Here is a 72,089-nt window from a genome sequence, read left to right as displayed (position 1 = left end):
AACATAAAAATACTAATAACCCTAAGCTTAAGCTTAGTGACACCTGATATGTGTTGAGTGAACACAACTACAGTCGCCGGTGGTGGCCGAAGGTCAAGACCGTCGGAGTTTGAAGATATCGAAGAGGCAGATTTGAGATGCCGATACCAAAAGCATCCAAGAAAGGGTTCGTTTGGCACTGTTAGTTTTTTCCCAGGTAATCACTATAACTGATTCAAGTTGTCCATAACAACAGCAGCCAATAAACTGAAAGGTCGTTTCGCAATGTCAATTTTCCCATATAAGCCCTGCTACTGAACGCCATTTGCCGAATTGTGAATAATAATATTAATAATAATTATTATAAATAACAATAAATAACAAAAAAAAAAAGAAAAGAAAAAAACAGAAAAAAAACAAAAAACATAATAAGACAAGCTGGTGGGCTTTTCTAGAAAAGCTCCTTGATACGCCGCGTATAGCTCTATACGCGGCGTATTAGTTTGATGACAACTTACCCGGCAAAAGCGGGGCTTGGTTGTCAACTCGTACCCTTATACGCCGCGTATAGAGCTATACGCGGCGTATTGCTTTTATGAAGTATTAGAGCCCGGCTCCCCTCCCTTCCCCTCATTTCCTTTCTTTATTATAAATGCAAACGTTGTATCTCTCGATGTTCAGCCAAAAAACAACATAACATTTGTACTATATATACCCAGAATGTCATGGTTTAACCATTTATTTCCGGAGTAGGAGCCGGGTTACACCGCTAACGATCAGCCTGGCACGTCGTGGTTACCCGACTTGAACCAGGTTTCGTTATATATTTATTTGATATGAATTTGGTAGTTTTTTTTACTAACACATGCTACATTAGGTTTTGTTAGGAGTATGTCGGGTATGATACCCACCCCCAACAACCTTATGGTCAGCCCGAGGAGTTTTATGGTAACACTGGCTCACCGAGCTTGCCAAACTTGAACCAGGTTTCGTTATATAGTCTAATTGTAAATATACGATTATGTTATTATTATTTTAATATTATTATTTATTATTGAAATATTAAATTTTATATTATTATAGGTATTATTATTATTTATTATTATCACTAACACTATTGTTTGAATTTCTAATTTATATATAGCAGGAGTACTTCGTATCGGATTACGGTAGACAGCCGTCGTACCCGTCACCTGTCGCCTAGTCGGATTATGGAGGTCAGGCTTCGTCATCATACCAGCCACCAGTAGCAAATGATCCGTTTTACGGAACCGAGTCTTCATCGCACCACGGGCGAAACCATCATGCTGGGCCAAACCCAAATAACGAAGATGAGTACGATGATGACTATATACTCGAGGTGACAGTTTCGTATAAAAAAGATGTTGTAAGACACCGTGTGTTTTGTTTAAGTTAATATTATTTAATTGTATATTATTTAATAAACGGGTTAATAAATAGCGTAAAACTGTTTCAGATTTTTGAGAGCCGCAAGGAGCTAGAGAAATGGGTAAAAGTTAGAGGACGGGAGCATGGGTTTGTTGTTGTGGTCCAGCGGTCAAAGAAAAATGGTGTGGACCTTGCATGCAATCGTGGAGGCGAACCCAAAATAAAGGCGACGGTGAGACGTACCGGCAGCATCAAAAAATGCTGACCGTTTAAGATCCTGGGCAGGTACGACTCGAGGGGTGCATGTTGGAGGGTTCTAGTGGTAAACGAGACTCACAACCATGATCCCGTTGAATTCAAGGAGGGGTGTGCGTCTTTTAGTAAAATGAACAGCGACCAGATGGATATGGTTGAGAGTTTACATAGGACCGGCTTGAATTCGCTTCAAATCGAAGCAACCCTGCGCGAAAAGTTTCTCGGTGTGCAACCTATAATAAAGGATATATACAACCACACCGCTAAGATTATGTGGGATGGGCTACTAGGCGACACCCCTATAAAGGTAGTTCAAAACATTTGTAGTTTTAATGTTTACTTGTCGTGCTTGTAATATTTATTAAAGTATTATTTCATCCAATGCTGGCACTGGAAAACTTTCTCGCAGGCAACGGTTTCACGTTCTATACCCTGGAGAATGATACCGACGACAGGACGGAGGAAATTTTCCTCTGTCATAATAAGTCGCATAAGATGTGGCGTGCATTCCCCGAGGTGTTGATGATTGACACGACGTACAACACCAACATGTATGACTGGCCATTGGTTCAGTTTATCGGTGTAACGTCGACATCACAGTCGTTTTGTATCGCCACCGCGTTTGTTATCAGGGAAAGGCAGAGGAACTTCACTTGGGCTCTGGAGAAACTTAAACAAATGCTTGATGACTGCATGGAGCCACGCGTGATCCTGACTAATGTGGATCAGGCCCTCATGAACTCCTGCAACGCGGTCTTACCTAATGCCACCAAATATTTATGTAGGTGGCACATATCCGAGAATATAAGGAGAAAATTTAAGGGCCTATATAGGACGGGCATGGGGACGGACTTCACGTACTGGTGGAAGGTTCTGTACCAGTCTCCGACGATACAGGAGTACGACAACTGTCGCATCAACATAGAACGTCGTTTGATATAGGACGATAGAGCAGTTGAGTCCTTCATATCGGTTGATAGTTTTTAATAGTCTAAACATACGACTTATTAACGTTTCCCTTTATTTTTCAGAGGTCTGGCAATACATTCGCAATAGCTGGCTGGATCCATACAAACACAAGTTTGTAACCTGCTGGATCGACGAACAGCGAAACTACGACAAACCGAGTTGAGAGCCAACATGCAAATCTGAAAAGGTACCTCAATGGAAGCAACAACTCACTCGACACAATTGCCAAGAATGTCCTTAAAATGATCAACTCGCAAGTGAAAGAAATCGGTAAATATTTTCAAGACTCCCGTTCCAAGGTCATGGAAGGACATCGACAGCACGTCTGGTTGAAGAAGCTACTAAACAGGGTGTCGATCCACTCTCTGAGGCTACTTGTGAATGAGTATGAGTTGATACACAAGATGCATGACGGCGGCGCTTCATGCGACCACCATTTGTATTCGTCTTCGGGGCTGCCATGTGCTTGTCGGATTGAGGGATACATAGTTAACGAAACGTGTATCCCAATAAAGGATGTTGACCCGTTCTGGAGGAGGCTTAATTTTGAACCAGCCTATCCGCCGAACGAAAAGCCAGACTATGAACCAGGTCTACGGGACATTAGAGAAACGCTATCGTCCAAAGATGACCCTAATCAAAGGAAAAGGTTTTTTCGCGAAGATCATATCTGCTATTCCGGGGAGATCTAAAAAGAAGGAGCCCGAAAAAAGAGAGGATCCTCGGGGGCGTCCCAAAAAACCAGATCCCCCGAGGCATAGCTCATACACCCCCGCTCCAGATCTCCCCAGACACAGTTCCTACACCCCATCCTCGACACAGGGCCCAACCAAGAAACCCCACCCCATCCTCACTGACTCGTTCGTTGTCCTAGTTAGCGTCACGGTTTAAAATTCCTCGGGGACGACCTAAGACATTGAAACCTACAGGAACTCACCTAGGGTTTCCTTTGATTGTTTCGCCAGCGCAAGTACCGGCGATAGAAATGTTTAAGAGCATAATTCCTAGCTGGCCCAGCCGTTCGTCGCAGACATCAAAAACATATGCCCAGACGGTAACTGCGGTTTCCGATCAATCGCCGTGGGTTTGAGGATGCATGAGAAACACTGGCCGGATGTTAGGCAGGCAATGCTGAACGAGTTGGAAACGAACGAAGGGTAGTGGAGGGAGATGTTCAGGAAAGAGGATGAAATATTGTACGGTTGGGTTCGTTCCAGCCTTCCGGCCCCGCCGAGTCGTTGGTTCAGCGTACCCGGTCACGGGCACGTGGCTGCTCAGACATACGGGTGTGTGTTAATCAACCTAGCCGGCAATAAGACCGAATGTTAGTTCCCGTTAAGACTCGGTCCTGACTTGATTCCGGATCCACTGGTTATAGGCATCGCTAACTAGGGAGGTGATCACTGGATATATATCAAACTGGTAGGGGATTTCCCAATGCCTACGCCGAACTGTAACTGGGTAAGACGCACCATACCGGCGGCCCTCGAATGGAAAACACTGTACGGGCAACGTTTTAATGAGTACAAACAGATACACCAGAGTTGGCAAAGGGAACCCTCTCACGTAGATCTAGACAACTTATAGAAGAAAATGGATCAATGGATGTGTATAGACACACACACACATATACATACATAAATAATTATAAATAAATACCAAATAATAATAATAATAATAATATTAATAACTGATAATAATAAATAAAAATAATAATAACTAATAATAATAATAAATAATAATTAAATAACAAATAAATATTAATATTAATAACTAATAATAATAATAATAATAAATACTAAATAAATAATAAATAATAAACACTAATAAATAAAAAAATAATCACTAATAATAATAAAAATAATATAATAAATAATAAATAATTATAATTAAATTACAAATAAATATTAATATTAAATAACTAATAATATTAATATTAATAAAAATAATAAATACTAAATAAATAATAAATAATAAATAATAAATAATAAATAATAACAAATAATAATATTAAATAATAAAAACATGCATAATACACCGCGTATAGCTTTATACGCGGTGTATTTATGTCCCTTATATGGAGCCCAGCTGCTCAGCCGCCCCCTTTATTTCAAATTTCGAACTCCCTCTCCCGAGCATCCGAGCATCCAAGCATCCAAACACGAGTCTATATTGGACCGACACCGACACCACACGACACGAGCCTACGAGATTTGACCAGCCACCAACACGACATGGTGGTAATTTTTAAATATTATGTTGATGATGATGATTATGTTAAGATAATGATGATGATGCTGTTGTTAGGATGGTTAAAACCGTCGGCCGGAGTCCGGCCGTAATATGGCCAGAGTCCGGCCGTCGGTTTGCAGGGAGGGTCAACGGCGGCATATTGCCCTATACGCCGCCTCTGATATATATTTTTTTAATTATTTAATTTATTATTAGTATTGTTTTTATTTATTTTTTATTATTAGTGTTATTTATTATTATTATTATTTGTTATTATTATTTATTAATATTATTATTATTATTTGTTATTATTATTTAATATTATTATTATTGTTATTATTATTATTATCATTATTGTTATTAATATTATTATTTGTTATTATTATAGTTTGGGGACGACCACATTGAGGTGGAGCTCGAGCAGGAGGACGAGATGTGGCAGGGCGGGTTCCATGTCTGGGGCGAGGGCCAGGGCTGGGGATCCCCACTGGGTAACGACATGTTGGTCACCTACCCTTATTTGCAGTTCACTAAGGGTTCTGACGCCCACACACGATACATTCGTCTACGCCAGATGTTCTCGTTTGCCAACACGGTTATATCCTGGTCGTTTTTGGAGTCCTGTGACGCTCACCAGCGGGCGGCTGAGTACGTCGGACAGGATACGCCCTGGAGCCGGTGCTTCAGTATGCCTCTATAGGGCACCGGGAACTGACGCTGGAGGTTTACTCCACGATACACGTTACGTATGTTTACTCCACGTTATTATATTATATATTATATTATATTATATTATATTATATTATATTATATTATATTATATTATATTATATTATATTATATTATATTATATTATATTATATTATATTATATTATATTATATTATATTATATTATATTATATTATATTATATTATATTATTGCAGGCCCCGTGCGTCTAGTACGCCAGAGATTCAGATGAGGGTGCCAGGCGCCGATACGACACAGTCGTGTAGGTCCCCCGGGGGCGTCGCCGATCGATACGAGATCCGCACGAGGTCTAGGAGTGCGGAATCCTCCTAGACTCGTTTAATGGTGTAGAAGACGAAGAACACGATTACACACAAAAACATACACGAACAAACACACGAATGGGATAAACACATCTGCAGATCTTTTATATAATAACCGAAACACATTACATACCAAACACGAAAACAAATGACGGCCGACCCGAGGTGAGCTCTACCTCGGGCCGTCCCACACGACTCTCCCTCTCGGTTTCTCTCTAGCTACTTGAACTGGACACACAATACTCTAATTTTCTGGATCCTCAAACCTAAACAAGACACATATATATATATATATATATAAACAACTTCACGGGCTTGGGCCTGTAGGCGAAGTTGTTACAACTTCGCCTAAGGCGAAGTTGTTCTAAGTTCGCCTATGGCGAAGTTGTTATAACTTCGCCTATGGCGAAGTTGTTATAACTTCGTACTTCGTTTCCGCTGATCAGAATTGCATAGCGACGGTCACAAAATGCACCAACAGACTCCCCTTTGACCGTTGCTCTCAATTCTAACAAACACAAAAGATCATCTGTTACAAAACATGCACCAACAGACTCCCTCTTAACTGATGATCTTCTGTTTGCTCTTCAACCAGCCGTGTCTGAAACTGTCGTGTAGCTTCACAAATCTACCAATCACCCAGCGTCTTCCATATCAGATCTCCCCTTCAGTGTAAGCTTCTCCGACTAAATAGATTGAGGTCTTTGAAATGCATGCATCCCCGTGCCTAATTGATCATCTCAACCAATCACGTGAGTCCTTCTGACTTCACCAACACGTGAAGTTCTTCTAACTTCACCAACACGTGAAGTTGGGCTCCCTCCACAACTTCACCAACACGTCGGCATACGATAAGGTTTAATCTTCAACTACTCAACATCAAGTGATCAATTTCATCACAAAACCACCTTGACAGAATCTAACACACATGACCATTAATTAATCTGAAGCATCTTCAATCACCAGGGATAACGATCAAGAACATAAACACTTTAATTCCCGATTAAATCCAACTTGTTCCAGAATTTTCACTTTAATAAATAAGCATCACGTTTCAGGATCCAATTCTCGAACGCCTTGAAAATAACATTAATAATATGTTCTGACCGCAATCCAGTAATGACGAAAACCTTCAGTTCAATTTGACTTTCTTCAGTTGGTCAACCTCGAACAACAACTATTTCATTGCCCACAAACACCCAAATATGTGTCAATATCCAGTTTCAATCAATATCTCATTCACAACCTCAACTCCATATCCAGAGTTGACACGTATTAGTTCAAACGTAAGACCAAGAGATAACAAGTTTCACTCGTTGACGGAACAACGTCTTCGGTCTCACAATAATCGTGTACACCTGGCCATACAGACGAAAACTCCAAACATTTTTTTTTTTTTAACTTCGCCTAAAGTCAACTTCGCTCCTCCTTAACTTCGCCTGTCCAAAACTTCGCCTGACAGATAACTTCGCCTGAGATAAGCGAACTTGTGAGGTAGGCGAAGTTGTGAATAACTTCGCTTAACCTTATATCTTCGCCTAAACCCTAAAATTTAAGCGACAACTTCGCCTGAACCCCATAACTTCGCCTGCGGCGGCTGTTCGGCCAGAAACGCATCAGAAACGTGCCAGAAACACCAAAACGCAGATCTCGAACCATAGCATAAGAGCCTAAGGCTCTGATACCACTTGTAGGTCCCCCGGGGGCGTCGCCGATCGATACGAGATCCGCACAAGGTCTAGGAGTGCGGAATCCTCCTAGACTCGTTTAATGGTGTAGAAGACGAAGAACACGATTACACACAAACACATACACGAACAAACACACGAATAGGATAAACACATCTGCAGATCTTTTATATAATAACCGAAACACATTAGATACCAAACACGAAAACAAATGACGGCCGACCCGAGGTGAGCTCTACCTCGGGCCGTCCCACACGACTCTCCCTCTCGGTTTCTCTCTAGCTACTTGAACTGGACACACAATACTCTAATTTTCTGGATCCTCAAACCTAAACAAGACACACACACATATATATATATATATATATATATATATATATATATATATATAAACAACTTCACGGGCTTGGGCCTGTAGGCGAAGTTGTTACAACTTCGCCTAAGGCGAAGTTGTTCTAACTTCGCCTATGGCAGAAGTTGTTACAACTTCGCCTATGGCGAAGTTGTTATAACTTCGCCTATGGCGAAGTTGTTCTAACTTTGTACTTCGTTTCCGCTGATCAGAATTGCATAGCGACGGTCACAAAATGCACCAACAGACTCCCCTTTGACCGTTGCTCTCAATTCTAACAAACACAAAAGATCATCTGTTACAAAACATGCACCAACAAGTCGGAGGTTTCCTTCCGCATGTTCGGGCAGGATGTCCGTCTCTCCATGGAGGAGTTCACGGTTGCTCTAGGCTTATACACCGAGCATGAGGTGAGCAGCCTGATATACACGGAGAGCATCCACCATATGCCGTAGGACGACCTGCGGGTACGGTGGAGGGCCATCAGAGATCAGGATTTTGGGGATAGGCCCTTGGACACCAAGTCCAAGGTCTCGGCTATTAGGGACCCGCTGCACAGGTATGTTCTTAAAATGTATTGTATTGTTTAATATAGCGTAATATATATTAATAATAACATGTAATATAATTGTATATTATATTATATTATTATTATTGTTACTACATTATATTATCTTATATTACACAGATACCTACACAGGATGATTGCGACGTCCATCGCGGGTCGCAATCAGGGTGCGGAGCAGTGTAGCCTGCTCGACCTGTTTTTTTTTTTTTTTTTTTTTTCTGCTGACTCACAAGCACTGCAACCTCGCTAAGGGGTTTGTAGACTATTTTGTTACCTACCAGTTTAGGCAGGCAAGAGGGTCCTTGATGGGTGGCGGGTACGTCACCCAGCTTGCGATATCTCTTGGCCATGGAGCCCTGGTGGACGGCCTGCGTATCGAGTTGACCCCTCTGAGCCCGCTGGACCGCAGCCGTGGCGGCAGCATGCACATTTTTCTTTCGTTCCCCGGGCCCAACGGCCCGTACGACCGATTGGTGGTAGGGCCGAGGGCACGTGAGCCTTACGTCGCGGTGCCTTTAGTCAAGCCTCCCCCGGTCGCGGCACCGGAGGTGCAGCTGGTCAATGAGCCTGTCGACGCAGGGGAGGGGGCCGGCGATGATTCGGACGACGGTGGTGACGGACGTGAGGATTCGGGCGCATCTCAGGCATGTTTTAATATATTGTCGTTTTATCGTTTATTTTAATTAGTCTTCGTATTAAACGTATTTCTATTGTTTTGTTGTTAGGCGCCGACGCAGCACGTTCCACGCATATATCACGCGGTGCGTCTGGGTCCCGCCACCAACGCTAGGTTGCAGGCCCTTGAGTTGGGGATGAGGTAGATGTCGCGCCAAATCGACTTGCTAGTTAGTAGTCGGGTAGCCGAGCTATCTGGACAGCAGTACACCGTGCCTCCGCCACCCCCTCCCAGTTTTGACCACGAGGCAAGTACATCTAGCGTGAGATGCGGACGGGACGACAACGTGGATGCTGCGGACGGTTCGGGGGCTAGGCGCAGGGGAGAGGACGGCGCCAACGTTGGCGACGCGTTCGGGGGGCCTCGGGAACCACGACGACGGCTTGGGCATGAACATGGAGGACTTCCTGTAGAGTTTTATGTTCTAGTTGTCGTATTTTCTTTTATTCGTACAGTTTATCAATATAACAATGACTTTTGGTATATATGTGTTAATTGTTTTCACCAAAATAACATTAAATAATAAATAATTAACTAATATATAATGATAATAATGATAAATAACAATAATAATAATAACAAAATAACAAAGAAAAAAAATAAAATAAAAAAACATAATAAGACAAAATTGGTAGTGTTTTCTAGAAACACCGACTCATACGCCGCGTATAGATCTATACGCGGCGTATTGAGCAGTGTTTTAGCAATTGGGGGGTGGCTATAGAAAATCCGGATGGAAAAGGCATTTCTTGTACCATAGAATTTGCATGAAAACTGATTGGGATGGAGGCTGACATTGGAGGTTATTGGGGCAGAGATGGCTAACAGTTTTGATAGGGGAGCAAGGATTTTATTTGATTTGGAGATCTTATAATATCTCATGTAGTATTTATTAATTTGTTATTTTATAAACTTTACTAATTATTTTATATAATTTAGATATGAACAAATTTTTATATAACACCATAGGGTTTATATGTTGTAGGTAAATACAATATATGCCACAATTCTCGTTTATCACTTCTTGTTTCGTTTCGCTTGGTGACCGGACGGTAATGTAAGAAATTGTTTGATGTTTGGATTATATATTTTGGATTGCCGGCTAAAGTTAAATAATTATGGAATACTTTTTGTAGTTATCGGGTTTGGTTTCGTCTGGGTTAAATGACTCTCTGTTTCGCTTGATTAATTTGGGCTCGGAGGGGTCAACTCAGTACGGTTCACTTCGACCGACATCTCACTCAGTAATAATGGTAGGGTTTTGTTTTTTTTTTTTACTTAAAAAAATAGCCCTATTTTTGGGGTTGTTACAGTCTTCCCAACTTACAAGAATTTCGTCCTCGAAATTCAACGTAGGTTATGTAGATGAGAGTAACACATAGTTTTCTCATTTTATATTTTACGACTTTGTTAACTTAATATACCTGGCTCCATGACTATACCAAATCTAAGAGGATGAAAAATTGTTAGTGGTTGACTAGGATGTATGGGATTATGAATTCATCACCAGACCAAATAAATTATTGACGCCAACCAGATGTTTAAGAATCATCAAATGAAATATGATTAGCCATCTTGGCTTATACGAAACTAAAGGACTTCAATGAGAGGAAATGCTGTAGTAATTAGTTTATTCAAGAACATAACGGTTTAGTAACGAAGGTTGTAGTTTGCCTTTTGAGGACTTTATTGTCTCAAAGGAGATTTTAAAAAGTATTGGAAGTCAAGTTGAAAATGCGTCCTATTTATTTTATTCCTCAAGATCACATAACAATGGCATGGCCAAAATATAGGCTAACAAGCTTCAACCGGTATGTAGACTCCGATATCAGGTCTTAAGATTTTTACCCCAAAGGTCTTCATAGATTCAAATAGTGACTTCGGCTCTTACAAGAATTGTTCAACCTATTAGATTCTTGCGTTTACAAAAAGAAGATTGTATTCTAGCACTGTAACTAAAAATCTATTATCTCACATTGTGGAAACTATCCATTTCAAGAACAAATATTTGTTTGAAGAATTTGCTCCGATTAGGAGTGGCCTACACGATGGAATGGATTTCTACCAAGAGTAAGGTAATTCAAAGAAATGACAACCCGATATTCTTCCCAAGAATAAAATGGTTATACTACAAAACCAACTTATCTACTATGATAGAACTGTTAGGAACAAGTTATTTATCCTAGTTGGATGAGGAGTGTAACAAAAGAAAGTATGCTTGTTGATGATGAACCGATGGGCGTATTGGCTGCCACTGCCATGCTGAAGTTCTTCCTACGATGTTATTCCCGACTCCTCTCCAAGCAGTTATAACTCATGTAATAAGGCGAATTAAATTCCGCAATGCAGAGTGGATTTTAAGAATGTTCATAATGGTTATCGGGATAGATTCTATTTAGATGTTCACGATCCTAGGTTAAGTGTTGTCTAAGGAACACGACTTAGGGGTTGTATTCAACAGAATCTGTTGTATCTAATGAGGAAGAGCGATACGAGCACGCACACTCATACATGCATATAATGAAAAGATGACGCATTCCAATGAGAAATGAAAAGACATTCTAGTCATCATGTTAATCACGAAAACGAGATCAAATAAACAAAGTTACATGGGGGAGGAAAACTATGTCATTAATAGAATTACTGATTAGTGTCAAGTGATTCCATTAATCTTTTTAAATCTAGAGGTTGCAACTTACCACACAAGGCCATTAATTCTATTACGTTGGACTTAGTTAAGATGTTGGAGTGGATAGCAACAATTTTTCACTTACACCAGGGTTGCCGTAGGAAAATCGCACAACGATATCTAGTAGGTAAGGTGAATAAAGTATCATGAGGATATTGATTCGAGTCTTTTTCTAAACTACCGGTTTAATAGTGAAAACATAAGTATTATACATACTTAGAGTAATATGAATTTATAAAAAGTAAGTATTTACGGATTCCATAAGTTACGAAAATAATTTGTGTGCCTTATTTTTATAGAAAGTCTATAACGTTGAATCACTTTGAATAGAAATACATGGATGAAACGGTCATTAAGCTGTCATCTTGGGAAAAATCCAGATAAGACGTCAAGTCATTTTTTTATTAAAAGTTTACTGACTCGAAAAGATAGTGATAACTTGAATGAGGTAAAAATGATTAAGGAGAACAAGAATTTTTGTTAATTTAATTGTTGGCACTAAGTTTAAAAAAAATATAAATTTTAACAAAATTTAGAAAGAACTTTTATAAAGTTTTGCTTAACTATAATAAATCTTGATATCTCGCTTGTAGATTTTTAAGAAAATCTTTTTTTTAACAAGATTCGAAGAATTAATATAGTTTTACTATTAAAGTTGTTATCATAAATACGGATCAAAATCATTAGAGTGATCCTAGAAGGATATGAAGTTAAACTCTTAGAAATAAATGTGAGCATAACTAAGAAGGATTAAGGTTTCCCTGGTTGAGGATGCAAATAATAGGGGTTGGAATGATCCTTATTCTAGGTATTGGGTAATAGCTAGCGAGTTCCAAAAACTTGTAGTTTACAATTGCATATAAATTTCCTCACGGGTATACGTTGTCCATTAAATCTTGTTAACATAAATTGGGAATGCGATTTTATCATTCAAACCTACTAGGTTGCAGTGCATTGTGAGTTTCACGAGAGATATTCGCATGGATCATCTTCATAATCATTAGAACTTGATAATTTAGAAAATGGTATAGGGGAAAGGTTCCTAATTACTATCTAATGATTAAAGTAACAAGTATTTTTAGAATAGTTATACATATATTATAATAAACAAACATATTTTAAACGCATGATAAAAGGAAAAGACTAAACAACACCAAGGATTAGGTATACATTCCCATAGGGAGGGTTAAGAAATTAGTTTTATGAACAAGAAGTTCCCAAATTTTTATGCTTTTAATCTCGAGGGTTTGGGGGTGTGGCACCATCTTTGACGAAAATGATTGTTGGATACTAAATGGTAACATGGAATGGTTGAGATGAAGTTAGCATTAGTAATTATAGATGAAGTCAATGCGTAGTGTTGTTGAATATTTACATGTTTTAAATTACCGTAGCATCAACCATTTCGAGTTTCATATACATGTGGCTTATCAAGGACAGTCCACCGTCTACACATTTGGGTAACTTTGTAACACATGGATATGACAAACTCTGGATATGCTATATGGGTCTAATGTGTATAAAGGTGAAGTCGCCATGTTCAAATCTTTGGTGAGACTTTAGTTAGACCGGAGGCGCTCACTAATGTTTGGTCGGGTTTGCGAACCCTAACCGTTATCACTTAGGCTGATATCATCCTCGTTATTGAATATAAATTAAAAGGAAGTAACAATCATGAATAGAACGATGTCAATGCGGAGAATGTCTGGTTAGTTTCACGCGAGACGTATAGAAGCCGTGTAGAAATGGGCGTAACTATCATAATAGAGTAGCTGAAAGGATATATTGGAAGTATCACCTAGATGGATATAATTCAATAAATAAGGAAGCACAAAGTCAATGTTCTACGTACTTGTCGAGTCGAATTGCCCAAAAATGCTATGATCCTGAAAAATCTTCCTAGGTTGGCTGTCATGTTAGATCAAAAGTCGTGTATGCCAAAGGTCAATGCATATGTCAAAGAAGTGAAAATTCCAACGTATAGGAATATTTGTTTGAAATAGTATAAATGTGACAAGTTTTAAATATGATTACTCAGAAGTCACTTAGGTTAAGAAGAGGAACTAATAAGGTGATAAAAAGAGCCCATTAAGCTCCAAATGGAAGGTGCCGTCATGCCGTCATGGTTGATAACTCACAAAGTACTTTAAGTTTGATTTAGCAATGTGTCCATTTTAGAAAAAAAAAAACCTTGTCGATAACCTTGTCGGTGTAGTGCGCATGTGTAATAGTATGTGTTGCATATATGCAAAAGTGTTAGTATTGCATAGAATACAACACTATTGCACATATTTGATACCCGCTATTGTATATATGCAATATAAGACTAATACACACATCTAATACACATTAGTACGTATGTGTAATACAACATTAACGCACATGTTCACTACATCGACTTTTATTTTATTATTTTTTTTTCATATAATACAACATACTACACATATACAATACTCAAATATTGAATATATGCAATTAAACACTATTAAACTCAAAAATACATAGTAATACACATGTGCTATACAACGGTATCGCACAGTAATTTGTATGTGCATTACAGTGGGGTTTTTTATTTTTTTTTATTTTTTTGGAGCAAAGGGTAAGAAAATATAAAAATAACGGCAAAAATAGAAATTTGAAAATATTTTTTTATTTTTAATTAAAAATTAATTATATATATATATATATATATATATATATATATCATTTCACACACTAGTAGGAGACCCGTGCGATGCGACGGGAATAATTTACAACACGATTTTTCTATTGTACTCGTACAAACACTTTATCCGCTGGTTTTTCTATTGTAGTCATATAAATGCCATATACATGGATAATCCACAAAATGATGTATAATTAAACATGAACTTTATAGTCATATTTCATTAACTAAATGTAAAAATATCCATTTTACATAGAACTTGTCCAAGAGGTAGTTCAGCAATGCATACACATTGCCAAAAGGAAGAATGCAGTATGATTTACTCGTCTTCTATGAAAAAGTTTCCTCTTTTTGAGTCCAATTGATGGCCGGGTTCCAACTCAAACCCAAGCCCCCTTTATCTCCAACTACCTATAATGGCTAGATCATACCCTTCATGGCTCTTCCTGCTTCAAAGGGCCTCTTCCTACATGAGATAAAATAAAAATGTTTTACATTCAAATATTATAATCTAATAATGAAAAATCATAAAATGCTTATGCTTACTTCTTTCCAGCCCATATTTTCTAGAACACTTCGGACATAAATCCTATCTACAAACGACATTTTCAAGGCTTCGGATGCAGCTTCTTCTCGAGTAGCGGGAACGGGATATGAACATTGCGGGTCAATATCTTTTAACCATAATTCACACCAAAACCGCCATGCAAACTTCTCCTTGCAAGTCTGTCTCTATAGGTATAACACCTATGATAATAACATGACCTACGATTAAACATTAAAAAACACGAACACACACAAAAAAGGCTCTTTTTTAATCGCTTCAAACTTTACTTGGTTGGTGAGTTTGGAATATATATTGACCCGTTAAAAAAACTCACCTTTTTGGTTAAACTACATAGAAATACTCGAACTGTTAATTCTATCTTTATTCCTTGATAAGGTTTTAAGAACGCTCTTAGCCTTCATCTGTGATAAGAAACAGAAGTTACACATCATTAAGTTTCATTTTGGTTACTTCCCCTTCAATTATTTATTAGAAAAATAATGCATATAATCACTTATGTGGTTTTTATATCTTCGATGAGAAATAGTAGCGGCTTGTGCAACAATCCATGGACTGTAGGAGACTAACAATTTGGCAAACGGGCCTTCATTTGTGGCTACTTGTTCAACAAAAATGCCAGCTTTAACGTGATTCCTTTCAACAGTTGACTTTATCAAGTCAAACTATGAGTCTTCGACCTGTAAAAATTAAATATTAGTAGTCAAACTTTTATATATGTTCATTTGTGCTAGACTCTTAAAAACTTTAACTAAATGGTCAACAAAACATGAAGGTTTTTTCATCGGATCTGAGTAAATTCTTTTTAATTACACAAACAACTAATTGTAAACTACTATAAAAAACGCAATATATAGTTGATTTACTTTTTTTCATGATTTAATAGATTTTACACTTTAATGCATTTAGAAACATGTTTGACTCATTCTAGTCTTCAACTTATGCTCAACATTCATGACTTTTGCAATGTTTTGCAAACTAAAAAGCAAAATTTTCCCTCAGTAATGTGAAAATATTGAGACGGTTTATTCACTCCCATATGAGAACATCATCACACATTTTCCATCCTAAAAAGTAACACTAAACAGTTTCAGTATCTGCAAATTAAAGTCATTTGTAAGGGCAAATTGGTCAATTAACGTGAAATATACCAAACAATTTTCAGTACGAAAACTACTTACAGTATTTGCATATATAGATTAACAAAAATTAATAATTGTTTTTAGCTTTAACCATTAGAAACTATTGGACTCAACTCGAACCATAGGATTGGATAAATCAAAGGCTATATATTACAACTGTCAGCAACCTGGACATTTTGCAAAAGATTGCAATCTTTCTAGACAGTTTGGGAATCAAGTGAATCAGACACAGTTTTATCAAAATCAAAATCAGAACCAGCAAGGCTATCAGCAAAGAGCCCAACCAATAAACCAAAATCCTTATTAACAAAACACGCCGCAACAGCAAACCCAACCAGAGCAGAGAAATAATTAGTTACAGATTCAAGGGAATCAAAACAGGGGAGTTGCTAATGCCACCAATCAAAACAGGGATCAATGAAATATGGCTATTACTATGGTTCCACAAAATGGTGATTTTGACTGGAGAAATCAACCAGCTAAGATAGAAAAGACAAATGTAGCATACATGGCGAAAGTGAATGAAGATGGGGAATCATCAAACTTCAAGGTAACCACTGAACTATCTACTTATGATCTTCTAACCATTATAGATGATCTTAACAGAGACGTTGGAAACTGGAAAAGTGAGTGTGGAAGAAAGGATGTGCTGTTGAATGTGTATGGAACAAGTGTAGTTACTTATGAGAATCAAATCAAGAGTTTGGAAGAGGATTGTATGCAAGCTTGCATTGTTCAGTCCAAACTAAATTTGGAGATTGAAGGGTTAAAAACCTGTTCACAGAAGAGAAGGTCAAGAACACAGAGCTACAGATTCAAGTGAACTTTCTTAAAAATCTAGTGTCCACTGGAAATATTGTGGGACACATAGAGAAGATGAACCCTGATGAGAAGTATAAGAAACTACCACCACCTTTCTGTGACAAGTATCCATTGAAGGTGGATAAAAAGCAGAGAGAAGAATATTTGAAACAGTTAAAAAGTGTTTTTAAAGACAGAAGGGAGTTTGTGGAAATGTATGACAATGTGATTGTAGACAAGGAAGGTGAGTTTGTGACAATAGAGAAGGTTGCACCTACTGAGAATGAAAAGAAGCAAGTTGAAGTTAATGGAAAGATGAGTGAAACTTAAGTGAAGGAAGCACATGTAGCTGCAAAAGTAGAAAGTCAAATGATGAGAGGACTTTGAGGAATCCTGCTAAGAAGAAAGATGTTGAAAGAATTCCGAAAGTGCCAAGATCAACTCCTAAACTGAAAAGACACTATGAGAATATGAGAAGAGAACATAAGGTGTTTGACTTGTGTGAAAGATCAGAGTCCAAAAATGACAAAGCTGGAAGCTCTACAAATGTTAATGTCACTACTCCTATCTATCCAGTATTCTTAAACCATGAACTGTTTGATATATGAGATGTTGATTATGTACCAAGAAGAAGAACTGTTTCTGAAAAGAAGGAAGGTTCATCATACACTTTCTTAAAACTGAAAGAGATCAAGTTTGTCATAACAAAAGAGCCACAAAAGTTGGAAGTGTTTGGACCAATACAAGTTGATTTCAGCAAGACTACCTACGGAAAAACCACTTTGGGATTTGATTTCCCAATACCAAGTGAAAAAAACAAAAATGAAAAGGATCTAGAAGAACTTGGGAGCTTTGCAAAGGTCTGGTGCAAGAAATGTGATTTATATGGACATCACACTGACTCATGCTGGATGGAAGAAGAGGAGTATGTCATTCCAGACAAGTTCTGTGGAAAGGATATGAGATTTTACAGACAGAAGTATTAGAAGTACTTAAGGGATGAAAAGGATCCAGATAATGATGAAGCAAATAGGGTGAAATTGGAAAAGAGATTGAAGGGTGTTTTGAGAATGAGTGACTCATCAAGTGAAACAGACAGGCCTATCAAAGGAAAAAGGTCAAGTTCAAAGGGAAAAGGTAAATAGAGACATGGGTTTTTAAATGGTGATGAGACATTCTTACTCAAACAAGGGTATAAACCCAGAGGATTTCAGTGGAAGATCAAAGAATCTGTGGTTAAGAGGGAGGAACCAGTAATTGAATAGCTTAAAGTTAAGAAAGTTGATGTGAATGTGGAGTATGGTTATGAATCTGATGATTCATATGAAATTTTTCATGAAGATCCAGTTCCACCAACTGTTAATGAATCAAATGATCCTGATTTACAAACTGATGAGGTTTGTATTTCATGTTGGAAAAGCCCATATAATGTGGCCTCATTACCATTTAAATATTATAATTAGTCAAATAACCTAATTTGGCCCATAAGATATATGGACTATTTGATGGACATACCCATATATATATTAGGGTTTCCCTTAGATGTCACATGACAACAATAGAGAATCAAAACACACACCAATAACTTTCTCTCTAAGATCTCCATCAATCAGTGACATCATAATGGAACAGAATCAGGAGTCATCATGGCATCATCATCCTTCTTAACGATCTCGATTTCTACAAGTAAGTTCTATTACTATGATGTCTAATTTCTTATTTATGATTGAATCAACACGTCAGGGTTTATGTTTTACCCATGTCTTAAGGATATAATCAACATGTGGTATCAGAGCGTATGTTGATTATATCGATTCAATCCTAATTTGTTTTCTTGTCCATCAATATGTCAGTTTATAAACTCATTACTCAAGTCAAAAACGATATTACGTATAGTCTGATGAGTTGTCCGAAGAAAAAAGAAATTAATAATGTTAATAGTAGTACGGTCGACTAAGACAATAAGATAATTCTTGAATATGTGTTTTCAAATGGATTTTATAATTTTGAAAACTATGAATTTGATTTAAAAAAATATATTGTGAAATCAATTCTACTCCACATAACTTTCAATTTGTTTTGATGGTGGAATAACCAATTATTGTTTTCACAAAAGATAATGTGATTTTGCAAATAAATGTTAAAACGAAAACCGATTATGCTTTTAACTTGTTCCACACGGAACAAAACATTACTTAGTTTTGTTTATGCTCAAGCATTTAATTGTTCAATACTATCTAATTTGGTTTAAGATACAAAGAATTATTTAAGTTTCTTGCGAATAATTTAAGTTTCGGCCCAATTTCGCCTATGTTTACTTTTTGCATTATTGTTTTGATTGCCATTATTTCCGCGCATCATTATTTAATTTTTCACTTGCTCAAACGAGACTTATTCCTTAAAACAAAACTTAGTAACTTTCGTTTTAAAATTCAAATGGCCTAGATTCACTTAAATAAATGAATTTCTGTGACCTAACTTACGGGTGACCAAACTTACGTGTGACTCGAGATTACGAATAGCCAAAGCTTTCATTTGATCGAACTCACGAATGGTCTAATTCACGTATGTCACAAGCTTTCAAGTAATCGAACTTAAAAATGCCAATTGTTTTGAATATTATTATTTTGCATGTAAATTTATTTATGTTTAAAACCATGACTTCCGCATAAGTTTCGCGCAAGTTAGAACTTTAATGGTTACTTTAATGAAGGATTAAGTGATTGAACCAACAAGATATCATTTGATTTGAATTTGAAGTCTAATGAAACCATTTTATACAATTATGTGTTTTTTCAAAACAAAATAAACCCAACGGCTACTTTTTTTTATGATATACATGATAAACTATTGGTCTGATTTACGTAGACATTTCATTCACCTAAAGGTGATGTGTTATGTTTATGAGCCCTTACTTCATTTACGCGCGTTCATTATATTTGAACTTTGGCCATAGCCAACACGAAGCCAAAGTTCAAGTAGAACGTTACTCCTTATGCATGTTCATAATATTTGAATTTTGGTGATAGCCAACACAAAACCAAAGTTCAAATAGAACGTTAAGTTAGTCTTTTATGTTGGTGTCATAATTGGCTTTAACTTCAATATATTGTTTTGTCTACCTTGTTTATTACCCCTAATTTAGCTTAATTAAACTCTTCTATCCATGTCAATCTAGTATCCACTTTAAGTCCTAGCTTTGTATTCAAACTTTACCACTTAGACGAACACGATTAAAATCACTCTTGGAATGATGGATCTTAATTATGCATGAAGACATGACACCCTGGTAGCTCCTACTCCTTAAAGTACTGCGGATCATAAATTAGAGCATGATAAATGGGAGTAGTCGAACATAATGTCTTTTATGATCATCAATAATTCCATCTTAAGTGCTATTAAGGGAGCTATACCTGATTCAAAGAATGATGAAGTTTATTGGATTAAAAAAAGGTATAGCTTAAGGTATCTTCTGAAGCGCATGCAAGCACGATGAAGTTAGTGGTGTGCGTTATGATAATGAACAACATGTCCCATAAGTTAAATGGATTAGACATGGAGATTGGTAAATGTTTTCTAGCACCTTTTACCATAACTTCTCTTCCTGCACGTTTTGATGCTTCTAAGATCAACTATAACACTCATAAAAGACAAATAGTCAGCGAGTGAGTTGATAAGCAATATTTATGCAAAAGGAAGAGCAATTAAAAACTAGAAAAACCAAAACTTGCTTACGTCGCTACTAGTAACTCGCATAAGAAGTAGGGGAAATTCAAAGCGGAAAGTTTTAAGGTCCATAAATCTAAATCAAGTACTATTCTCGACCGTAATGTCTCTAAGGGACAATCACATGTTAATTGTGCCATAATAAAGGACACATGCGATGGGATTGTCAAAATTCAATGTGGGGATAACTAACAAAGGGATTTCTTACAATAAAAAACAAAGAAACCAAAGAACTCTTTGAACAGTAGTTGGTGACGAACTTAATGATGTCATAGAAACCATGCAATTTGTTATGAAAAACTTGTCATTATAGTACACTTTATGCTACCTTAATTTAGTACCACAAACAAAGTCAAACAATGATGGTTATGAAGTTTTGCATGGGCATGACAAAGTCATTATTAGTTTAAACTCTTAAATTCTTGGTTGTGCGTGCCTTGATTGAAATCTCTATAATTTATGTGTACTTGTATTTAGTTAAATAATAATAATAATAATAATAATAATAATAATAATAATAATAAATAATCATTTGACATATTTAAAATCTTTATGGCTAAAGTTAAAATTCAACTTAAGCATAAGATAAAGGTAATGTGATCAGATAGACGAGGTAAGTATTATGGCCAACATACAAATTTACCACTACGGGTACTTCTCAGCACAACGGCATCGTTGAGAGAAGATATAGAACCATTGACGATATGGTAAGAAGTATGTTTGCAAACTCAAATTTCCTAAATTTTATGAATCGAGGCCTTAAAGACAATTGTTCATATATTTAATAGGGCTCTTTCTAAATTTGTCCCAAAAAAAATCCTTTTAAGATTTGGATAATAAGGAGCCAAGCTTACGATATATGAAAGTATGGGGTTGTTTTGAAAAAAACTAAACCTTATAATACTCTACAAAGAGAACTTAACATGAGGACTATCAGTTGTTACTCAATAGGACCTCCCAAACATTCAAAGGGATTTAAATTTCTATTACCCTTCTTATATAACTCACATAGTAGAAACTCGTAATGTTGAGTTTCTAGAGAACTCTAAGATTAGTGGGAGTAGTGAAAGTGAAGTCTTTGATTTCCAAGAAGTGCAAGAGGAGGAGGGATGGGCTCTTTAACTTTAGCTCCTATTACACCTCTTGTACATACCACTGCACCACCTAAGCTTCCTCATAAAATAATGCTTCAAATATTCCTGATAATGAAGGCACATCAAACACACAAGAGTAAAACCCTGAACCCATTAATGATCATGAACCCGAAAATCAGTTTAGGAGAGGTCTAAAAGGCCTACTAACTTTGATGCTTATGTAACCTACCTTAATGAAGCTGATTTGGATTTAGGAAAGTATAATGATCCAATCTCTTATAATGAAGCCGTTAGTGGTGATCAATCTTGTGAATAGAATAAAGCTATAATTGATGAGCTTGATTCCATGAATAAGAATGACGTTTGGGACTTGGTTAAATTACTCGAGAGTGTAAAACCCGTATGTTGTAAATGGGTTTACTAAACCAAATTAGTCCCGAATGAAAACGTCGAAAATTATAAAGCAAGATTGACTGCTAAAGGCTATACCCAAAAGAGAGTATTATTAGGTAACCTTCTCACCTGTATTATAGAAGGTTTCCTTGAGTATTGGTATGACATTAGTAGCAAATTATGACTTAAGGCTACATTAGATTGATGTCAAGAATTTCTCTCCTAAATGGTGACTTGCATAAAGACGTGTTCATAACTCAAACTAAGGGATTTAATCCTGAGGGTAAGGAACATGTAGTCTGTAAGCTAAAGAAATCCAAATATGGGCTAAAATAGATATAACGTCGATGGTACTTAAAGTTCGATAAAATTATGAAGAATACATGCTTTATGAAAACCAAGTGGATCAATTCACCTACCTCAAAATGAGTGGGAGCAATTTTACTATACTTGTCATTTACACGGAAGATATTTTTCTGGCAAGTAATAGCTTAGATTTATTGCATGGGTCAAAGCGATCATTCTCGCGTAATTTTGACATGATAGATCTCCGAGAAGCTCCTTATGTACTAGACATCAAAATAGACCAAGATCGTATCTATGAGACATTAGGTCAGTCTCATAAAAGCTTACGTTAATCGTGTTCTTGCACGATATAGCATGCAATGTTGCTTTCCATTAGTAGCTCCAGTAATTATAGGAGGTCTTTTCGTTTCATTTTAAATGTCCGAAAATAGAGGTTTAGAAGGAGTGAATGAAACTGATACATTATGGTTTAGTAGTTGGAAGCGTGATGTATATTTAAGTTTGTTTTCGTCATCACATTTATTGTTGGAATGTTAGACTGTTATCAATCTAATTATGGTCTAGATCATTGTAAGACAATAAATAAAGTATTGCGATATCTATAAAGAACAAAAGAAGCTTGATATAAAAATAATTGATAATTTGAAGTAATTGACTCTTATAATTCTTATTTTGCTAAAAGCAAAAATGATAAGAAATCAGATTTGGGGTACCTCTTTATGTCGATAGGCGGACTAATGTCATGGAGGAGTCATAAGCAACAGCTCGCAATCTCCATAATGATGGCTGAATATGTTGTAGTGTACAATGCAACGTTCCATGGAATGTTGTTTGAAAATTTGATAAGTGGACTCAAAATTGTTTAACTTCATATCATGAAAATTGAAGATATATTTAATAAGTCAGTTGCCATTAGTTTCTCGAACAGTAAAAGTTCGAGTAGCGCTGCATTATGTTTTGATGCAAAGTACTTGTTCGTAGTCGTACGTGAACAAGTAGAGGAAAATAACCTTTGTATCGAATACATTAACACTATAAATAAGCTATAAGGATCCGATAACTTAAGGTCTCTCGCCCATAAGTATCTGATAACTTATAACGCGGACAGGTATAAGTAGAGACATTGTATAATAGCATATGGTGTGTATGAATTATTATGATAAGTTTTAAATGTCGTATGTTGTGACTATAGTATGACTGTTGGGGATCTTGAGTAATCAGCAACTCGAATGATTGTAACTATCTACTATAGTTTTAATGCACAACTTGATGAGTGTTTAACTTGGCCACTAGTTTAACGAATTACTCATCATAAATGATTATTCAGCCAAGTGGGAGAATGTTGGAAAAGCCATATAATGTGGCCTCATTACCATTTAAATATTATAATTAGTCAAATAACCTAATTTGGCCCATAAGATATATGGGCTATTTGATGGACATACCCATATATATATTAGGGTTTCCCTTAGATGTCACATGACAACAACAGAGAATCAAAACACACACCAATAACTTTCTCTCTAAGATCTCCATCAATCAGTGACATCATAATGGAACCGAAGCAGGAGTCATCATGGCATCATCATCCTTCTTAATGATCTTGTTTTCTACAAGTAAGTTCTATTACTATGATGTCTAATTTCTTATTTATGATTGAATCAACACATCAGGGTTTATGTTTTACCCATGTCTCAAGGATATAATCAACATTTCAGACAGTAACCGATCTTCTTTGTGTTTTTATGTGCAGGAACAATCCACTGAAGTGAATGATATATTGTATATGGACAGTGGGTGTTCCAGGCACATGACATATGATAAAGATGCTCTTGTAAATTATGAACAGACTTATGAAGGACCTGTTGCCTTTGGAAGTGATGAGAATGGAGGAAAAATTGTTTGAAGAGGCACACTGACAAATGGCAAGGTATCCTTTGAGAATATGCTGCATATAGAAGGTCTTCAGTATAACTTACTCAGTATCTCTCAGGTCTGTAACAAAGGATGCAAGGTTGGTTTTAATGATGCATGGATACAATAAATGATGATCTCATATGCTCTATGTATAAACTTCGAGCATGATTCAATCCCGAGCAAGCTTCACACCCGAGTATGTTGAAGATTGTTCACAATAAGTCACAAGACAGGATTGAAGAGATTGAGAAGAACATGCTTGCTAGTGGGACATATTCGAGCAAAGCAACGATACGTTATGAAGATTGAAGTCTGCTAAGTAAAGTCTGCTCGAAGACTTGTTTCGAGCATGCTATGCGTTACAAGTTTGCTCGACAAGGACATATCATACTCGAAGACTTGTTTACACTTGTATTTATTTTTGTCATTCATTATGTAATCATTAGGGTTTCTAGAAAGAATGTCTAGGCCTATAAATAGAATACGAGGTTGCACGTACTAGGGGATGAGTTTTTACGGGTTACGAGAGCATAACCACCAGAGCGAATATTCCTTTTTGTGCTACCTCGTACTACCGCCGTCACGAAACCTAGACATTCCATGCAACATTAATCATTGTTCATTAAACGATAAATCAATATAGTGAATCTTTGTCTACCGTGTTTATTACTAAATATTTATTATCACTTTGATCTTCGTTCCTAATCTCTGAATATAATGATTCCTCCGGTTTATACAAGAGGCCTTTGGGTTATAAGATCTAGTGTCCTCTTGTCAACCTATAAAGGTTTTGCACTAGGTCTGGTCCTGACAAGTGGAATCAGAGCTATGTAAGCTCTCTGAAGGCCATGGGATTGATGGTTAAGTGTCAAAGTTTGAAGCTTGGAAGGGTTTTGCACGAGTTCATATCTGAATATAAGTCAAGATATGGACGAACAAGAGGTGTCGACTAACAAGATACCATGATTGCTTGGTCAAGAAAACTATATCAAGTGGAAAGTCTTGTTTGTGGCTACTGTTAATTACAATGATACAGAACTGTGAAACTCCATTAAAGATGGACCCTATGTTCCATCTTTGGCCCCAAACAATAATGCTACTGTGAAAAGGCAAATGAAGAAGAGAGATGACAAAGCCTTGTCCATGCTGAAGTTAGGACTTTCAATCTCTTTTCCAATTTCACCCTATCTGCTTCATCATTATCTGGATCATTTTCATCCCTTAAGTACTCTCATACTTTTGTCTGTAAAATCTCATATCCTGTCCACGGAACTTGTCTGGAATGACATACTCCTCATCTTCTTCCATCCAGCATGAGGCAGTGTGATGTCCATATGAATCACATTTCTTGCACCAGACCTTTGCAAAGCTTCCATGTTCTTCTAGATCCTTTTCATTTTTGTTTTTGTCACTTGGCCTTGGGAAATCAAATCCTAAAGAGGTTTTTGCATAGGTAGTCTTGCTGAAATCAACTTGTATTGGTCCAAACACTTCCAACTTGTGTGGCTCTTTTGCTCTGACAAAGTTGATCTCTTTCAGTTTCAAGGAATGTACAATGAACCTTCCTTCTTTTTAGACGCATTTCTTCTTCTTGGTACATAATCAACATCTCCTATATCAAACAGTTCATGGTTTAAGAATACTAGATAGATAGGAGTAGTGACATTAACATTTGTAGAGCTTCTAGCTTTGTCATTTTTGGACTCTGATCTTTCACACAAGTCAAACACCTTATGTTCTCTTCTCATCTTCTCATAGTGCCTTTTCAGTTTAGGAGTTGATCTTGGCACTTTTGGAATTCTTTCAACATCTTTCTTCTTAGCAGGATTCCTCACAGTTCTCTCATCATTTGACTTTCTACTCTTGCAGCTACATGTGCTTCCTTCACTTGAGTATTCACTCATATTTTCATTAACTTCAACCTGCTTCTTTTCATTCTCAGTAGGTGCAACCTTCTCTGTTGTCACAAACTCACCTTCCTTGTCTACAATCACATTGTCATATAGTTCCACAAACTCGCTTCTGTCTTCAAAAACACTTTTGAACTGTTTCAAATATTCTTCTCTCTGCTCTTTATTCACCTTCAATGGATACTTGTCACAGAAAGGTGGTGGTAGTTTCTTATACTTCTCATCAGGGTTCATCTTCTCTATTTGTCCCACAATATTTCCAGTGGACACTAGATTTTTAAGAAAGTCCACTTGAATCTACAGCTCTGTGTTCTTAACCTTCTCTTCTTTAGCAACGTTTTTAACCCTTCAATCTCCAAATTTAGTTTGGTCTGTACCATGTAAGCTTGCATATAATCCTCTTCCAAACTCTTGATTTGATTCTCATAAGTAACTTCACTTGTTCCATACACATTCAACAGCACATCCTTTCTTCCACACTCACTTTTCTAGTTTCCTACCTCTTTGTTAAGATCATTAATAATGGTTAGAAGATCAGAAGTAGAATGTTTAGTGGTTACCTTGGAGTTTGATGATTCCCCAGCTTCATTCACTTTCGCCATGTATGCTACATTTGCCTTCTCTATCTCAGCTGCATGATTGCTCCAGTTAAAATCACCATCTTATGGAACCATAGTAACAGCCACATTTCCTTGATCCATGTTTTGATTAGTGGCATTTGCAACTCCCCTGTTTTGATTCCCTTGAATCTACACTGATTATTTCTCTACTCTGGTTGGGTTTGCTATAGCGGCTTGTTTTGTTGATAAGGATTTTGGTTCATTGCTTGGGTTCTTTGTTGATAGCCTTGCTGGTTCTGATTTTAATTTTGATAAAACTGAGTCTGATTCACTTGATTCCCAAACTGTCTGGGAAGATTGCACTCTCTTGCAAAATGTCTAGGTTGCTGACAGTTGTAACATATAGCCTTTGATTTATCAAATCCAATCCTATGAGATAGAGTTCAGTTGTTTAATGGTATGCAAGATGCTCTGATAAAGCATATAACTCATCCAACACAATTAAAACAGTCTTTAGATTTAAGTACACGTCATCATCAATCTAAAACAATGTCAATATTAACATATCATCTAATAATTAAACAGTATGTGTTATTTAGATTATCAAATCCAAGATGCATTCCATTAAACAACTAAACTCAATCTCATAACAACACTTTTTATTAAATTGAAATTATAAATTAAAATTAAAATTAGCTACCTAGTCAAAATAAACGCCACAATCAGCAGCAATACTCCAAATTAAATCAGATGGACTCGCATCCGCATCAACAATCAAGTCTTTGTTCGGGTCAACGAAGTCCGAAACTGCTGCCACATCCAACCATCGTCCTAAACTAAACCTTAACAATTCCAATCCATCAATTTACAAATTCACCAACACGTGAACAAAAATTTCGATATTGCTTTTGATAGAGGGACAAAACAAAATTGACGGATAACTTAAAATCTAAGTCAAATCCCCGTGCATGTAGAGAACTGTAATCATTAAAATATGCGTCGATCTGTAGGGTTCTCTATGGAAAAAGAGTGTGATAGTGCAGTGACATAAGCATACTATAGAAGTGAAAAAAACTACATAGATAATTAAAGAGTTAAATCAGGAACAACTTATCTTAAACAACCCATTATACAAATATAGTCCAATGAGTCTGCACTCTGCAGTCAGGGTCAATTACGCCTATCTATCACACCCCAACCTACGACGAAACGCGACATAATTTGTATCATAGCTCAAAAGACACCAAGTAAATTACACGTGTCAATATATAAATTATTTGTTCACAATAATGATACACAAATATTTCAAGAAAATAGAAATAAATACAACATTTAGACTTTTATAATTTTAGCCAAGTCCAAACTAATTATTCACTTCAATTCATTTCATTTAACAACCTACATTATGCGTTAAAATAATTTGTTAACAACACATGTTGAGTGAGTAACCACGGTTTAATAATAATAATAATAATAATAATGAGAAATAAACAATTCCTTGCGTATGTGAATAGCACCAACTAATATTAAACAAGTATAAGTGTCTTTTCGATCATGCCACTAGATTGCGAACATGTCTACATGGACGAATTCACAACCAATAAACAACATAAAATAAAAGTACCCAAATGTGTCTTTTCGTACATGCCACTAGATTCAGACATGTCTACTCGGACGGCGAATGATCATACTATGAGGATGAGGATGAGATACCAACCAAACATAAAGTAGTAAACACATAATTCATATAGAAATCAACAATTTATTGACCAATACCACAACCAAGCAAATAATGAATTGGGTTGAGTATAATAATAATAATAATAACAACAACAACAACAACAACAACAATAATAATAATAATAATAATAATTTCTAATGCGCGTAATGCCCCCAAAACAAAAATAAAAAAGGGGATGTGATTACTCACCTTTCAATTAAGACAGACGGTGACGAGGAGATTAAAGCAAACAAGTTTGTTAGTTCCACAAAGAGTCCCGACGATAATTCCTAGTTTAAGGTTATTATTAAAATAAATAATCCAACGACATAAACGAACAAGAAGTGACATGATGAGTTCATAACAAATCTGGAGATCGATAAAGACGTTTAATAAATTTTGTAGTAACTTTATAAAGCTGAGTTGAAAACGAAATCCGTTTAAACATTATTACAACTTGCTTTTCGATTTGTTTTAACAATAAATAAAGAAAACTAATATGAAATTATGTGTATTTATATCTTAAAACGAAAACTTTACCGAATATTTATTAGTCAACTTTTAGCGGGTTTGGTTCGGTAGAATACACGAACCGATCTAAAATAGTGAAGGGAAAAGTTTTTAAGAAAATAAGCGAGTGTTTGGTTGGTCGTAGGGGTGTTCATCGAATCGAATAACGAATTTTCAAGTTAAATCGAATCGAATAATCCGAATAATTGTTTTTTTTTTTGCTAGAATTCGTATTCGATTAAAAGTTGAACTACTCGATACGTATTCATATTATACGCCAATTCGAAATTCGATTCAAATTCTTATTTGAAACTCGAATTCGAATCGAATTCGAATAAATTCGATTTTAATTCGAATAAATAAAATCTAATTCAAGTTCACCTACGCCAAAAATTCGAAAACCATAATCATAATTACAAAAATATATATATATATATATATATATATATATATATATATAAATTTAAAATAACTACAATACCATATGATAATAAATTCAAAACTAAACTACAAATAGTATAAACTTCAAAATATTCAAAACGAGAAGTAAATAACACCCATATTAATATAGGCTAGACTACAATAATATGACATATTGGGTTTAATAATTTGTAATTACGTTTATTATTTATGGATTTGACACAAATAAAAACAAATAATTAAAAGTTGAACTATTTGATTAGTATTCATATTATATGCTCAATTCGAAATTCGATTCGAATTCGTATTTGAAACTCGAATTCGAATAAATTCGATTTTAATTCGAATAAATAAAATCTAATTCAAGTTTACCTACGCCAAAAATTCGAAAACCTTAATCATAATTGCAAAAAAAGAAAATATAAATTTAAAATAACTACAATACCATATGATAATAAATTCAAAACTAAACTACAAATAGTATAAACTTCAAAGTATTCAAAACGAGAAGTAAATAACACCCATATTAGTATAGGCTAGGCTACAATAATATAACATATTGGGTTTAATAATTTGTAATGACATTTATTATTTATGGATATGACACAAATAAAAACAAATAATTATATAATTATTTAATAATTTGAGTTTGAATTTCGAATCGAATCGAATAATAAATCATAAATTCGTATTCGATTAATATACTCGAATACGAATCGAATCGAATTCGAATTTTTTAAAACCGAATTCGAATCTTAATAAGCGAATTCGAATCGAATTTCGAATGTTACAAATGTGAATCGAAATCTGAACACCCCTAGTTGGTCAGACCCAAACTCAATATTATATCAGGTTCGATACCGACATGTTCAACATGCCGAAATAACTTGTTTATAACTTTGCAAGACTTATTTTCAAATGCAAATAAAGCAAATTATATGAACATGAGTTGAAAACAAATTTTCTTTTCATTCATAACATAATTCATTATTATCAGTTTATTCAATATTATCATAATATGTCAATTTAAATCGAAACTAGAATGTGGACCGGTTGTTTCTATTGACAAAAATAACCACTATGTTTTCATTTTTTTTTCCTTCATTTTAAAAAAAAGTAATATAGTAAACAACTGAAAAATGTTGTGAAGCAAAGAAAAGCCATGTTAAGTTAACACCCCTGTTCAGTTTTATAAAATCATTCTTGACTGCAACAATTAGCTTTTTAGAGCTTAGCGCTCTTACTCAGAAGATCAAAACGAATTGATGGGTGGTTTCGTTACAATGGTGCCTGAAATGATAGTCCATGGAGCTTGGCAGGAGTAACAACAGAGGCGGCGGTCAAAATTTATAACAGAGTAGGTCAATTTCAGTGAGGAAAAATGAGAGTCGAGTGAGGTGTGATCGAATACGGGAGACTCGTTAGGATTTAAATGGTCATTAACTCATTAAGTATTTTTAGTAATCCCGTAAATAGTAACTTAAATAGGAAAAGATTAACATGTTGTAATCACATAATTTAGGTGGCGTATTCGCGGTCAATGATTTCAAGTCAAAAGATTAAATCAATTTGTTGTTTCGGCCATTAACTTGGTATTTAATGGCACAACCAACAAAGGATGCGTAAAAGCAAATTTTCAATTAGGATTGCGATTCTTTCTTCTGTTTACGCTGTTGGGAATTACCAAACCGGATTCGGTGAGTCGGACCAAACCGGGAGTTTGAGTCGTAGTCAAACTCATTCTAATATTACAAAATAAATAAACATGTTGGTTTATCTATTTAAGTATATTAGATAAAGATAGTTTGTTTTTGAGTTTGAGTAGAATTAGGAGTCATCTAGTTCTTATAAATACTCTCATTTGTAATCTGTTTTTTGGTGGAGATTTTCTGATTAATAATATTGCAAGTTGGCATATGTTCTGTGTTTTTCTGCTGTGTTTCTGATTACCAATTCACCACTTGAAATCTTGAATTGGTATCAGAGCTTAGTTCTGATCAAGACCTGCTGCTGAGAAGATTCAACAAAGGAGACGTCCGGAGTTGGGTTAAGAAGATAGCTGCAGTGTGACTAGGGTTTATAGTTACGTTCTGGATTCAGAGCCATCAACACCAAAGTCTTTTAATCAAAAGTACAGTCGAGCAAGAAGAAGGTCAAACATGGTTCAATCGAGTTCTGGTTCAACATCGGGAGCGGCAAAGGACGGTGGAACGCCGACCCTTCATTGCCCGATGTTAAACTCGATTAATTACATTGTGTGGGCTACGAAGATGAGGGCGATTTTTAATGTACATGGGGTTTGGGATGCGATTGATCCCGGATCACAAGATGCCAAACATAATAGTTTGGCTGTTGCTCTCTTATTTCAAGCCATTCCCGAAGATCAGGTTATGCAAGTCGGGAACATGGCTACCGCCAAGGAGATGTGGGCGGCACTTAAAACTCGTCACATAGGTGTTGATCGAGTGAGAGAGGCTAGGTTACAAACCCTAACTCAAGAACTTGACAACATGAGAATGAAGGAGACAGAAACTATTGATGAATATTCCAACAGGTTGTCCGGTGTTGCTTCAAGATTTGCATCACTTGGTGAGGTTATGGATGAGACGAAGCTCGTCAAGAAGTTTCTTACTAGCCTTCCCCGAAGGTATATTCACATTGTTGCTTCAATTGAACAAACTGTTAATATGAAGGAAGCTGGGTATGAAGATGTGGTTAGTCGATTGAAGGCTTACGAGGAACGAATCGGTAACGAAGAACTACATGCGGACGGGAGGCTAATGTTTGGCAGGTTCGACTCATATAATAACCGAAAAGGTGATAATGTTCGGGGTCGAGGACGAGGTAGTTTAGGAACTGGGGCCGTGGACGTGGTAGGTCGGGTAGTCAAGATCGAGAGCGGGTTAATAACGAGGCTGGTTCAAGCTCAGGAATAGCCAAGCCTAAGAAAGATCGGTCCAATGTGCAATGTTACAAATGCGACTAGCTCAGACACTTCGCGTTAGCGTGTCTGGACCGGAAACCACCAAAACAACAGGAGGCGAATGTAGCTGAAACCGAAAAAGCCGACGGGGTCATTTATATGCATGAAACGGTGCACTTGAACGAGGAGCGTTTAAGACCGAATTGATATGAAAACGACACCAAGATGGAAGACGTTTGGTATTTGGATAATGGGGCTAGTAATCATATGACGGGAAATCGTGGGTTTTTCTCAGAGTTGAACGAATGGATAACCGGTAAAGTTAGGTTTTGGTGACGGGTCGTGCGTTGAGATTAAGAGGAAAGGGTCGATACTTTTCCAAGAAAAATCAGGTGAACAAAGGTTAATGACTGAAATATATTACATACCGGAACTGAAAAGTAATATAATCAGTCTTAGACAAGCAACCGAGTCGGGGTGCGATGTTCAGATGAAGAATGAGTTCCTAACGATGCACAATACCGAGGATCGGTTATTGATGAAAGTAGCAAGAACGAGTAACCGACTTTACAAGATACAGTTGAAGGTTGGAAGCCAGGTGTGCTTAATGACGATGATTGAGAAAGATACGTGGAGGTGGCATGCACGTCTCGGTAATATCAGTTTTAACAACCTAAATTCCAAGGTGAAAAAGCAGATGGTGCACGGGTTGACAAATATCCAACATGGAGAGAACTTATGTGAGTCGTGTTTGGTGGGAAAGCAAACAAGAAACGCATTCCAGAACACAACCTTGTATCGAGCTACTCGGGTTCTAGAACTAATACATGGTGATTTATGCGGACCGATAACACCGACAACACTCGGAGGTAACAAATTTATTTTTGTTTTAATTGATGATTTTTCACGGTATATGTGGATAATCTTGTTGAAGGAAAAGAGTGATGCTTTCGACAAGTTTAAGAAATTTAAGGCGCTTGTCGAAAAAGAAACCGAGAAGACGATCCCACTCCGAACCGATAGGGGAGGAGAATTCACTTCACATGAGTTTCGAGGTTTTTGTGAAGATAATGGGGCCATTCGACATCTCACCGTGCCATATACACCTCAACAGAATGGCGTGGTGGAGCGTCGAAATCAGACTCTTATGGAGATGACTCGGAGCATAATGAAAGCATTACAGGTTCCTAATTATTTGTTGGGGGGGGGGGGAGGGAAGCTGCCCGTCACGCAACGTACCTGATAAACCGGGTACCAACCCGAGCTTTATTCAACCAAACGCCGTATGAGAAGTTAAACGGAAGAAAACCGAGTGTGAAGCATATAAAAGTATTTGGGTGTATGGCATATGCTAAAGTTGAAGCTACCCATTTAAAGAAGTTAGACGATCGCTCAATATCACTAGTTCATCTCGGAACTGAACCAGGCTCAAAGTATTTGGTGCATTCTGGACTTGGATTGATAAATCCTACTAGGAATGAGCCTAGTATTGACAGCAGCCCGTCAAGTTCATCGAGGGGCTCAGAATTTGCTGAGAATGGCAACGCAAGTCAGACAATAAATTCTGATTCGAGCCCACAAAGTGCAGCACCTAAAACAGCCCACTTTGGGATGCCTACGGACCAAACTGAGCAGTCAACGGACCCAGTCACAGCCTCAAATCAGGTCCGAGCTCAAACCTGAATTTGTAGATCTAAGCGAGTTCACATTTTACCCCGAAAACTAGATGATTATGTATTACATGTTGATCTCGACTATGATGAACTTTGGCTTACGACCGATGAGGAGCCAAATTGTTATGACGAAGCGAGAAAAAAGAGTGAGTGGATGAAGGCTACGCGAGCTGAAATTGACTCCATCGTAAAGAACGAAACTTGGAGGCTTGTTGAGCCACCAAATGGTATAGGGGTGAAATGGGTATTCAAGGTTAAAAGAAATTCAGATGGTATAATAAGTAAGCACAAGGCCCGTTTGGTGGTGAAAGGGTATGTTCAGTAGCACGGGATTGATTTCGATGAGGTATTTGCACCCGTGGCCCGTATCGAGACCATTCGCTTATTGCTTGCTTTATTGGCTGCTAACGAATGGGAAATTCATCATCTGGACGTGAAAACCGCGTTTTACACGGTGAGTTAAAAGAAGATGTATACGTGTCTCAATCAGAAGGCTTTGAAAAACGGGGCGAGGAATACAAGGTTTATAAGTTGTTTAAAGCCTTGTACGGGTTGAGACAAGCACCGAGAGCTTGGAATACCAAGTTGGATCAGATTTTAAAGGATATGAAGTTCATTAGTTGCTCAAAAGAACAGTCAGTGTACCGCAAGACAGGCGGAAAACATTTACTAATCATTGCTGTTTATGTTGATGATTTATTTGTAACAGGCACGAGCTTGAGCATTATTAACGAGTTCAAGAAAGAATGGCGTCTAAGTTTGAGATGTCAGACCTCGGAAAATAACATATTACCTAAAAATCGAGGTTTCACAAGAGGAAGGTGGAATTAAAATTAAGCAGGAGGCTTATGCGAGGAAGATTTTGGCTCAAACCGGGATGGAACCGAGTAACTCGACTCTTGTTCCTATGGAGTTTGGGTTGCAGTTTTCGAAAGCTGAAGATGAAGCCGAGATCGACAGAACCGAATATCGAAAAGTTGTCGGCTGCCTCAGATATTTACTTCACACCCGACCCGATCTCGCATACTCGGTCGGGGTGGTAAGTCGGTACATGCAAAGTCCACGAGAACCTCACGGGTTAGCTATAAAAACAGATTCTGAGGTATGTAAAAGGAACTGTTGGGTTTGGGATTAATTATGAACGAGGAGGAACGAAGAGGTTTGTTGGTTTTTGTGATAGTAGTCATAATATTGACCCGGATGACGGTCGAAGCATGTCGGGACATATATTTTATTTTGGAAACAAGCTGGTTTCATGGTGTTCGCAGAAGCAAGGAACCGTGGCCCTCTCGTCTTGTGAGGCCGAGTATATGGCTGCTACAGAAGTAGCATGTCAGCCGGTATGGTTTCGCGAGTTACTAAGTGAGTCGTTGGGTGAATCGCCTCAAAGAGTAAATCTTTACATCGACAATACCTCGGCACTCGTCAAGAATCCCATGTTCCACAAAAGAACTAAGCGTATAAAGTCTCGTTATCATTTTATTCGAGAATGTTATGAAGCCGAAGAAGTAGATGCTGTTCACGTCAGCGGAAGCGAGCAACGAGCTGATATACTAACGAAGGCACTAGCAAAGATCAAGTTCAAGGAAATGAGAGATTTACTTGGAATTGAAGAACTCCCAAATACGGTTCAGAAATCCAGGGGGTGAATGTTGGGAATTACCGAACCGGTTTCGGTGAGTTGGGCCAAACCGGGAGTTTGAGTCGTAGTCAAACTCGTTCTAATATTAAGGAATAAATAAACATGTTGGTTTATCTATTTAAGTATATTAGATAAAGACAGTTCGTTTTTGAGTTTGAGTAGAATTAGGAGTCATCTAGTTCTTATAAATACTCTCATCTGTAATCAGTTTTTTAATATAGAGATTTTCTGATTAATAATATTGCAAGTTGGCATACGTTATGTGTTTTTCTGCTGTGTTTCTGATTACCGATTCACCACTTGATACGCCGGCCAACAAAGGGGCGGAGTTAATAATCACACCAACAACTCAGAATCACCAAGACTTATCAAAGCTAAGCTGCAAACTCAAACTAACCTTTGTTTGTTTACATGTCGATTACAATAGTGTAACAAAACCTATGTCAAAATCTTAAGTAGCAACAGACACCTCAAACAAATAATTTCAATATTCATGCCTTCACATGTTACTCATAGATGTAATACCTATATTCCACACACAAGTACAACCCGTAATTCTACTTTATTACATACACATACACATAGAATTTGTAGTATAATAAACACCATCGATTTCATCTAACGATAACGAAATCAAACAAAACATTGAATAAACTAAAACAGACATAATGAGAGTTAAACTTGGAGTTTATGGGTGACTTGAATAGAAGAAAAGTAAGAAGAGAAGGTTCGAATGCTACCTCAAAGCACCCATGCAACTCATGTGTGAATGAGCAGTTAGGGCACGCCGATTATTATTAGGAGTTCAACTGATTTAAAATCGGTTAATTGAAACTGATCACAATTGAAGATGAAGTGTCGCCGGAGCATTGAATATTGAATTGATGATGTCGCCGGAGGGTGTACTAGGATTGAAGTCACAGTTATTACCAGTGTCTGAAAGAGAGAGAAATTAGAAGATGAAAGAACGCTTATATGTATTATAATGTAATATAGATAATATAGATATAAGAAATTTTAAAGTTTTGAAAAAAAAAAGTATTGTTATAACTTTTAATGAAATAAAAAAACAGCCAATCCGACATCTTAATTATTACAGGGTGCATGTAACATGTTACAGTAAACTGTAAAAATCATTCATGAGGTTTGGTCATTTTAGTGAATGCCATCCAAAAGTTTTTTTTTATATGCTATTTTTTGTGTAGGTGGGGTATTCAAGTTTCACAATTAGTTCCAATGTTGTTCAGATCGAGATCTCCGTCAGTTTTCAATTTTAACTCTAGGACAATTTTGCCCTTTGTTTTTGTTTTCTTTTTATTTATAAGCTTCTTGCCTATTGGCATCCATTCATGTCTTTTAACTCTTTTTAAGTAAATAAATATAACCACTAGATCAATCCTCATATTCATTCGGGAAAACACTGGCACCAGCCACTACTCCAACATCATCAACTACTGCTGCACCTCAAGGTATCAAACACCATCACCAACTGACAACACTGTAGTCTAAGCCACCTAGTTCCGCCCTTGTAGAGAGGTGGGGTGTGCAACAATATCAGGCTTGCAATTTCTAAAAAAAACTATATATATGCATATTAAAATAGAAAGTCTATATATTTAAAAAAAACACACACCCCATTTTTAACTTTTAAGCCTGTTTTAAAAAGAATATATATATATATATATATATAAGCCCACATTATTAACCATTTATCAATTTAAGCTCATTTAAAACTTTAAACCCAAATAAAAAGTTAACTTAAGGGGGTCCATATATTGGCTGGCCCTTGACCCAAAAATTCTAAACGAATATTGGCTATCCACCACCATTCATCTTCATCAATCTATTCTAAAAGATTCTTGGGATGACCCTAAAGCCACCCACTACCGTTCATCTTCATCAATCTAAGAAATTAAAAACCTTTTTGAGCGTAAGTTGCAATAGTGACCAAACTGGTGGTGAGTTGACAGTCATGCTTGAACACAAAAATATGTTACATTCATCAATACATACATACATACATACATACACAGTTCACTAGTAAATACAAGTAAACGCGAGTGAACAAATTACTAAAATCAACAATGTAGTCAAACTTTAAATTTAAAATGTTTAGGTCACATAAGTTCTACCCTACAAACATATATTAACTTTATGTCCTAAAACTAAATGATTCTCAAGAACCAACAACCAAAGAATGTACTTCAGTCCAACTAGAAACCGTATAAACAACGCCCGATTGCCGATTCCAACTAAAACCACTGCCTTCTACATGCCCTCTTTGTTTCATGACTAACCCGAGCCACAATGGCACAAAAGAAACACCAAAATGGTCCCCGAGTTTTCTAAGGCTCGAGCTTGAACCGATCACAATGCCTATGTCTGCTTCTACAAGACAAAGCAAGTCACCAACTGAGTCTCCAATGTAGACGGTTATATTTGTTTGGTCACATCGATCATGCTCTTTCAAAACGTTGTTGAAAACTTGAAGCTTGTCGAGAGGGGACTCTACTTTTCTCATTATTTCACCGGTCGATAGACGGTCTTCGTAGATAAACTCGTTTGCATGTAGTTGTAGATTGTCTATACCCTCTGAAACATAATACATCTGATATTAAATTTCTTAAAACAAACTTCATAAGCATAAACCTATCATTAAATACACAGGTTAAAATTTAGTATAGACGGGTTCGGGTGAGTCTCAGGTTGAAAAGCGAGCACGTTTAGCTAAACGAGTCGTGTCCATGCCATCGTGGTGGGTTCACGGGTTGACATGTTTATTTTTTTAAAAAGATGTGTTTATTTTTTTAACTTGAAGTGAACATGCATTTTATGCTAAAACATAAAAGATAAACCAGAAATGACTGTCAGGTTTTACAGTTTAAATGCAATTAACTCCTATATGGCTATAAATTTGTAATTTCGGTTGTAAATTTACAATTTCAGAGTAATATGGAAAAATAAATAAACAAATAATTTCTGGGTAAATAGGTCTTAATTTGTCGTGTGAACCTTGAAAACCCGTGTTGTGTTCGGGTCAACCTGGTGGGTTTACAGGTTGACCCGTTTATTCACAAAAAAAAAAAAAAAACTGTAATATATTAAGAAGATAAAACAGAAATTAGCATATAAGTTTATAGTACAAATGTAATTATTTTATATACTTTTGTACTTTGGTCATAAATTTGTGAAACTTCATGTTAAGGTATTTTTTCGTGCCAACAATGAAAACTCGTGAGTCGTCTCATGTGCAGGGTTCATTTGTCTAACACACTTTTCAGGTTTGTGTCAGTTTGACACGCAGAACCCACAAACACGACACATTTAACGCTGCCGGTATTAAATTGTATAATATGAAAAGCATATTGCTTGATGGTCATGGACTTATCGAAATTAAAGCATTACCTGATTCAAATGCAGACCTAATAAGATCACCACACCAACAATAAGACACAACATGAACACTTGCATCCAAATTTTGGGTTTTTGTAACACTCTTAAAGAAATCAATGCAACCCTCTTGAAGAACAACATGTTGACCCGTGCGTTTAATATCATCAATATTTAAACCGCTGAGTATCTTAGATTCAATCACTCTAGTGTTCGCCCTTTTCTCAAAATCCGATAGCTGTTCAAGCACTCTTTGTAGCCCCTCATAGTCAAATTTCTCCACTGTTTTATTAAAACAAAACAAAAAGATAAAAGAAATAAGAAAAATATATACAAATAATTCAAATTCTTTCATGTTTAACAAGTACCTTTTTGACTGACCAACATACTTTCCATTAAATGTTCATCTTCTTCTGCATATTGCTTAACTAATGCATCCCATGTCGTTTTTAATTTGGTCAACGACATGTTGGTACTTTGACTTTGATTTTCAGGTAGGTTTTGACCCGAATTTGGTGACGTAGCCATAGCAATATCAGCCAAAACGGTACATGAATCAACTACCGTGCACGTCAAATCATAATCAGAAAAAATTGTAACGTGATTATGCTCGTTCGATAATGGAACAACGGTTTGTTGACTAATGGTTTGGGCTAAAAAGAACTCCTTCTCGAGTTTCATTGCTTGATGGTATAGTTTTTGCATGATATCAAGTTCTTCACCTGTCAAAGTGATACTTAACTTGTCTAGCAAGTCTTCGGTCTGAAGAGCCGCTGCCTTAATATTATAAGAAATGTCAGTGAACCCGAGTCATACAATGTGTTACAACAGAAAGAAGAGGTTGCAATTTCGACCCATTTGGTTATAAATGGGCCTGGTCAAGTGAGGAATAATCTCAAACAGGTCAAAAGGGTAAATAGCTAAAAAGGTAATTGGATTGAAGTTGGACAAAGTGTGTTTTATTAGAAAACTTCAAGTCTTGTTGAACAAAAGTAATTTTAGCAATAACAATTAACACACTAATTTTTTATAAACAATTTCAAAAAAATTTATAAGCAATTAGTGAGCAAGTAATGATTTATTACTAACAGGTCAAACAAGTAAATAGCTAAAATGGAAATGAGTCAAACGGGTTGAAATTGCACAAATTGTATTTCATTTAAAAACTTAAATCGTTGCTTAAGTGCTGAACTAAAATAGTTTTACTAATGACAATCAACAGGCTAATTTTTGTAAGCATTTATAAAAGTTTATAAACAATTAGTGGGCCGAATCAAGTAATGATTTATCCTTAACGGGTAAAAAGCTTAAAAGGAAATCAGTCAAACAGGCCAAAAGTTGCACAAAGTGTGTTTTATTCAAAAACTAAAACTCTAGCTGAATTAAACTGTTTTACTAACAACAATTAACACACAAACTGTTTATTAACAATTAGTGGGCCGGATCAAATAATGATTTATCTTTAACAGGTCAAAAAAGTGAATAGCTAAATGGAAATGAGTCAAACGGGCCAAAAGTTGCACAAAGTGTAAAGCTTTCACAAACTTTAATTCTTGCTAGAAAGACTAAATAATTTTACTAATAACAATTAACACATTAATTGCTTGTAAGAAAAAAATTTACTATTTTTCATGTTACCTCATTTTAACCCGTATATAAAAGAAAAGGAAATATTAACAAAAGATTAATGGAAACCTGGAAAGCTTGACATGAATAAGTGTCGATCCATTTCTTGTATGGATGAGAATTTCCATTAATATCGACCAACGACTGGAGGTTTTGACCAATGAAAGCATAAAGCCTCATGCAAGGGACCATTGCACTAATAGTATATGCCACAACTTTAGTTTTTTCAAAAGGAGTTGTGATCTTTTCGGGGCTTTTTAATCCTTCAATCTTCCCAGAAGCTGTTGCCAACAATAAGTCGGTGTACTTTATTGTTGCAGAGTTTGGTGGAGTTTGTTTGGACGCATCAAAGCCCCATTCCTAGATGATGTGTCAAACAGTCGTGTATTATTCAACAATAGTGAAAAGAAAACCATTAAGACATTAAAATACCCTGCTGCGTTCGTTTCACATAATGGAATGGAATTGGTATTGGAATTTGCATAGGATTTGGAATTAGAAGGAATTGGATTTGGAATCTGAACGTTCCAATAGGAACTGGAATTTGAAGGAATTGAAATTCAATTCCATTCTTGGTGTGTTCGTTTGACAAATGAATTGGAATCGAGGGTTTTTTTTTTTTTTTTTTTTTTTTTTTTTTTTTTTTTTAACGAGGATAACGGTGGAAACATTTTAGTTTTTTTAGATTGTTTGTTTTTTTATTAAGATCAAAAACCCCTCAAAATATATTCAAAAAATAATAAAAAATTCATAACTCAACATATAAATCTAAAACAAAAAAAGTAAAAAAACCAAAATATTTTATTTGTGGTTCTCATTAAAAAAAAGAACTCGACAAAATATTCCAACGAATTCACTTGAAATCCTCCATATATTGGAAGATTTAAAATCCCTTTATTTAAAGAAATTTGAAGGAATTGGATTCCAATTCCAATTCCAATTCCAATTCCTTGACAACCGAACACATCAAAAGGAAATTAAGATTCCAATTCCAACGAAACGAACACGCCATGTCATGGGATTTTAATTCCAATTCCTTTGAATTTCCACTAATTATGTGAAAGGAACGCGCCCTAAGATAATAATGTTCCTTGCTTGCATCACATGTACAAGATTAAATGGGTGCAAAACATAGCTCATGATTTTTGTTTTTTGGTTATCAGAGTCACGAGTACTAATAAAGCAAGTTGTAAATTACCGGTAACATATTTTATCTCTAGACATAATTTTACCCAAATAGTGAATTGAGATCACCAAGTATTATCAGAAAAAAAAATGACAAGCAGAAACACGCTGTAGAATACTTACTTGGCAAAAAGAGGCATGCATTTGCAGCTCATCAAGAACACTCTGTCTTAATTCACCGATAGAAACTTTAGCATCAACATCATCATCTGCACGCTCCTCAGCTAATTCATATCTAAATAAATAAAACCCAAATAAATTCAACATTACAAAAAGAATTAAAAAAAGAAAGTTATAACTTACGCTTGGGCAAAACATTTAAGAAAATGAACATCTTGAGCGATATAATGGCGAAAGGTATGAAGCATTAGGTTCCCAGATGCCAAAGAAATTACAAAAGGAGTGTAGAGAGAATGAATGGATTCTGAGTGAGACTTAACCCATAAACGTTTAGCAACGTTTTCTTCTTCAATTGTAATCGGGTTGTGAGTTGTTGTTGTCATGCTTGAAACTGTGATTATTAGTTTTTGTAATTGGAAAGACTCATCGGAGACGGAGAGGGTGGATATTATTTATTTATTTGAAAGACGGGATTGGAAATCTAAGTGGCACGTGATCGTTGGAGTAAAGTAGGAAAAGTTTCACATGGGTGTAGGTGTGAACTGTAACCTATTATCTTACGTTCAATATGATGAAAAGAATTAATATAACGGTGTTACATGTAACACCCCGGTTTTAAGCGGAATACGCCCGGATGTAACGTACAGATCATTCAAAGCTCGTAACGCTATTAAAGCGAAAATAACTATATTTAATGCATTTCATATCATCAAAAGTACACATATTGTTCATAAATAAAAACAATAGATAACACTTCATCGAAAAGTAAACAAGTTCTTTATTTCAATTATCCTAAGGCAAACTAATGAACTTCGTCCTTAGCACACCATCGGTTCAACCTGTAACACGTTGAAAATAATATATTTTGTCAACAATTAAGTTGGTGAGTTTTCATATGTTTTTGTGTATACATATATATAGGAAACTCGCGACTCAACAATCGTAATGCAATAATTATTCAAGCGTAAAGTAAATGAAAGCAAGTAATGTCGTCCTCCCGTTCATTTAGCCGAAGCCGTTGAAGTCGGGGAAATGAGAATCACCTTACGTAAACAACCGAGGTCGTAACGTTAGACGGCGCGGGTACGTCCCGTCGGACCCTCCCACTATGTGTATGCGTTTGCGTAACTTTCACCATAAAAACAATAAACACATTGTAAGCAAGTTCACGTATAATCATAAACAATATGCACGAATAATATTAACATGTACGATGTAAGTGAATCGGTTTGTGAACAATCACATAACTAACGAAAGAAAAACTTGTAACGTGCTACCCCCAAAATATTATAAAACGTTAAAATGGGGTTATAAAGAACTCACTTGGAATAAGGAATAAGGTACGAGAAGACGGTAAAGGTTAGAGCAAGCTAGTTGGTCCCGCGATAATTCCCGACAATTTGTCCTAATTATTTAAGCGTAAAAGAAATAATTACTTAACGAACTAAATGAACAAGACACATAGAGATGGGTTTGCAACGGATTTGGGGTCGTTAACGTATTAGTTATGTTTTATAGATTTTTGATAAAGGTGTCATCAATTTCTATTAATTTTAACGAAGTGTTATATTTGTTTATTAAACAAAAACACTTACAATATAAATACCGTCTTATCTATGAAGACGTTTTAGGTGCTAGTTTAACGAAGTTCCATTTAAAAGGATAAGAAACACATTTATTATTATTATTATTATTATTATTATTATTATTATTATTATTATTGTTTAGGTAAAAATAAATATATATAGATATAAAAGATTATACATGTTTATATATTTACATATATGAATTTGAAATTTTATTTTAGAAGTTTATCGGGGTTCGGTTTGCTTAAACGAGTATAACAATATAGTTTTAAATCTACATATAGTTTTTATATTAATTAAAACCAAATAATGATAATAAAAAAAAAATAAAACAAAAAACCGGACCAGGGGAGGGTCGAACCTGCGCCCCTGGCCGGGTCTCGTGTTTAAGGTGGTATGCACTGGCCATCTGTGCCAGTGTCTAACTTGTTAATACAAACAGAAACAAATACATATAACCAGATATGCAAACAAGCCCCCAAATCCTATAAACCCTAGAAATTTCAATTGGATCTTACACCCTCTGTCAGTCAAAATTGACAGAGGGGTTTTGTAGAGAATGGAATCGCGACCCATATGCATATTACAATTACCTGGAATGATTAAGGATGGATCAAGAACGAGGACCTAAGGCTTCGGCTCAAAGGTGAGATCAAACTAGTACAAGAACTGATTCAACAAAGCAATTAGGATGGGGTCTAGTTTCGTGATAGTGAGACGATGATGTGGTGTTTGTTAATTGAATTTTGGTCTCGTATTTATAGGCTAATGAGATCAAAACTGATCCGCAGCCATAGTCGCGATTTTTGGTTGATTATAACTTAATTAACGAGCCGTTTCTTGTTGTTAATGTTGATTATGATTCGCGTAGGTTCCGGAGTAGTTTAATTAGCTTGATATCCGGCTTAATCGAAGTAAAACTGATCATGGGGGGGGTGCGAGATCGACGGGAAGAGGAAGAAAGGGGGGAAAAAGATTTTGGTTATTTTGAAATATAGTCCTTTTTGTTTGGGTTGGGTCCAGTAACTGATTAAACTGAAGTTATATAATTGATATCCAAACGATATATGAAAATGTTAACGCGTAAAACATAATAAAGACAAAATCGTGTGACATAATAATACTTTGACATAATAAATAAGATTCGGTTACAAGACGGGTAATAAAACAAATACATTTATTAAACGGAAAACAAAAAAAGACGAATGTCACATTACACATTATTGAGTCGGGTATTTGATTAGGAAGATTGGAATCTTCTCAACCTTCTCTGGGAATATGCTAAATATGGACTACGAGCAAGGTTTACTACCTCGAGCAAGGTCTTCAGAACCTTTGGTGGTTAATTCTTCTAAGTGTTAAGGCTTCGAGCAAGCTACACTTCAACGAGCAAGAGTGTTCTTTTATCGAGTATGGATTGCCAATCGAGCAAACAACTTGATCATTCAAGTTATAACTAAGTTATTCCGAGCACAGGATGTTCGAGCACATGGTGACTAGCATGGATTCAATAAGAAGTGTCATATGTTCAAAGCAAGGACTTCGATCATGGTTCAGTCCCCCGGGCAAGATTTACATCCAAGCATGCTAAAGATTGTTCAATAAGTCTCAAGACAAGACTGAAGGCATAAAAAAATGGGCTTGCTCGATGGACTAATTCGAGCAAAGCATGGATTGGTCAAGAGGAATGAAGCTTGCTGGAGAAGAATATCTTCACTGAAGATATTCTATGTAAAGTGTGCTCGAAGGCACTCATCGAGCATACCTAGCATAGTGAGTCTGCTCGAGCAAGATACTTATCATGCTCGAAGACTCTTACACTTGTATTTATTTTTATCTTTAATTATATAACAATTAGGGATTCTAGAAGGAATATCAGGGTCTATAAATAGGGTCCTAGGTTTCCATTTAGGGTAACGCTGGCACGCATGGAATACGAGAAACATTCCAACGAATATTCATTTTGTTTCCTCGTACAGCCGCCGCCTTTCACGAAACCCTAGACATTCCTTTACTGTTTCATTGAATGATGTATTAAATACAGTAAATCTTTGTCTTTGAATCTTTCCTTACTGATTATCTTTTATTGTTTCGTTTGTTATTATTTCACGCCTTCATTTCCATCCGTTGGATATCCTGATTCCGCCGGGATATTCAATAGGCCTTTGGGTTATTGAGTCTGTGTGTTCTTGTCAACCTTATTAAGGTTTGCACCAGATTCTCGGTCCTAACAAGTGGTATCAGAGCTTTGGAGGCTCGCTAAAAGACACATGACTGAAGGTTTGTGATAAAGCTTGAAGCTTTACTGTGTTAGACTGCTTGAAAGGTCATATCTGCAGAAATGGAAGACCAGGAAATGTCTACGAACAAGATTCCAATACTTCTTGGACAAGAGAACTTCATAAAATGGAAGGTGCTTTTTGAAGCAGCTGTGAACTACGACCTTGAACTCTGGACTTCTATCACAGAAGGACAGTATGTTCCTTCTACTGCTTTAAACAATAATGCCACTATTGAACTGAAGATGAAGAAAAGAGATGACAAAGCGCTGTCTATGCTGAAGCTAGGTCTATCTTGAGAGATACTGACAACTGTTAATCATCACAAAACTGCAAAGGAGATGTATGATGCAGTTATTGACATGTTTGAGGGCAATACTGAACTAAGAGACATCAAAAAGGATAGACTGAAGCAACAGTTGGATAAATTCAAGTTCAAGGAAGGCGAAAGATTGAAGTCAGTACTGCAGAGATTCATGGTTATTGTAAATGAGATTAGAACAACTGACTTTCAAATCTCTGACTTTGACCTGAACAAGAAGATGTTATCTTCATTTTCTGGTGAATGGTACACAGCCAGTAAATTTATCAAGGAAAAGGCCAATTTTCCCAACTTTAAGTTGGATGATGTGATAGCTTTCCTAAAAGTGGCTGAGCACTAGATGATTGAGAATCACATGATCAGAGAGGATAAGCCCAGTTTCCCAATGACCAATGCTCTTGTAACACTGATGGGAAATCTCCCTGTCAAGAATCAACAACCAATCGTTGAAGAACCAGCTTAAACAGGCTCAGTATGTGGAGGAAGTCAATCAAGGTTCAATATACAAATGATAGAAGATGATACCATCTCATCAGCAAGTGGACACCCTCCCTACACGCCAAGCAACTCAAGCCATGGAGCAGACTATCAAGCTCTGTTTTCTATGTTCACTGATTCATATCATGCCTTTGTGGCCAAGAACCTGATCAACACAAGCATTGTACAGGAAGATCTTGAGCAGATTGATGCCGATAACTTAGAAGATATGGACATCAAATGGCAGGCTGCCATGCTAGCAGTGAGAAGCAATACGCTGTACAACAGGACAGGAAGATCAAGCTTTTCTGGACCTAATGAAAGAATAGGGTTTGGCAAATCAAAAGCCATCTGCTACAACTGTCAGCAACCTGGACACTTCACTAGAGAGTTTAACCAGCCAAAGCAAGTGGGAAATCAGGTTAATCAGAAACAGTTCTACCAAAATCATAATCAAAATTTCCAGAATCAGAGAAACCAAATAGTCAACCAAAACCCCTATCAACAACAAAACAGACCTCAACAACAACATTTCCAGCCTCAAAGAAATAACCAACTACATATTCAAAACAATCAGAACAGAGGAAGCACAAATGCTGTGAATCAAGTGAGGGATCAAGGTAATGTTGATGTCACAAGGGAACCACAAGATGGGGAGTTTGACTGGAGCAACCGTGCGGCAGAAATGGAAAAGGCAAACGTTGCTTTCATGGCCAAGGTGCAGGACAAAGAAGAATCGTCAAATTCACTGGTACATTCTGACATCTCTATTTCTGATCTTCTTTTAACTATTGATGAGTTGAATCAGGAGATAGGAAAGTGAAAATCAGAATGTGGGAGAAAAGAAGCTTTTCTGAATGTGTATGAGACAAGTGAAGCAACTTATGAAAACCAGATCAAAGGCTTAGAAGAAGATTGTATGCAAGCATACAGAAGTTAATCAAGAATGACTGTTGAGATTGAGGGACTGAAGAGGATGTATGCTGATGAGAAACTTAAAAATTCTGAACAGATGATTCAAATGGAATTTCTGAAGAATTTGGTGTCTACTAGAAACATAGTTGGACACGTGGACAAAATGACTGATGAAGAGAAATACAAGAAGGTGCCACCACCTTTTTGTGACAGTTATCCATTAAGAGTAGACAAAGAGAGCAGAAATGAATATTTGAAGCAGTTCAAGAATGTCTTTGAAGACAGACTTGAATTTTTGAATTTGTGAAACAATATAATGATGTAATCATTGACAAAGATGGAGAGTTTGCTGTAAAACAGACTGAGAGGCCAAAAGAAAAGGAAGTAGAGAAAGATGAAGTGAAGAAGAAATGGAGTGAATACTCAAGTGAGGGGAGTACATGTAGCTGTGGTAGCACCAAATCATCAAAAGGCAAGAAAAAGAAGAAGGGATCAAAAAAAAGGAAGGATGAAAAGATTCCAATGTTGCCAAACATAACTCCCAAAATGAAGAAAAATTTTGAAAAGATGAGAAGAGAGCATGTAATGTTTGATATATGTGCCAGACCTCAATCAGAAATCAAGAGAAGGAATGATATACCAAAGAAATCCTCATATGATCAAACCCATCCTCCAATATATCCAGTTTTCTCTAACCATGAACTGTTTGATATTAGGGATGTGAATTATGTGCCCAAAAGAAGATTTGCTGATGAAAAAGAAGGAAACTCTTCAAGATCACCATCCAAAGTGAAGCCAATTGTGTTTGTCAAGGAGAAATTTCCTCAAGTGCCTGATTTGAACAAGCCAATCAAGATGGATTTCAGCAACTCCTTGTGCCCAAAAACATCCCAAGGTTTTGACTTTCCCTAGCCAAGTGATAGAATCAAGGACAAGCAACTGCTTGAGGATATAGGAAGTTATGCCAAGGTGTGGTGCAAGAAATGTGATGCTTATCGACATCACACTGATTCCTGCTGGTTTGAGGAAGATGAGTTTGTTGTGCCAGATGTTGTTTGTGGATTTAATATGAAAGGATACAAACAGATGTATCAAAGGTACTTAAATGAGGAAAAGAACACTTCCAGCGATGAAGAAAGAAGATCATGTCTGGTGTAACACCCCGGCTAAAGCGGAAACGCCTGAGTGTGACGTACAAATTGCTCAAACACACGTGACACTATTAGGTGACCATAATAACATTCTTTCATTAATAATTTCATGTAACACAAGTTTGTCAAATAATACGGGTTGTAAACAAATACATAAACAAAATGATAAGTTGTTCTTTGAATATCCTATAAGCATGCTATGTGTCTTCTAACCTTCATCCTCGTATCTCTACACCTGTAGCATATGTATAAAATAAAGTCAGCTATGAACATAGCTGGTGAGAATTCCCACAATTTGTATAAATACGTAAAAACCATACAATTCCATGAAACTTGTGTAACGAGCACATAAGGGTTCTTTACACTCGATGCAATGGACCTGAGTGTAAAGAACAAACGAAGGTCCTTTCCAGTTGGGGCTACCAACGTACTCGGATATGAGGTCTCTTTTCCACTCGATACAAATGGACCTGAGTGCAAAGGGGGCGTATGATCATACTTATTGATGCAACCACTTGAAATCCACGTATAAAACAAATAAGCAAGTAAGCACACAAGTCCATGATATGAATCGTAGTTTGGAACAAAAAGTTGTAATTCTTGAGGTTTGATAGGATACATATACTACCCCAAAAATATGAAAACGTTTAAAAAGGGGGTGTGAGAAACTCACCTTTAAATTGAAGCGAAAGAATAAGAATAAACCGAAAGCGTCAAAGAACCCAAAGCATACGATCCGAACGAACTATAACAAGAATAAATATGAGCTTCAACGACTAATCTAACGATGTTTTTTTAAGGTTAATTATCGCACAAGTTGTTTAAGAATTAATTAATATTTTATTGTTAATTTTACTAATTTATAGCCTTTGGATATAACAATATTAGTGCATGTTTTAACGAAAATTCGGTTAATATTATAATAAATGATTTAACGAAAAAGATACGAAGTTGAATGTTTGCAAAACTTAGACTAACGCTTACAAGTTGAATTTATATTTGGTTTCAACGAAATTATTTATGGATTTAAAGTTTGTGTTTTAATTAACTAACGAATTTTAAATATGGTTTACGAAAACGAAAGTTGGGTTTTTTTAAAGGAAAAGTGATTAAATATATTTTATATTTAATTTATAAAATTTATTTAGTTTAGATATACTTTTATTTGGGTTATTATGATTTTTAAATAATTTATTGAGTTGATATTGTTTAAGAAGAAAAATTAAACAAAAATCGAAGTTTTATGCCGGGTCTATAGGTTCACAGCATAGAGACTTAACCACCATGCCAGCTAATCAGTTTGATTACAAAACAGAAATGAAAATAGATAAATAAAGGTTCATGTTCATCTTCTTCACCATAAAACCCTAGGTTTTTATTCTTTCAATCCATTCCATGTACGTTAATTTTATGTTAGGGGTTTTGTTAATCGGGTAAAAACTAATCAAATGCATATTAATATTACCTCTATATGTTTCGGATTGACGGAGAACAGGAGTTGGCCGGAATCGGATTTCAAAGAATAAATTAAAGGTTGCAGAGAGTATGTTAATGAGTTTTAAGATTATGAACGACTTTAGTTTGATGTGAGGATCGTATTTATAATAGTAATTGGAGCATATCGTTTCGTTAATTGCATTAATTGGCTCGCGGCCATTTGCCGGCGAATATCACGGCGATGGTTTGAACGTTAGAATATAATTAATATGTTGAATGCGATTGTTATTTTCGTACGAATTCGTTATACTGAACAAACGGGTCAAAGAACGAGGATTACGGATTGAATTACGGTGGCCAGAGAATAGTGGCCGTCGCCGGCGGCTGGGTAGCAGGAAAAACAGGAATCAGGGGGAACGGGCTGGTTGATTGATATATATGTTATATTATATTTTTTTAAATCAAAGTTACACTTAATACCCCTCAAGATTTAACTTGTTTTAATTTAGAGTTTAAGTTATAGTTACGAAATGAACCCTTGACCTTTGATATGCTTATAAATGAAGTAATAAGTTATAATCTTTTACACTTTTTGTATTACACCTGAATCGTTTAAACATTTAAAACTCTACATTCCGGGTTTCATTAATTGAACAAAAGTAGTATAAAACTAACAAACGATAAACTTTAAATTGTCGGGAATAATAATAAATGATAATACATCGGAACGAAACTTGATAATATAATAATATTTATACATATTCTTTATAAATATAAAACAAAAATTCAAAACGGGTCGGGTTTTCGAGTTTGAAAAATAACGAATGTTACATCTGGAGAAAAGGTTGAAACAGGTACCGAAAATCAAAGAAGATTCAAAAATGTAAAGCAAACCAGTGAAGAACAAAAGGTCAATTGATAAGGAAAAAGCCCAAATGAGACCGGGTGTTCTTAATGGTGATGAGAAGTTTTTGTTGAAGCAAGGATTTGAACCAAAAGGGTCAGTGGAAGACAAAGACGGAGTTAAATGAATTGAAAGACTGTGTGATTGATCAAGTTGAAAAAAGCATTAAATTACCAGTTGTGTCAGTTGGGACAGACTCAGACTCAGATGAAGAATTTGAAGTAGTCTACGAAGATCCACGACCAACTCCACTTCCAACTCCTGATGAATCTCCAATTGAATCTGACTTGCAAACTGATACAGTTTGTGACTCAGAATCTAACTGATTCTCTTATGTGTGTTTGTGCAGGAACAGTCCATGAATTGGAATGATATATGGTATATGGACAGTGGATGTTCCAGGCACATGACCTGTGACAGGGGAGCTCTTGTAAACTATGAAAGAAAGTATGAAGGTCCAGTTGCCTTTGGGAGTGATGAAAATGGAAGGAAGATTGTTAGAAGAGGCACTCTTACAAATGGCAAGGTATCCTTTGAGAATGTGCTGCATGTTGAAGGACTACAGTATAATTTACTCAGCATTTCTCAAGTCTGTGTCAAAGGATACAAAGTGGCTTTCAATGATGAACAATGTCTAATCCTAAAGCCTGAATTTGTGATTCCAACTGATATGATCATGATGATGGCTCCAAGGAATGGCAACCTCTATTAGCTGAGAACGAATACTGCCTCATCTAGAGGTGGCTCATGCTTTGTTTCAAAAGCCACTGAAAATGAGACTAAATTGTGGCATACGAAGATGTGTCATGTTAACCCGAAGAACATGAACAAATTGGTGAAAGGTGAACAGGTCATTGGTCTTCCTACAAGAGAATTCAAGCTTGAAAAAAAATGCACATCTTGCATAAAAGGAAAACCGCACAAATCCTCTCATAAGAGCAAATTGATAAATACAATTGATGAGGTATTGGAACTACTCTACATGGACCTGTTTGGTCCTGTGAGTGTTCCAAGCATTGGAAAGAAAAGATACTGCATAGTGATCATTGATGAATACTCAAGATTTACTTTGGTTTATTTCATGGGTAGCAAAGATGAAACTCCAGAGTTGATCAAGACATATGTGTTGAAAATTGAGAATCAACTTGAGAAGAAGGTGAAAGTCATTAGAAGTGATAATGGAACAGAATTAAAAATGGGTTGATGGAAGAATTCTGCACTTCTAAGGGGATTTTTCAGCAGCATAATGCACCAAGAACTCCTGAGCAGAATGGTGTTGCAGAGAGAAGAAACAGGACATTGATTAAAGCTGCAAGAACCATGATTGCTGATGCTAATCTACCAGTTACATTCTGGGCAGAGGCAATCAACACTGCTTGCTATGTGCAAAACATGGTTCTGCTAAACAAGACTCAGAATAAGACTCCATATGAGGTTATCTTCAAAAGAAAACCTTATGTGAAGTTCTTAAAACCTTTTGGATGCAAATGCTCACTTTTGAATACAAAGGACTATCTCAACAAATTCCAGTCGAAATCACTGGAATGCTTCTTTGTGGGGTACTCATCTCATTCAAAGGCTTACAGAGTCTATGTCAAGGAGCACATGGTAGTCATTGAATCTTTTGACATTATCTTCAATAAAAACCATTTCAATAATGTCGAGGGACCCAAGTGGCTATTTGATCTGGAGAAGATGATCAAGTCTTTCAAGATATACAATGAAGACATGGACGACAGCATGTACAGAAAAAGCTTTGAAGAGAAAGGAAAACAAAAGCAACTTGATCTGGACAAGCTTTGGTTATCAGTTGCTCCTGAACAAAATGGATTTACCTTTGAAAGAAGCAACCCAGGAACATGTGAAATGGAAGTCACTGATCAAGAAGCAGTAGTTGAAGTTTCAAATGAGGGACCAAGTGATATGGAGAGTGAACCAGTGCAAAGTCAACAACCAGCTCAACCTGAAGAGACAAATGGATTTGAAGACAGGTTCCAATCTTTGTTTGACTCTCTCCAAATTGGAACAAATGAAGCTTCAACCTGCAAACTTTCAAACTCAATCAACTGCTGAAAATCAAGAAAAATCTGAAAGTGAAGTTGCTGAAATGAATGTGACAAATCTTGAAACAGAGGTGTCAGCACAACAAGTTGTGCAGACTAGTTCTATTGAGAGAAATAATCCCACGGAAAACATCATTAGGGACTTGCATGAGAGAGTGACAAGAAGTTCCTCTGAAAAGGCAAACATCTGCCTCAATACTTGCTTTCTATCCCAAGTTGAACCAAAGAACATTAATCGAGCATTGAAAGGCAACATCTGGGTGGAAGCTATGTAGGAAGAGTTGGCTCAGTTCAGGGACTTACATGTCTGGGATTTGGTTGACAAACCCAGATGCAAATATGCAATTGGAACCAAATGGGTTTTCAGAAATAAGAAAGATGAAAGATGAATTGTTATAAAAAACAAGGCAAGACTGGTAGCTCTAGGGTGTCTACAAGAAGAAGGAGTGGACTTTGAAGAAGTATTTGCTCCTATTGCAAGACCAGAAGCCATCATAATCTTTCTAGATATGCAACATCCATGAACATAAAGGTCTATCAATTAGATGTGAAATCTGCATTCTTGAATGGAAATATTGATGAGGAGGTGTATGTGACTCAACCTCCTGGATTTAAAGATCCAATCCATCCTAACAAGGTGTACAAGCTCAGCAAGGCTTTGTATGGACTACATCAAGCTCCTAGAGCTTGGTATGATGAGCTGTCAAACCACCTGTTAGACAATGGTTTCTGCAGAGGAGCTATTGATAAAACTCTGTTTTACAAAAGAAGAAACAAGGATCTGCTGCTGGTACAAGTCTATGTTGATGACATCATTTTTGGCTCTACATGAACACATGTGCAACGAGTTTAATCAGGTAATGACGTCTAAATACAAGATGAGTTCAATGGGAGAAGTGAACTTCTTCCTAGGATTTCAAGTGCAGCAAAAAGCCGATGGGATCTTTATCAATCAATCAAAATATGTCCAAGAGATTCTTAACAAGTTCAAGTGCCAGGACTACAAGAGAGTGTCTACACCAATCGACAACATGAGAAGATGGCACCTGATGAGAAGAGGGAGCCAGTGGACCAACATGAATATAGAGCCAAGATAGGATCATTGATGTATCTGACAGCATCTAGGCCAGATATTATGTTTACTGTGTGTGTCTGTGCAAGATTCCAAGCTAACCCCAAGGTCTCACACATGTTAGCAGTAAAAAGGATCTTCAAATATCTCAAAGGGAAGCCAGATTTGGGGATTTGGTATCCAAAGAACTCTTCCTTTGACTTGATGGCCTACACAGACAGTGACTATGATGGTTTCTAGGGAACAGGTTGGTGTCTTGGCAATGCAAGAAGCAGGCTAACTAGCTAGTGTTCCCCACTACATGACATACTCCCGTTATCAAGCAATACCTCTGATCCATTACCACCCGTGATTTTACAAGTTTCCATCTGTCGGCTTACATACGTCGTGTCTCTAGTTGATCCTGTTCTTAATGGTATGGGACGCAAGTAAGAGGACCACGTATGACTAACAGTGGGATGATCACTGGACCATCAAGATTTTACTTCACTGTAATTGATGTAAGTGAGTGTAATTATTGCAGTAAACTGCGGGTTTATGCTTAAAAGCTCTTATTTTTTAAATATCCGAAGATACCCAGATGAACAACCGTAAAAAGACCTGTGGTCTCCGAACCCGAGGCATCCCATCAATATAGGATTTAAGGCCATAAAACCATACACCTATGAAATGTTAACCACTAAAACTAGAAGTGAAAGTTTTAAGTTTATATCACCGGCTACACGGAACGTTTAAACCTACCCAAGCATCGTATGATAGCGTATTCAAATTTCTATAAAATTTTTAATTTTCTACAATCGAACTCAAAATGAGGCTTGAGTATGGCCAACCTTTCATCTTGTATTTTATACAGACTCAACATGTTCCCCACTAAAAATCATATTTTATTGTAAGACCTCGAATCCCGGGAATCCTACAGTTGGTAATCACATCCACAATTTCACAAAAATTTAAAACCAAACAATTCTTTGTATTTAAAACCAGTTCAGAGTAAATAACAGCGGAAAAAGTGTAAGTATTTAAAAATCCCAAACACGGGTACAGGTGTCCAAAATCAAATGTAAATAAAATATTTGTTTTATTTGAATTCCTCAACCAGAAATGCCTTCAACCTTCCGAGTAGTCTCCAGCACGTCCAAGCGGTAGCATCCATTTCTTAACCTGAAAGTCAATCTAACATACACACAAAGTCAGCTTGAGCTGAGTGAGTTCAAGTTTTCATAAACGACATTCATTAAAAATTTAAATTCCATGAGTATGGAATGTAGGGGAAAATCGTGAGCCCATAAAATCATAAATAGCTTTTCTTAACCAAATCATAAGTAAATAAAACAATAAACATCTTTTCGCGCAGCACGGGACTCCTCACCCCGGGTCTTCCCCGAGTAATATATTTGACCCGGCCGCGGTTTAACAAAACCATTAAAATCATGCAACAGCCTCCTCACCCCGGGTCATCCCCAAGTAATATATTTGACTTGGTTACAGTTTAAATAAAACAATTCACGCAACACGAGCCTCCTCACCCCGGGCCATCCCCAAGTAATATATTTGACTCGGTCGCGGTTTAACAAAACCCTTAAAATCATGTAACACGAGCCTCCTCACCCCGGGTCTTCCCCGAGTAATATATTTGACCCGGTCACAGTTTACCAACACATACACATTCACATACACACATACAAACATCTAATTCGAACATCCAACCAACAATATCACCATATACGATCCATAAATAATGGATAATCTAGGCATTCAATACTAAGCCAAATATTAATATAATTCACCAAATAATACATTCATCGTCGAACACACGTACACGGGCCTCTCCACCACGAGTCAAGACTCGCGTAATATATTTGACCCGGACGCGGTAAGACCTAAGCATGTGACACGAGCCTCTCCACCACGGGTCAAACCCGAGTAATATATTTGACTCGGTCACAGCTCACACATCCAAGCACGAGATACGAGCCTCTCCACCAGGGGTACAACCTGAGTAATATATTTGACCCGATCTCGGCTCACACATCCAAGCACGTGATACGGGCCTCTCCACCACGGGTACAACCCGAGTAATATATTTGACCCGATTGCGGCTCAACATCCAACGGGCCTCTTCACCATGGGATTTTAAAACCCGAGTAATATATTTGACCCGCCAAAATGAGGATCACGTCACACGGGCCTCTCCACCACGGGTATAATTTGAGTAATATATTTGACCCGGCCGTGAATCACCATGCACACACACATTAATAAGCCTACTCACATCATTCTCCGTGAATCACCATGAGGAACTAAATATCATCACACAACCGTAGGCTATAAGGTAACACATACCCATACATACATACATACCTCCAAACATACATACATACATACATACATATATATATCTATATATATATATACCATCCCATACGAGAACTAAGTAAATAGGTCTACTCATATTCAATTACTACCAAGTCTACTAACATCCTCGAGTCTACACCATTAATCATGTACGTAACCTTAAAGGATACAAGACCATAAACGAGTCTAAAATATCCTAAAGCATTTAAAATAATTCAAATATAACTTTCAAAATGCACCATCACGAGTGAGACCATGTAGTACCATTCAAATAGTTGTAACGGGTAAAATCGTATAAAATTGGATTTCGGTGTGTATGCTAGCCCAAAACGTAAAAAGAGTAAAAAGGGCAGCATGAACTCACCTGAATCAATCGAACACCTACAACGAGCTAGGAAATCCCTAAGTGTACAATCACAAGCAAGGGCCTGTAAATTATACACAACGCGTTACTAAACTAGACCGCAAGAACACACTTGCCTAATGGGCCGCTCAAGCCCAACACTTTGGCCCAAGGCCCAACACTTGGTCCAAGGCCCAAACACTTGGCCCAAGGCCCAACACTTGGCCTAAGGCCCAATACTTTGGCCCAAGGCCCAACAACTTGGCCCAAGGCCCAACACTTGGCCCAAGGCCCAATACTTTGCCTCAGCCCCTAAAACTTTTCAACTAACCCAAATCCACCCTACGATTATGGCCGGGGCTAACCATGATGCCCAACTCACCCGCCGATAATCAAATCGAGTCGAATACGCGCGTAATAAATCTTAAAACCAATTGTCAAACGAATCAGCCCCAAATGGACCAAATTCCCATCTTAACCTTTTCTTACATCATAATTATGTCACCCGAGTTGATAGGGTTGACGGTTCCTTTTTACAACTTTCAATTTAACATTTAAACGAAAATTCGCGTACCGCCAACTCGATTGACCAATCACCAACCAAAACAGCCCCGAGTATCAAAATTTTAATTTTCCCACAGCCCTTAAACCCCCCTAGGGCTGTACAAACTGATTCGGTTGGTCATCCGATCGATTAACACATCAAACTCAACAATTGCCAATCCTACACCCGATAAACCCTAGTTTTCGGACTAAAATCGATTGACCGACCTAAACACCTCCATTGGCCATGAAATTTTACTATGTTGTAAGTGACATACCTAAGAAGATGACGGAGCACGAACTTCAATTATAACAGCCCCGAAAGATGCGAGAAAGGGCAGCCACCGGTTAAGCCTAAAACGAACTTATCGATCAATAACGAATATAACATGCAGATTTTAGCATGCAAAGATGTATTTTATTACATAGGAAAACCATGGAATTAAATTATTAAAATTTTACCAGTGTTGCATAAATATCTTAAGTTTATAAAAATATTTTTATTATATTTTTCTAGTGGACACAAAAATCATAAAAATTCTTCCAACACAGAAAGGTATGGGCAGCTATTTCAGCGCGCAACAAAATGGTTTTATTTTTATAAAATTCATTACCGAACCAAATTAAACGATTTCAATTGGGTTTGATTATTAACTCAAAATATTAAGTTCCAGAAGTGGACTTGTTGAAAAAGAGTTATGATGTTGGGAAGACAGACCAGAATCCGACATCCCGCATCAGCTTTGACACTCGATTTTATAAAATCATAAAAACCATTCAAATCTAGTCCAAAAATTCCGTATTATACCTTTCTAGAAACTAGACTCAAAGTAGAACATCATGGAATCAAGAATCGATCAAAAACAATGGATTAACATCGCGTTAAAGACCCTACAATAAACGTATACGAATCTGTCAGCAAACTGTTATCATCAAAACTCAATTTTAACGACCAATAAGCGCGTTAATATGATCAATTAAGGTGTAAAAGACATGGGGAATCATAACCTTTTGTCGGAAATTAACGGGCGTTACATTTATCATTAAAAACCAACTATCAAACTACCCTTTTATTCTTAAGGTTGAGCCTACCGACACATCCCAAGTTAAGTGCGTGTTCTTTAATTATATCTTATTATTAGTAGTTTGAAAAACCGATTCGTGATAAGTATCCTCATCTCCCATTTATACGCAAAAAGAAACAAAATCAAGGGACATTTTTCAAAACTTTGTTTTTTTTTTAAATAAAGATGACAAAACAAGTTAAAGACATGTGTTTCTATCCCCACACTTAAAATTTGCATTGTCCTCAATGCAGGGACGGAAACACGACTCAAAAATTTAAAAACAAAACAAAACCTAAAAATACAAAAATAAATAAGAACAAAACAAAGCTAAAAATTAAAAACTAAAAACATAAAAACAAAGTAAAAAGGAAAAGACTTAGCTGGTAATATGCGAATGAAGTATAATGCTTAAAGTCTTCTTCCAAAAATGCCCTCTATCTCCGAACATGCTCAACAACCAGTATCTCCTTTCTCTCGTACACGAGCGGACTCGGCAACAATACAAACAATATCTAAAAATTCATCTTATCGACCTGATAGACATAATCTTTCAAAGTATGGAACCGGACTAGCTAACCAAACAATATATAAATATGAATAACAGCAACAAATATATAAATAAAAAGTATACGGCTCCGCTGTTCCATCCCCACACTTGAATTTTTCATTAGACTTCAAGGGGATCTTCTCTCTCACTATATCTTCCTTTAAAACTTAAAAATAAAGAAAAACTACAAAAAACTATGTTAGTGACTCAAGAAAAAAAAATAAAATAGAAATAAAATAGGAAAGGATATACAAACTCTACACTTGAGTATTCACTCAAGAACCACATGTGACAATTTATTGCGACGGATCGAGAGGAGTTTCTTCCATCTCGATTGATTCTTCCGGTCCTCCAAGATAATGCTTCAAACGATGACCGTTCACCTTCCATGATGTTCCATTATCCGGATTCTCCAACTCCACCACTCCATATGGGAAAACTTCTTTCACCAAGTACGGTCCCGTCCACTTCGATCTCAGCTTTCCGGCAAACAACTTCAAACGAGAGTTAAATAATAATACCTTATCGCCTTTCTTGAAATCTTTTCCGCCTTTCAAACGCCGATCGTGTAGAGCTTTCGTCTTTTCTTTGATGTTCAACGATCGAGAATATGCTGCATCCCGAAGCTCCTCCAACTCATGAATCTGAAAGTATCTTTTCCTCACGGCCTCGGTAAGATCGACATTCACCGTCTTCAATGCCCAATAAGCATGATGCTCCAACTCCACCGGAAGATGACAAGACTTACCATAAACAAGCATAAACGGTGTAGTAACCAACGGAGTCTTATATGAGGTTCAAAATGCCCACAACGCATCATCTAACTTCTCCGACCAATTTTTTCGACTAGACCCCACCGTCTTCTCCAAAATCCTCTTCACCCCTCGATTAGCATCCTCAACTTTACCATTCGTTTGAGGGTGATAGGCAGTAGAGGTACGATGAGTAACCGCATAACGAGCTAATGCTTTCTCCATGACGGTATTACAAAAATGGGTGCCCCGATTACTGATAATAGCTCTCGGAGTAACGAAACGAGTAAACAACTTCTAAAGAAACCTCACAACAACTCGTGCATCATTCGTGGCCAACGCTTGGGCTTCCACCCACTTCGACACATAATCAATCGACACCAAAATATACTTATTACCATTCGACGTGGGAAACTATCCCATGAAGTCGATGCCCCAAACATCAAAGATTTCAAGAATTTGAATGGGGTTTTGAGGCATCTCATTCTTGGAAGAAATATTACCTGTTCTTTGGCACACATCACAAAGCTTCACGAACTCTTCAGCATCTTTAACAACCGTCGACCAATAAAACCCACTATCAAAATTCTTTTGCGCGGTAGCATGCGCACCATGATGACCTCCAGTCAACCCTTCATGAACATGCTTGAGAATATCCCAACCTTCCTCTTTCATCACACACCTCCTCAGAATCCGATCACCACCAATCTTAAACAAGAACGGGTCATCCCAAACATACCGATTAACATCTGGGAAGAATTTTCTCTTGTGTTGCGTAGTCATACCCTCCAAAACAAAACCATTAGCCAAATAATTAGAAAAATCAGTGAACCATGGCATACCTTGCTTCTAAGCCCCAACAAAATCGATTGACTCGTGAGGGAATGTATCTCCAATCTCCTCCTCACACAACTCTTCTCTTCTCGGGTCTACTAAACGGGATAGATGATCGGCCACTACGTTTTCCGCACCCTTCTTATCTTTGATCTCGATGTCAAACTCGGAAAGTAGAAGAATCCACCGTATAAGACGAGGCTTCGCGTCTTTCTTTTGAAAGAGAAAACGCAAGGCTGTATGATCGGTGAAAACGGTGGTCTTCGAAAGCACGAGATACGACGGAACTTGTCAAATGCAAAAACAACGGCTAAGAGCTCATTCTCAGTGGTGGTTTAGTTCTCTTGGGCATCATTCAACGTCTTGCTAGCATAATAGATGGGGTGAAAATGTTTATCTCGCCTTTGCCCCAAAACCGCTCCAATGGCATAGTCACTAGCATCACACATGAGCTCGAACGGCAAACTCCAATCGGGAGAACAAAGAATGGGAGCACTTACAAGCTTTTCTTTCAAATACGTGAACGCTTTCAAACACTCATCATAAAACACAAACGACAAATCTTTCTCGAGGAGTCGGGTCATAGGGCGGGTAATTTTAGAAAAATCTTTGATAAGTCGCCGATAAAACCCCGCATGGCCCAAGAAACTCCTAATTGCTTTCACATTTGTTGGTGGAGGAAGTCTGTTTATAGTATTAATCCTTGCCGATCTAACTCAATACCGTCTCTCGAGATCTTATGTCCTAACACGATCCCTTCCGTCACCATAAAATGACACTTTTCCCAATTCAACATCAGCTTTGTCTCAATACACCTCTTCAACATCTTCTCAAGATTGGCCAAACAGTGATCTAAAGAATTACTGTAAACCAAAAAATCATCCATAAACACCTCGATGGACGTCTCTATCATATCCAGAAAGATGGCTACCATACAATGCTGAAAGGTGGCCGGAGCATTGCATAGTCCTAACGGCATGCGACGGTACGCAAACGTGCCATTCGGACATGTAAAAGTTGTCTTATCTTGGTCTTCCGGTGCAATGGGAATTTGAAAATAACCCAAAAAACCGTCAAGAAAACAGTAGAATTGTTGACCTGCCAAACGCTCCAATATCTGATGAATAAACGGCAACGGGAAGTGGTCCTTCCGGGTGGCATCATTCAATCGCCTATAGTCAATAACACACCCCAACCGGTAACCGTAAGCGAAGGGATAAGCTCATTCTTCTCGTTCATCACAACGGTCATGCCTCCCTTCTTCGGGACAACTTGGGTCGGGCTCACCCATGGAGAATCGAAAATCGGGTAGATCATCCCGGCATCCATCAACTTTAACACCTCCTTCTTCACAACTTCTTGCATATTTGGATTGAGGCGTCTTTGTGGTTGCACTACCGGTTTGCACTCATCCTCCATTAGAATCCGGTGCGTGCAATAAGCCGGGCTAATGCCTTGAATATCAGGAAGTCGCCATGCAATCGCCCCCTTATGTAGCTTCAACACGTCTATCAACTTTGACTTTTCTTCTTCCATTAACTTGGATGACACAATGACGGGCATGTTTGAGCCATCATCAAGATACGTATACTCCAAGTGTGACGGGAGAACTTTTAATTCCAACGGAGTGGGTTTCTCCTCCAAACCCGCCTCACTTTCACAATTGATCTCATTTACCTCTATCATCACGGGCAACCCCGAAATCTCAACTAACTCATCACAAACTGAATCGTTCTCACATGACTCATCCTCACTCAAATCATCACAATCAACCAACCCATTACTTCCCATGAGATACGCACCACAAATGTAATTGAAACAGCTATCAATACCTGCAATAAAGGAGTTAATAAAATAAAATAAGTGGCATGGACCACTGAAATCATCTTGATCACTCGGATGCTTCATCGACCTCGCGACATCATAAGTAACAGTCTCCTCACCAACCCGAAGCGTGATCTTCCCATCATACACATCGATAAGTGCCTTCGCGGTTCGTAAGAACGGACGACCTAGAATAATGGGAATCTTATCATCGGCCTCCATATCGAGCACCACAAAATCAACCGGGAACACAAACTTATCCACCTTCACTAACAAATTCTTGATAATACCTCGCGGATACTTGACCGAACGATCGGCCAACGACAAGGACATGCGAGTCGGTGTAAGCTCGCCCAACTCCAACTTCTCGTATAAGGAATAGGGCATCAAATTTATACTTGCACCCAAATCCGCCAATGCATAGCTCATCGCATCACTACCAAACAAAACTGGAATTGTAAACACACCCGGATCTGACAACTTCTCGGGTACACGGTTCAATACTACCGCCGAACCATCTCCCATGAGTGGAATTGATGACACCTCCCCCAACCTATCTTTCCTCTTCAACAGGTCTTTCAAGTACTTCGCGTACTTCAGCATATGTTGGAGGGCTTCAATGAATGGGAGACTGATCTTCAACTGTCGGAACTTATCAGGAAAGTGCCCATACTCCCGCGTATATTTCTGGTGTTTCGCGTGAGCGGGATACAGGATACGAGAGTGATCAACCAAAGGTGATGGCCGGATTTCAACAGGCTTCTTCTCTACTGGCGGTGCAACTGGTGCGGTGTTCTGCACTTTACCCGGTACTTCCATCTTGATTTATTCATCCATCACCTCCTCATCTTCCACTTCAACTTCATTCTTTTGCACCTCGGGACCTAAAACCCTGCCGCTACGAGTAGTAATTGCCTTTATTTGAGCGGCCGGATTCTGTTGAGTAGAACCTGAAAACTGTCCCGGGGGTCTTTCATTCAATTGTCGGGCAATATCACCAATGGTCCTTTGCATGTCGAGCATAGCTGATTGTTGATTCTTGAAAAGCAGATCATGCTCGGCAAGGGTCTTTTGAGTAGCTTGATCTTTAGTAACGATTTGCTGCATCATCTCGTCCAACTTCTTACTCAGATCCGGCACATTATTCGAACTTTGACGATTAGAACCATCATTGTTATACTGCCCCTGATTTCGATTATAGGGAGCTTGGAAACCAGGTGGCCCACCGGCCGGATGCCAACTCGAGTTACTTTGACCTTGATTATGATTCTGATTCTGATTCTTGTAGTTGTTCCAGTTCTAGTTGTTGCTGTTGTAAGCATTAGGAAACCTGTTCTGACCAGCCATAAAATCAACATCTTGATTATTCATTAACGGACACTCCAGCATACCATGACCACCCCTACACATCTCACACTTATCCACCTTAGCCTTTAACTCTTTTATTTCTCGAGTGAGGTTCTCCAAAGCAGCACCATACCAGTATCCAGATTAACCTGGTGCACACCTCGATTAAATGAGAGTGTACAGGTGACAGGATTGGAATTCCCGCCTCGTGGCTTCTTCGCGTACTCAGATTGCGCGAAACTTTCAAACATCTCGTTACACTCAGTCATGTTCTTCCTGTCCATCAGATTACCCCCAGCAGTTGTGTCAAACCTTGCTTGAGCTTCATAAGTAAGCCCATTGTAAAACTTCTCAACAAGGGCCCAAGGTGTGAGCCCATGTTGTGAATAATGGGAAATCAGATTTTGGAAATGCTCCCAAGCTTGGTAATACGCCTCGTCCAGCTCCATGTGAAAGGAGTGGATCTGATCATGGAGGCGAGAGGCCTTAGCAGGTGGAAAGTACTTCTTGATGAATGCGTTGCGAAGTGCTTCCCATGTGGTGAATGCCCTAGCAGGTTGCGAGTCGAGCCAAGTGGCGGCACGACCCGAAACTGTAAATGGGAACAAGTGAAGGAAGATCGCATCCTCAGTAGCACCTTGCAAATTGAACGTTTTGAACACACGAGTCAGACGGTTGATGTGTGCCGGTGCATCTTCATCTTCACGGCCATGGAACTGGTGGTGATTGGTCATGTTGTTCATGACATAGGATGGGATCCGCCACGAGTTAGGGTTATTAAAGTCGGGGGCGAGAATGGGTGAGTGATCTCCATGGAACCCTTCAAAAGCTTGCTGGTACACGGTGCGGTTATTCTCGGCCATTGGAACGGGTCTAGGACTTGGTGGTGGTGAATTTGCGGGTGATGATTTTGGTGAAGTATCTATGGTGATCGGTTGCTTTTCTAACGATGACGAACTTGCCTCGGACTTCAACGGAGTAGGTCCAAGCAATCCAACGGCGGTCCGTGCGAACGAAGATGTAGCATGTACCTAAAAAACACACAAAACAAAATTGGTAGACTCTAATAAAAGACTCGAAAATAAAAAACTGAAAATAGAATAAAATAACTAACACTTAAAATTAGACTCCTACGAATCAAAGTAATAAATCAAGCAAATAGCACGTATATAGCAAACAAGTCTAATCAAAGCTAATAACGCAATCGCCAAGAGTCCCCGGCAACGGCGCCAAACTTGATGTGCTAAAAGTAGTTTAACAATTATTAACTAATTTAACTAAAAATAAACACTAAGTAATACTCTAGACTCTCTAAAACTCGACTAAACCACTAACCGGCAAGTGAACCGATCGACTCTAGTAAAGCTAAGTAAGTCCGGATATCGAACCCACGAGACTCTTTAAATTACGTTTATTAGCTAATTAGACTCGACTACAAACACGACTTATTAGTTTATATTTGTTTGGGCGGTTTTATTTAAAATACTAATTTAATACTATAATTAAAAATAATTAAAAAAACAAGTAATTTAAACGAAAGCAAAAGTTTGTTTATTTAAAATAAGACGATGATGAGAAAACTACCTAGGCTAGAATCCCCTAAATTTCAGTTATGAATTAACCGGGAAAATATTTAGTTATGGACTGGGATCGTAAAATAGACACCTAAAAGAAAACCCGAACAGGACCCCTGACCCTTTTCAAGAAGACACCTATGGGTTTCTAATAAATTTTAACGCACACTAGTATTAAAAATCAAGTTCCCTTAAGGTCACCTAATTAATTATGATCTAGTTCCTTTATAACGAAATCCTACCTTACAGCGCGGAAAACTAAGGCAATTTAAAATATTTAATTGACTTAATAGGCAATAATAAATAATCAACCTAGACGGACTCCTTACGAAGAACTCAATCTAGCAAGATTAAATAATAAAGATTTATCAATAACCTAGCATTTTACAGATTTTAGGTTAGCAGCACACTTAGGTTTATTTGACAATATTATTCCTATGATCTTATCATGAAATCAACCATAAAATAATCAAGAACACAAAGTAATTGACCTAATAGAAACCTATCATATGAAAAACAATAATCAAGGAAAGCTATGGAATAAAACTCATCAAACAATCCTAAGCATTCATACGCAACAATTTAATATAAGTAAATCTTTTACTAAACCATAAAAACCATAACAATAAATAATCCCAAGTCAAAACAAAACATCAAAGTAGGTTCATCATAACCTAGGCGGTCTAAGGGTTTAGCCAACAACCATACTCAAGAACAAAAGAAAGTAAACAAGTTCAAATAATAAATTCATGACGAAAATAATAATTTCAAACCAAATAATAACGATTTTTGGATAAATAGGTGTTGAACCCGGACGCTATTTGGTTGAATCAAGGCTTACTCCTTTTCTCTCTCTTTACTACTTTACAGACTCCTCTTCTGACCACGGCTCCCTCTCTGCCTTTTGCCTTGTCTTTTCTTTTTATATATCAATTTGTTGGCGGTGGCCTTTATAAATAATACCCTATGTTTCCAGCCTCATCCACCGACTTTGTCACAAGAGCCCACAAAATCCTTTAGATAATTTCCATGTATGCCTTATTTTTTCTCTTTTTCAAGCTATGGCCCATTTAAATTTATTCGTTAACTTCCAGAAAGATATTAATTCAAATCATGTATCATATTAATTCAATAAATAAAGATAACGAATTAACTATCAACTTATTTTACATGAGATAAAGTTAACGAAATTCATACTAATGTGTTTTCTCTTTATTAGTTTTGTTGTGTAATTTTAAATAAACTTAGATTGTTAATTATAGTGTATATTATTTCTCTTGTGTAGCTTATTCGTATCATTTAAGCTCATGGTCTCAAGTTTAGTAAAAGTACCCAAATTTTAGCTCATTATCTCTTAGAACTTTAAAAACCCACATATGAGCCAACTAAGAATAACATTAAATAAAAACCTAGCTCAAAGCACTTAAAAGTATAGGAATATTTATATAATATTATGTATATTTTAGACCACATCAGTATGGTACCTTCTCATGAGTGTATTGAAATAAGTGATACAAATATTATAATCATGCTAAGTCTGATGTGGTGTTTCATTTGAATACAAAGGTATGTTTCCTTGCATATCTCTCCGTATGATAGTCAGAAAGACGATTATCCAATCATAAACGAGCCCGTTGCTGTTTTGGTCTTTCAAAAACAAATTTATAAAGTATTTGAGCAGATAAAATAGCGATATATATGAAAGCTTATCAAAAGATATTGAATTAAAAAGAAATTATTGAAAAAGAAAAACGAAAAATGCTTCAAAATATATTCTATAGTATAAATAAAATATCATGGCTTTAAGGGGCACTAAGGGAACTACAGGAGTGGGGCATATAAATAAGTCCTAAAAACTCTGAATGTAAGGCATGTAAGTCCGGATGGTTTGTAAGTCCAACGTTCAACCTTCAAGTCTGATATATAATTAAATAAAGCTGCTCAAATAAATAAATATTTTGACCAAGGCATCAGGGGGTTCAAGTCAAATTGGGGTGATTTGGAGAAAGCTAAATAAGCTTTGAGAAGAGATAAGGAGCAACCTGAACTCCAAAATGTAACCATTCTAACTCAAGCAACTAGTTGAACATTAAGTATATAACAAATGTCATAAGAATCATGCTAAGTGCCTATACCTAGTGTCAACCTGACTTAAGTCATAATAAGGCTGAAAATGAAATTGTGTGACAGTTATTGGACAATCTGATCCCGTGTTGAGATCTCTCCAAAATGGATTGAAATGAATTTTTAAACTGGATTTTGATATCTTATTCACCTTAACCTAAGCTTAAGAAATAATAGTGACTTAAATGATTAATGTTTTGAATTAAGCAAAGTTTAATTGTGGTTTATGTTTAGCTTGCTGGACAACTGATGGTATGCTTAGTACTGAAAGCTGTAATGATCTAAGTAATTTTGAGTATGATCTAGGCATTAGAATATACTTCGAGCTTACCTTTGACATGTATGTGTTATTTGTTGCTTTTCGAGCACAATGACATGCTTTGCAAACTTTGATAAGAGTCTCGAGCATAGATATCTCATTTGTTGCTCTTCGAGCACAATGGTATGCTCTATATACTTTGTTAAGTGTTTCGAGCATAGATATCTCATTTGTTGCTCTTCGAGCATAATGGTATGCTCTATATACTTTATTAAGTGTTTCAAGCAGAGATATCTCATATATAGTCTTTCGAGTATATACGATCACATGAAACATTTTGTTAAGTATTTTAGAGCATGCATGGACTTCACGAGAAATTGTTTTGTCATGATAGATTTCTAGGTGTTGTCGAGCATGCATATACTCTACGAGCATAGGTGTTTACTAACTCATCTATGTGTGTTCGAGTGATAGTTGAGTTGTTTGAAATATGTCTCGAGTATGAAGCTTAACTAGATTATTTATTATGTGCTTCGAGCATATGCATTGAGTGTTAGAAAATGTTAAGTTGTTCGAGCATGGTTGTGTTCGCAAGCATAACCTTATACTGAGCATCTGTGACTTCACATTAATTGGCAAAGATATTGGTTAAGGGACCGAGCATGGGTGTACTCGAACACAGTTATAAAATCTCACAAGGATAAACTTTTTCTAAGTCTCACTCGAGTATACTCACTTTCGAGCAGACCGTAAATAAACATTTATATCAATATTCTTTGTACGTCAAGCATGTATTAGATTATGTACTTGAGTACAGTGGGAGACAGCTGTTCTTTTGGCTGTTTGCTCGAGCAAGAGAGGTACATTAAATTTGAATTAAATGACAACTGTCTGCACTAGACGACAAAGACAGTACTGAACTACCCAAACGTTAGGTATAAAAGGGGGACTTAGAAACTTTTTCACACATTTCATTTCCCTCTCTCAAACCTAATTGCAAAACCTCTTGCTCGTGCATCCCCTGTTTACTCAAATCTTCGATTACTGCTCAATTATACCTCGAACTTAGCCATTAGCTCTGTTTCGACTTTGGTAAGATATCGATACTCGATTATCGTATCACCGATTTCCACTACAAAAAAAATGTCATTTAGTGGCACACGTCTTTAATGACATTTAGCTTTTATGCCACTATTTTAGGTTTTAATGGCACATTTCGTATGCCACATTTTCCTGGCACGCACATTTAGTGACATTTAGCATTTGTGTCACTAAATTTTCAGTATTAGTGGCGCTTTATGTATGCCATACTTGGTACAAACTTTTAGTGGCATTTAGTACTTGTGTCATCAAAATTTAGGTTTAATGACACTTTACGTATGCCATATTTGCTTGCTATACACTTCTAATGGCATTTAGTGGTGTCATTAAAGTTTAAGTATTTAACCGCAAAATCTTCATATTTCTATTACTAGAAATACCATGTAAATCAATAAACCCTAGTGATTTAACCCTAGAAGTGGCAAAAAGGGCGGGCGAGGCGGATGGCATGCTCATTCAGAACAGGTCTGGGTCAAAATGAGCCAAGTTAGATTATTATACAATGGTTACACTTTTTCAATCTAAAATGAGAGTAGCAAAGTTAATCCAACTAACCCATTTGACTCGGTCAGAACAGGTTTGTATAAAAAACGAGTCAAATAAAAAGGGGTTATTTTAGATTGCATCAGACCCGGTCGATCTAAAAAAATGTTTACTTTGGCAATTGGAAACACTACAAAATTTTAAAATCAAGTAGCAACTCCTATTATTTTCTGATCTTTAAAGACCAGGCGCAGTTGACCTTGATCCTCCATCAAATTATATAGCAATATGACTACCAAATCCAGTGTTTTGGCATCTATTGACTTGAGCATCTATGTCACACCCCGACCAATGAAGGCGGAAACATCAAGGCGCGACATGATTGCTCATTGCACAACGACACTATAAAGCTACAATATTTAAACAACTCATTTAAATCCATATCATCATAAATAACACAACAATTGTTCATACAAAGTGCCAAATAGATAGATAAACAAATAACTTGTTCTTTCATTTTCTAATATTCTAAAGCCAAGAAGATAAGTTTCTTCAAGTAATCCAATCAAGCTAACATCAAACCTGTAACATTGCATAAAATAGAGTTTGTCAACACAAAGGTTGGTGAGCAATTTTCATAGTTTTGGACAATAAGTATAGTATGAAATCCACAACTAGTATATGAAAACAATAAATAATAGCAACAATTTAGATAATAAAACCGTCAATAAGAATACATTGACGAACCGCAAATAAGTATACATTGACGACAATAATGAAATCGTCAGTAAGAATACATTGACGACACCTTTCTATATGGGGATACCATATATACTCGGAATTAACGTATGATCATACTTTGATGAGGCTACCCGCCTTAGCATTCAAGAATTTGCACATAATCATGTAAAGCATATAACACCAAATCAAGCATTTATTTAAGTAAACATATACAATAAGTGTTGTGGTTTAAGACTCAAGTATAAATCATTTGAATTTGAATAAGTATGAAATGCCACCCCCAAAACGAAAGATGGAAAATGGGGAATGAAAAAGTACTCACTTTAACAAGTAACTTGAAAGATAGTGTCGTGAATAATCAGAGAGATCGGTTTAATGAGCAAGACCTATATTAAACGGGTCTTCTGTTAGTAGGTAGTCTTGGAAGGGTTTAAAATGAAATACATGACAAATAAGTAAATAAATAAAGTTTAGGATTTAAAATGTAAATATTTGACAAATTAAAGAAACGAGTTTTGTAAAATAAGTTTACTCGAAACCGGGGTCTCGGTATTCTATTCATTAGTTTTTTTTTCTTTTTTTTACTCAACCTATGTTAAGTAATAATGTGGGTTAAAATGTAATATTGCAAAACCCTTGGTTATAAGAATACCAAAACGAGGTTTAAATGAGTGTTCGGGTTTGTCGGTTCGAGACTTGATAATTGACCAAGCTCAAAGTTAACTTCCCAAAATAATAAATGTTATGAGATAACTCAATAAATCAAAATAGACTTAACCAAGTATGTAGTTCTATTGTGAAGAACATTAACATTCGTTAAGCGAGTATACGACTTTATCGGTTCGAACTTGTTATAAGATCAAGTTGGTTACCGAAATGCCAAGTATGTTTAGAAATTAACTAAAATTGATTTAAAATATAATCTTGAAGAAAAATATGAGTTTTGGTGGCTAAAAACACACTTGTGTGTCTTAAGCGAGTGAACTCGGTTTAGTTCGGTTTTTGGTTCGGTCCTTGACTCGGAATAGGACCAAGGATGGTTACCAAATACCCAATTACCATGGAACTTATAAAATAACTTATAAGTAATGATACTGAAGTTTTACATTCAAAAAGTTAACAATAAAGCTTTTAAACGAAAGTTCGGTTTTTGGTTCGGTTCTCAACTCGGGATGAAACCGAGGCTAGTCACCACATACCCAATACCATGGAACTTGACAAATATGAACAATAAACTAAAATATGCAGAAGTTAAGCAAGTATAAAAAGTTATATGGTTAGGTTTGTTAAATATATAAACAAGGACTACAAAGTCCTCCATGTAACCTTGCCTTACTAGCCCGACATTTCAACCGGCCGAGACCGAAGGTAAACAAGGAGTGTATATTATATGTATGTTGTAACATCAAGCTTTAAGTATCGAGAAGTTAGTTAAAATGAAAGATTAGCTTAGTTTGACCTTGAGAGTCAAACTATGAAGAACAACCTTAGAATTCAAGAATATGAGAGAGAAATGAGGAAATGAGCAAGCACAAATGAAGAAAATGGGTGTGTATATATAGGGTAAGTTGAATGGGTCTTTCATAAAGGGTGTTTCATGAAAATGGGTTGGTTATAGACCCAAGAAAGCACAAACTACAAATGGGTCTTTCAAGTCTTCATTTTGGTAGTTTTAGTCCATGGAGTTCGTTTTGAACGTTTTCGGGGCATTTTAAGAACCGAAAAGGGTGTTTTTTTTGAGATCCGACAACTATAAAACAAATATATAACATAAAATTCATCATTTTGATAATATCGAAAGGTTCGGGATACAAAACGAGTCGGGTTTACATTAAGAATACAAGTATAAAAT

General features: G+C 36.8%; 2 protein-coding genes across 2 annotated transcripts; one reads left to right on the top strand and one right to left on the bottom strand.

The window, feature by feature from the left end:
* The first annotated feature begins 31,737 nt into the window (after positions 1-31,737).
* On the top strand, positions 31,738-32,514 carry LOC143547916 (uncharacterized). The gene has a single exon (XM_077039215.1). The coding sequence runs from the start codon at positions 31,738-31,740 to the stop codon at positions 32,512-32,514; it is 777 nt and encodes a 258-aa protein (XP_076895330.1).
* A 5,468-nt stretch (positions 32,515-37,982) lies between these two features.
* LOC143547915 (bifunctional TH2 protein, mitochondrial-like) lies at positions 37,983-44,132 on the bottom strand. Its single transcript, XM_077039213.1, has 7 exons — positions 44,126-44,132; positions 42,321-42,528; positions 42,141-42,252; positions 40,902-41,192; positions 39,575-39,983; positions 39,222-39,488; positions 37,983-38,408 (listed from the first exon to the last, which is right to left on the bottom strand). Exons 1-7 carry the CDS (start codon positions 44,130-44,132, stop codon positions 37,993-37,995), a joined length of 1,710 nt encoding a protein of 569 aa, XP_076895328.1. The 3' UTR covers positions 37,983-37,992.
* Between the last annotated feature and the right edge of the window lie 27,957 nt (positions 44,133-72,089).

The sequence above is a fragment of the Bidens hawaiensis genome, unplaced genomic scaffold (genome assembly GCF_021521415.1).
Source record: "Bidens hawaiensis isolate Kalapana, Puna unplaced genomic scaffold, B.hawaiensis_p1.1 tig00014893_1, whole genome shotgun sequence".
Lineage (NCBI taxonomy): Eukaryota > Viridiplantae > Streptophyta > Magnoliopsida > Asterales > Asteraceae > Bidens > Bidens hawaiensis.
This window is presented reverse-complemented; position numbering and strand designations above follow the sequence as displayed.

What these genes read in the sequence shown, in the direction of transcription:
- LOC143547916 (XM_077039215.1), top strand. Translation starts at nt 31,738, where the DNA reads ATGGTTCAATCGAGTTCTGGTTCAACATCGGGAGCGGCAAAGGACGGT.
- LOC143547915 (XM_077039213.1), bottom strand. An exon ending in TGCATGCCTCTTTTTGCCAA is followed by an intron (nt 41,193 to 42,140) that starts GTAAGTATTCTA and finishes CACATCATCTAG; the next exon opens with GAATGGGGCTTTGATGCGTC. An exon ending in TAGGTCTGCATTTGAATCAG is followed by an intron (nt 38,409 to 39,221) that starts GTAATGCTTTAA and finishes ATTATGTTTCAG; the next exon opens with AGGGTATAGACAATCTACAA.